At 49.6% G+C, this 69,194-nt stretch overlaps 6 protein-coding genes across 11 annotated transcripts; 3 read left to right on the forward strand and 3 right to left on the reverse strand.

Moving 5' to 3' along the window:
- Positions 1 to 1,608: 1,608 nt before the first annotated feature.
- Positions 1,609 to 6,816, forward strand: LOC122368956 (protein Skeletor, isoforms B/C-like). The gene is made up of 6 exons (XM_043343294.1): positions 1,609 to 1,764; positions 3,132 to 3,321; positions 3,486 to 3,586; positions 4,208 to 4,354; positions 5,183 to 5,290; positions 5,670 to 6,816. Exons 3-6 carry the CDS (start codon positions 3,562 to 3,564, stop codon positions 5,981 to 5,983), a joined length of 594 nt encoding a protein of 197 aa, XP_043199229.1. The 5' UTR covers positions 1,609 to 1,764; positions 3,132 to 3,321; positions 3,486 to 3,561; the 3' UTR covers positions 5,984 to 6,816.
- A 2-nt stretch (positions 6,817 to 6,818) lies between these two features.
- On the reverse strand, positions 6,819 to 17,947 carry LOC122368954 (protein fem-1 homolog A-like). Of its 3 annotated transcripts, none has more exons than XM_043343291.1 (9): positions 17,800 to 17,947; positions 13,493 to 14,230; positions 12,601 to 12,673; positions 12,096 to 12,266; positions 11,705 to 11,827; positions 11,215 to 11,361; positions 10,341 to 10,721; positions 9,904 to 10,065; positions 6,819 to 8,752 (listed from the first exon to the last, which is right to left on the reverse strand). In XM_043343291.1, exons 2-9 carry the CDS (start codon positions 14,203 to 14,205, stop codon positions 8,537 to 8,539), a joined length of 1,986 nt encoding a protein of 661 aa, XP_043199226.1. In that variant the 5' UTR covers positions 14,206 to 14,230; positions 17,800 to 17,947; the 3' UTR covers positions 6,819 to 8,536. The 3 variants fall into 3 exon arrangements, with proteins under 3 accessions (XP_043199226.1, XP_043199227.1, XP_043199228.1); XM_043343292.1 differs by having other exon boundaries at positions 17,776 to 17,837; XM_043343293.1 differs by lacking the exon at positions 17,800 to 17,947 and adding an exon at positions 17,046 to 17,230.
- A 332-nt stretch (positions 17,948 to 18,279) lies between these two features.
- LOC122368953 lies at positions 18,280 to 29,927 on the forward strand. Of its 4 annotated transcripts, none has more exons than XM_043343287.1 (12): positions 18,280 to 18,449; positions 19,853 to 19,982; positions 20,910 to 21,040; positions 21,345 to 21,459; positions 21,861 to 21,980; positions 23,173 to 23,356; positions 23,650 to 23,887; positions 24,161 to 24,291; positions 24,649 to 24,811; positions 25,274 to 25,493; positions 26,300 to 26,489; positions 26,836 to 29,927. In XM_043343287.1, exons 2-12 carry the CDS (start codon positions 19,887 to 19,889, stop codon positions 27,066 to 27,068), a joined length of 1,821 nt encoding a protein of 606 aa, XP_043199222.1. In that variant the 5' UTR covers positions 18,280 to 18,449; positions 19,853 to 19,886; the 3' UTR covers positions 27,069 to 29,927. The 4 variants fall into 4 exon arrangements, with proteins under 4 accessions (XP_043199222.1, XP_043199223.1, XP_043199224.1 ...); XM_043343288.1 differs by having other exon boundaries at positions 18,280 to 18,444; XM_043343289.1 differs by having other exon boundaries at positions 18,280 to 18,440.
- A 360-nt stretch (positions 29,928 to 30,287) lies between these two features.
- Positions 30,288 to 40,668, reverse strand: LOC122368952. Its single transcript, XM_043343286.1, has 3 exons — positions 40,469 to 40,668; positions 34,192 to 34,303; positions 30,288 to 33,911 (listed from the first exon to the last, which is right to left on the reverse strand). The coding sequence occupies exons 1-3, from the start codon at positions 40,472 to 40,474 to the stop codon at positions 30,508 to 30,510; spliced, it is 3,522 nt and encodes a 1,173-aa protein (XP_043199221.1). The 5' UTR covers positions 40,475 to 40,668; the 3' UTR covers positions 30,288 to 30,507.
- A 1,497-nt stretch (positions 40,669 to 42,165) lies between these two features.
- Positions 42,166 to 44,241, reverse strand: LOC122368960 (macrophage mannose receptor 1-like). The gene is made up of 3 exons (XM_043343299.1): positions 44,170 to 44,241; positions 42,850 to 43,281; positions 42,166 to 42,722 (listed from the first exon to the last, which is right to left on the reverse strand). Exons 1-3 carry the CDS (start codon positions 44,224 to 44,226, stop codon positions 42,273 to 42,275), a joined length of 939 nt encoding a protein of 312 aa, XP_043199234.1. The 5' UTR covers positions 44,227 to 44,241; the 3' UTR covers positions 42,166 to 42,272.
- A 5,761-nt stretch (positions 44,242 to 50,002) lies between these two features.
- Positions 50,003 to 51,637, forward strand: LOC122368948 (cuticle protein 7-like). Its single transcript, XM_043343281.1, has 2 exons — positions 50,003 to 50,438; positions 50,615 to 51,637. Exons 1-2 carry the CDS (start codon positions 50,427 to 50,429, stop codon positions 51,107 to 51,109), a joined length of 507 nt encoding a protein of 168 aa, XP_043199216.1. The 5' UTR covers positions 50,003 to 50,426; the 3' UTR covers positions 51,110 to 51,637.
- Positions 51,638 to 69,194: the final 17,557 nt, after the last annotated feature.

Here is a 69,194-nt window from a genome sequence, read left to right on the forward strand (position 1 = left end):
AGAGAGAGAGAGAAGGAGATAGAGAGGAGAGAGAGGAGAGCGAGGAGAGAGAAGGAGGAGAGAGAGAGAGGAGGAGAAGGAGAGAGAGAGAGAGGAGAGAAGAGGGAGGAAAGGACTACCTAATTTTAACGAGGACTACGCTCTGACGGCACACTGCCGTACGTGAGGAAGGGGAGGAAAGAGAGGATGAGGGAAGGGCAGAGGAGGGAGAGTGAGGAGTGGCGTGACTCAGCTCTGGTGGTGATCGTTCAGGAATCTGCCATATGTCGTGCATGCGGTCACATATACATACCGTATGAGTGAGTCACTATGTCATGTTGACGCCTTCTCCGGGACGCAGCGGATGACACTGGAGCCGGGCATACCGCTCGATCTTGACCGGTGACAGTGTCCCGAGAATCACCAGTGGTATCCCGCATGATGTTACGCTTAACCATATCCTGGCGGGCTCCGCCGGACACAAAAAACTGGCGGGGGGGGGGGGGCCGATCGGCCCCCCCTGAGATCTCGAGAACGAAGCAAGATAGCGACAAGCGGTAAACGGCATCGGATACGCACGGCCAAAATCTACAATTTTTACTAAGGTCATTTTCAGGTCAGGTCAAAGATGACGTCACAGGGGTCGAAAAAGTCAAAATGGCGGCACTAGATATGGAGAGAGTTTTTCTCGAATAACTTTCGAATTGGTCAAGATAGGAACAAACTAAGGGCATCATCGTGATCCTCTCGTCAATCCGCATCGAATGATATATATGTTGACCTCGAAAGGTCAAGGTCAAAGGTTGACCTCAGGTCACGTGACCTCGAGGTCATCATGTATATCATTCGATGCGTCTTGACGAGCTGAACACAATGAGACCATCCACGCGTCTGTATCTTGTTCCTGTACGGAGTTATTGGCCAAAAACCTTTGGTGACCTTTGATGACGTCACATGACCTCACAGCTGCCCAACAGCAAAACAGACCTCAAGGTAGTGAAGGTTGATCGTATATGAAGTCATGTATGGTATATGGGGCCATTCCGACCCGTTTTAGTGGTAAAAACAGGGAGTTGATTTTTCCCCCATTGACTTATAATGGGGAGGTCGCGAAATTGACCTGACCTTAGGTCACCGATATCAAAATTCCGAGATATACAAATTGCACATACTGGTACCCTAACTAAACGCTGAAGAGAAGAAATTGATCGGTCAAAAACTCTAGCTCTGGCGTGATTGCAAACTTTTCTGAGGTAGCGTCACCAAACCGCCTCTGGTGACCTGACCTGAGGTCAGATCAACTCAAAATTTTCAGACATGTTGCGTAGAAGCCTTTTAGGAAAAGTCAGAAAATTTGAGCTTCCTAGCTCAACGCGTTTGGGAGATATAACCAAAAAACCTCAGGGGGGGGGGGGGGCTCCTGAGGCCCCCCCCCCCCGCCAGGAATAGGGTTAAAGTGCCCGATAAACCTCACAGGCCACGTTATTTAGCGATAAAAGTAGAGACCGCTTATACATTATATGTCATCATAGTGCTGGGCACTATGATATATGTCATCATCCTTGTGTCATTGATAACGATTCGGCACATTGTCAGGACTCGCCCTGAGAACCTGTGCTATTCATTGACGACCACCCTCGCCATTACAGTGCCTCAAGGTGTTGGACGTCTTCAAGGGCGTATGTCCAGACGAGAAGGTGGGCGGTCTCAGCAACTTCCAGTTCACATCGCGCTCGAGAGAGGACGGCATCACTTCCTTCCAATTCCGCAGGGACTTCGATACGAGTGAGTGTCGCGCATTTTAGAAGCCTTCTTTCACGATGCTATGTGTACTCCGTAGGTATAAGCATCAAACAGCATCGATGATGTGCAGTGTTCTGTCGTTGTTCGGTTAGTTCACTTCCAATGCTATTACTGCTTCGATACCCGTTTAACCCGCGCGGGGCTGGGGTCTCCAGCCGAACGCGCGGGGCTGGGGGGGGGGGTAAATTTTACCCCCCCTGTTATCTCCCGAACTAATGGTCCGATTTGGACAATTCAAACGCCAATCGAAAGCTCTCATCACGAACTACTAAAAACATGTACTTAATTTAAAGTTTGAGGTCAAGGTCAAGGTCAGGTCAAGGGTACAAATTGCAAGTTTCTACAGTATCGGCCTTGCACCGTAGTTGCCGAAGAATGGAGTCATGGACTGAGACTGATCGCCCAAAACGTGTTCTTAGGCTACCAAGACAATACTCGTTGCATACAATATCATTCAGAGGTCAAGGTCAAGGTCAGGTCAGGTCAGGTCAGGTCACCAAAAAACAAAATATAGAAAAGGGCATGTGCGACACATGTTTTATGGGTCATTTTACTCATAGAATTCAATAGGCACACTCAATAAGTGATATGGACCACCTCTGGATGAATTTCAGGTCGAGGTCAGGTCAAGGTCAGGTCAAGTGAGGTCAAATTTTGAAGTTGGTTGTTAAGGCCTAAAAAGGTGTCTATCTGATGCAGTTTTTCACGGCAAATCGAGTGGTGCTATTTTTGTTTCCGTACGAGGTCTAGAACTTCCAAAAAAGTCATTTTTCAAAAAATTTGTGTGTCGTGACGTCATAAAATTTTGAATAACTCCCACATTTTTGAACCGATTCTTCTAAAATTTGGTATGTAGGTGCACATAGACCACTTCTCTGACATATATTCCGGTTTTTTCGATAGACTCAAAATTTTGGATTTTATAATGATTTTCCCAAAAAAGTCAGTTTTTTGAAAAAATTTAGGCCAAAATCCAAAATTTAAAAAAAAACCGAGATAGCCATTTGATAGACAAAGTAAAATTACGTATAACCTTTTTTGTTACGTCTTGATTCCTTTAAAAATGAAGATGTTAGCGGCGTTTGAACTTTTGCCGTTTTTGAGGCGAAAATGGCGAACATGACGTCACTAAAACGTCAATTTCTCAAAAATTTTCCGACGGATTTCGCTCAAATTTTCAGGGAACGTGTCAAATTGATGTAAGAAAAGGTACTGAAAGTTTGGCGGCGCTGCGCGCCGCCGTTTTTGAGATATCGCAAAAATTCGCGAGGGGGGTAAAATTTACCCCCCCCCCAGCCCCGCGCGGGTTAATTAAACCCATTTATTGACGCTGCATCCAACGTTCTCAGGGGATGAGGGAGATATTCTCGTCAGCGACACGGAGGGCGCCTACATCATCTGGGCCATCGGTAAGCTGGACAAGGACCTGAAGCCCACCTTCCACCGGCTCTACCCCAAACACAACATCAAGATCAACTTCAACCGCAAGCCGGAGGAGCTCAACTGCCAGGCCTTCACATCTGTACAGCACCCCAAACGGTACGGTACGACTGATGGTCACCGTCGGCCGGTGGAGTCATTGTGGACGATTTGAGGTGACTTGTAGGCTGTATTTGTGCAATGTGTGTACAGTCTTTGTCTAATATTACGTATTACCTATCTCGTGACCCTTATTTTTACGTTTTTCGATATGTGCGTTACAGGAAGCCGTGGGGGCCGTTCCACTTTTCGGACATCAACATCCAGAAGATCACGGCCCGGCTGGGACCCTCGGGCGGCATGAGGGGATTCACGGGAACGACAGGTCAGTAACGAAGGGGATTCACGGGAACGACAGGTCAGTAACGAAGGGGATTCACGGGAACGACAGGTCAGTAACGAAGGGGATTCACGGGAACGACAGGTCAGTAACGAAGGGGATTCACGGGAACGACAGGTCAGTTACGAAGGGGATTCACGGGAACGACAGGACAGTAACGAAGGGGATTCACGGGAACGACAGGTCAGTAACGAAGGGGATTCACGGGAACGACAGGTCAGTTACAAAAAGGCTCGGCGCTCTCTGGGAGTGTTCTTCGAGATGAACCGTGCCTCACGAACAGTAATGAATTGGTGAAACCCTTATTCGATGGCTATGTGATTATATGCAGTTAACAATGCCGAGTAACATGTGCCGATTAAATTAGGCGCACCTTGTCACGGACAACCAGAAATTTATATTTATATCATGCTCATATGCAACAAGTTATCAGAAGTGTACACGGACTACAAAAATGCGTGAATGGAGTCCACTGTCTACCTAAATAGTCTAAGTCGACGGTGGTGCAAAAAGTGTTGTATCCCACAAGCCCCATGTTTCGTTACATGTGACCTGCCATCACCACCCGCGCCGCCGCGACTGACCTGATGCCGCTGTGCCTTACAGGTCAGCTGTCAAGTAGCCTGGCCTGGTATCTACACGGGTATCTGGTGCCCGAGATCTACCTGAAGCGGGGCCAGACCTACAAGTTTCTGGTGGAAGGAGGAAAGAACCCGGCAGATCCCGAGTTCTACCATCCGTTCATTATCACAGGTAGGACACGGGGTGCGGGAGGAGGCAGGTGTGGTGAGTTGAAGTGTTAGAATTACAAGGGCTCCTTGTAGCCGGGAGAAGTGTGATTCTGGGCAGCGACAGCCCCGAGCAGGCGAGACGGTGTCTGTTTTGACATTAGAGCATTCGACAGGTCAGGACTCAGGTGAACTACAAGTTTGTGTGACCTGACGACCTGTCATCTCGTGACGCTGACTGGCGGTCACCAACTGTCACTAGTCCATGTCACCGGGCCACCCTTGACTGTCTCCCAACGCTCACCAGAATCAGATGACTCCAGTCCTTGTCGACGGACCATTCCTGTCTGGGTCACCGGACGACCCATCACTGTCGCCAACTGCCGCCGGACCCTCCCTGACTCTCTCCAACTGCCACCAGACCCTCCCTGACTCTCTCCAACTGCCACCGGACCCTCTCTGACTCTCCAACTGCCGCCGGACCCTCCCTGACTCTCTCCAACTGCCACCAGATGACCTTCTGACTCTCCCAACTGCCGCCGGACCCCTTCTGACTCTCTCCAACTGCCGCCGGACCCTCCCTGACTCTCTCCAACTGCCACCAGATGACCTTCTGACTCTCCCAACTGCCGCCGGACCCATTCTGACTCTCTCCAACTGCCGCCGGACCCTTTCTGACTCTCTCCAACTGCCGCCGGACCCCTCCTGACTGTCTTCAACTGCCACCAGATGACCTTCTGACTCTCCCAACTGCCGCCGGACCCCTTCTGACTCTCTCCAACTGCCGCCGGACCCTTTCTGACTCTCTCCAACTGCCGCCGGACCCCTCCTGACTGTCTTCAACTGCCACCAGATGACCCGGTGGGCGGCTACGGCCAGCTGGACGAGGAGGCGCGCCGGGAGATCCGCGTGCTCGCCGGCGTGGAGTTCACCAGACGGGGGAAACCCCAGCCCACTGCAGGTGAGGGATATAGATGAGATGGGGAAACCCCCAGCCCACTGCAGGTGAGGAGTTGTTTCGGAGAAGAGAAACCCCAGCCAGGAGCGGATGAATGGCCATAACTAGAGGGCAGATTAAACCCTAATTGGCATAAATGCTATTTTTAAGAATTCTGCAGACAAAAGCCTTAGGTACACGCTTTCATGTCGTCTTAGGTATATGTCATCAAAATGTGCCGTTTACTACGATCAAACTTGGTTTAGCAACGCGCATTTTTTTTTTGAAATTGCCCAGGGCCCCAGTAGCAGGGATGCCCCATGGAACAGCTCAACTCCTAGCGAAGGCTGCAGAAGTGCGGACACACTGTGCCTCGTTGTGACCGTTACCTCTGTCACCGCAGCGGGTCGGCTCTGCGTGTGGAAACACCAGGACACGGGCGACCGGCGGCTGGACGACGACTTCAGCGACTTCAAGCGGTTCCGCAACTCTCTGCGGCTGCACTGCGAGGGCGGCGAGGCGGCCGTACTCGAGGTGACGCCCAACAACACGTGGCCGGCCACCGTCTACTACCACAGCTACAGCCGACCGCACATGGGCTGGCAGCTGCACATCGTCGACGAGCTGCCCGTGCTGGTGGGGGCGGCGGCGCCGGGAGCGGCGGCAGCCGCCGCGCTCACCCTGGCCGCCCTCCTGGCTCTTGCCATTGGAGCGTAGGAAGCGGAGGGGTAGACATGTAGATGGCTGTTGATTTGGGAGGGAGGTAGAGACAAAAAGACGAAGGAGACATGACGCAGGCGCTAAATTAGTGCCTTTTGTAAATACCACTCTGCGTTTCAAAGAATGTTGATTTGTTTTACGCTGGTGGCTTTCCTGGGATGAATCATTAGGGAGTGTAATGGATCGCGAAAACCCGATAATGTGTTTTGATAAATTTATGGTTTACAACGTCTTTTTAAGATTCGCAATCGCAAGGTAGTCGTTCGATATCAGACTTTGTGTCGAACTTCCGCTGTCTTTTTGTTTCTGACGGCCCGTGAGGACTGATACACAAACACTGTTCCGATCCTGTCTGGGAGGCGCAGACACCGTTCCGGTCCTGTCTGGGAGGCACAGACACCGTCCTGACGGCTGTCTGGGAACCAGGTCGAGCCCACGTTTCGATTCGGTGCTGCGGTTGTGCGTTCCGGCCGATCGCCAGGGACTCTTCTCGTTTGTGCGCGCTGATCCGACGCGCCGACGCCGGTCTTCTGTGATTGTTGAGTGCGCTGAACTCGTGGTCTTTGCGCTCAGCCTGTTTGGGGCGCAGCGGTGCGGCGCAGTGCGACACAGGGAGGTAACGCGACGGTGCGGCAGCTGGGTAAACGAGGCCGTTGCTAACCGTCACTTTTATGGTTGTGTTAGATGCTGAGCCACGAGATTTTATGGTTCGAATGGGGCGCGGTCGTCTATTTTATTAGCTTTGAGTCGTAGGCATGTAAGTCGTGATTAAATTTAAGAAGGCTCTTGACGGTTTGTCAACGAATAGATATACATTTTACAACAAAATACGTATTTTCGGCGTGAGTCCTTTATTTGTGAGTTTCGGGAACACATCACGGGGAATATATATGATATACATTGACTCCGTAAGACTCATTCATAAGCCTCTCCTTCACCAGCGGTGCACCGCAGATGGTGCCCGCGCGAACGAACGGCGAGCCACACTTTCAAAATAGAGCACGATATGAACGGTTCAGAGAACATCGAAAACACCCAGCCCAGCCCGGTCCAGGGAAGCACCTATCCCTGTGTCCCACTGCAAATAGCACACGGAAACACGTTCACGTTCGAGGCAAGACACCCTACGCTTCAACCAGAGACAAAACAGAAAAACTGCGGGCCGCGACAGCGAATGACGTCCGTCTCTCGGTAGGATACCACGTCACAGGTCACGACGGCTTCAAAACAGAACCAAAGCCTTCCACAGTTCGCCGCGAAAGTTACAGCTGAACACACAGGAGTAAGAGAACCCGAGCCTCTAGCGACGCACAAGCTCTATCAGGGAACGACCCAGTAGCGTCGATGGCCGCGGGTGGTCGACACAAGCGCTGAGCCTGGCCACACTAAGTAGTAGCACTGGGAGCGCCCACTCAGACTGGAGCAATACGCTGATAATGCACATACAAACGCATTCATCAACGGAAGAAAGGGACAGCGGGATAGGAAGAGGATTTTACTGTTACGTCGCTTTCTAGTGCATCAGCCGTAACCAGGTTTTATATTGACTTCGCGCCCCGCTGACCTTTAACATGACGCCCGATCGACTTTGACCTGACTGTGACCTGGCGCTCTATATTGACCCAACAAGCGCCCCGAAGTCGTCTGGCGACCCGAACGGCCTTCCTAGTACTAAATTACTTAACTAAGATGAGCACCAAGGAAGGGCCCGCTTTACAAAGTACATTACACTCTCCAAATCGTCGAAGCGTGCTTCACTGTACAACGATGAGTAGCATAGATTTATGGAAGGCGCGGAAATGTTGCAGGGATAGACCATTCCTCCCTAGTGTGGCCACATGAAACAAGTCCAAAGTAATGCTCTCTAACGGACCGGCCAATCAACACATCAAGGGGTCACGGTGTGACTCACACATCAGTGAGCGCTACGATTGCGCCACCAACATTCATCTGACTTATTGAAAGCGGCACGGACCCAGGTTCGCCCAATCACTCCCAACCGCACTGCCTTTATTTCCTGATCGACAGATCTCCGTGCTCAAGATCCTGCATATAATCACTTCACTCAGCTTCGGGGAGGGGCTGTCGGCCCAATCTTATAAAATGCCGTTCTTTTTCATACACGACATTTGATAACATGTGTAATAATATCCGTGTTTGCAAATACGTATCCGAGTAAACAGCGATTCCTGGGAACGATTATATACTATAGCCTGAAATGTGCAGAAAACGATTTGATTTTACCAGCCGTTTTTTACCACCTTAACTTCAGCTAGTGTTGCCAAATCCTTCTAACGGCATTTTTGAAAGATTGTGTCCCGGTGATCGCCCAATCGCAGCTCCCACCCGTATTGCCTTGATTCGCCTTGAACTTCCTGCCGTGCCTTCGAACGTTTTCGAAGCCAGCATCAAAGATTTCTCAGTCCGCAAACTCGTCTCCGCCATAAAGGAGACCGACCCCGCCACACGCCGAGCGCTCTCTTCCTCTTTCCGACCTCACCCCGTCCTCTGACCTCCCCACTTACCCACCTCCCCTCTCCAGCCCGCCGCTCAGTGCTGGTTGACCCAGGGCCGCAGTTGAGACGGCACGGCCGACGGCGGCACGCACCTGCTAACCACGCGCGCCGCCAGACAGCGCAGAGGCGCGTGCTGCACGCGGCAGTAGCGGTGGCGAGCCAGATCGAGCAGCTGGTGCGCCGCGTCCCGTTTACGCGGGCCCACGCGACGGTCCACGTGCGCTCCGGCCTCCAGAAGAACGTTAACCACCTGCGGGAGGGGAGAGCGTCAGAGGGGTAGAGTGAAGACAGAGGTAAACAATGAGGCAGAGGGATGGCGAGGGGAGGGGATGATGAGAAAAGGCGATGATTAGAAAAGTCATGACTAATTAAGGCGGCCGCACACTGGGCCATTCGGCGGGCAGATTCCGCAAAAGCGGAATGTCGCCGGCGACATTCCTACAGCGGCTTTCCGCTTGTTTTCAGCATTTTACGGGACCATTCGGCGGTGCGATTTTCTACTTAGTATTTTCAGGAACTTTATGTGAAATATTTTATGATAAATATAAACGAATGCAAACTAAATACATTTAAGCAAATACAATATGCTATATTATGTTATATTTCTGTAAAATAAAGTTTTGAATATCTATTAATTTGACATAATTTCTGGAGGAAGTTGCAAAAAAAAATAAAGCTCTTGATTAATGTTAACAGCCGTGTTTGTCGACAAATGCAAGAAACCTAAAGACAATTGTGGAGAGGCACATAGCAACCTGCTATAAGAATAACCAATGAAGTGTATAAAACAATCTAATATGGGAAAAGAAGTGCCGTCACTGCCGCTACGATACTTTATCAAGTAAGTCTATTTCTCGGCTGCTCCATCAACAGTTGGTGAGTTTCAATTTCCACAATTTCGGGTGTCCGCGGCGTCGCCGCGGAAAAAGCTGAACCGGTCCAGCTTTTTCCGCAACTCCGCGGCTGTCCGCGCGCATGCGCACTCTACCCGCGGACAGCTGGCTGGCACCGGTCGGCTGGTAATTTTGTCGTTTCAGCAGCTGATTCGGCGTCCACGAAAGCGTAATGTCGCTACGGAATTACGTTTTTGTGGAATGTCGCCCGCCGAATGGCCTAGTGTGCGGCCGCCTTAAGTGATGGGAGGGGCGTGACGAAAACAATTAACTACATAGATAGGTATTATCAGAAATTGATCAATAATTTCGATAGCAGAAGTACTCAGTAAGGCGCAATTATCAAAACGAAAGATGCTTCTAATGGGAGCTAGGCCAATCTGTTTTACATCTGGATATTCGAAGAGGCACTTTCTCTAGGCGATAAGTCCCCACTCCCCAGCAGGTGACCTGGGAGGACGGGAGTGTATATTCGTCCCGTCCCCAGTTCCCGGCCCATGGCCCTTACCGCCGCCGTAGAGGTGTTGAGTGGAGCGTGCACGCTGTTCCCGTAGATAGGTCCGCGAGCCGCCAGCAGCAGCGGCGTCACGCCAGCGTTGTTGGTGGCGTCCACATCGGCCCCACACTCGAGAAGAACCGCAGCCACCTCGGCGCTCGGAAAGATGTCCGGCTGGTAGCGGCACACAAAGAGGCGCGTCAGGAGCAGCCGAACGACGGGGGGGGGGGGGGCGTGATGAAACATGAGACTTGAACCGCGTGTCAAAAATGTGCTGCGAACAGTGGAGGGGTAAGAATGGAATGAACCCTAGATGAGCGACACCACTGAGATTTAAGCAATAGCCGCCCAGCAATGTCAGAAACAATAAAATCACTCTCTTCAAAACACCAAACTAATCGACCCCGCTCTCATAATCAGCCTCCAGGCCACTCTGCCTTTCCACCCACCAGGGCGTCGTCGAACTGCGACTTGGGCTGAACGCTGGCCGACACGGCCAGGTGAAGGAGCGTGTTGCCCTCTGCGCAGGTGCGCGGTCGGAGCTTCAGCAGCCGGTACAGCTGGCGCTTCCAGTGCAGGGCGCGCTGCTGGTCGGAGCAGCGCACGTGCAGCAGCAGGTACACCAGCCGGGTGAGCGTCACCAGCAGCACGTCAAAGTCCTTCTGCTGGCGCTGGTAGACGGGCCGCAGCTGCACCAGTCGGATGGCCTCCTCCATCTGGGAGCTGATCACCGACAGAGTGTCGGAGACGTCACAGAACTGCAGCACGTCAGGAGAGACGCTGGCGCCGTGACGCTCCTCCTGAACGTCCAGCAGCAAACGTACCAGGGCCTGCCGGAGACGGGGGGGAGTGTTAGCGGAGTACCAGGGCCTGGCGGAGCCGGGGGAGTGTTAGTGGAGTACCAGGGCCTGGCGGAGACAGGGGGCGTGTTTATGGAGTACCAGGGCCTGGCGGAGACGGGGGGGGGGAGTGTTAGTGGAGTACCAGGGCCTGGCGGATACAGGGGAGTGTAAGTGGTGCACGTACCCGGGCCTGACGGGAGTTAGTTATACAGACACAAGTACTGGGGAGGGTGTGGGGATGCGGGATGATCAGTGGGAGCACACTATAGTCTTGTAGGGTCATCGGAAGTAAAGGAAATTCCTATCTTCAACATCGAACTAAGCAGTGACTTTACTCTTCAGGATGTGAATTTGCACACTACACAGCTTAAATTTCCGAGCGTTGACTACATGCTATCTGCCCTACCCAGCTTCCTCTCTAAACTGACAGCCATCTACAGCGGAAACACCCCCAACAAATATCGACCATCCCGGGACGCACCTGAGCCGTGAAGCAGGACTCGTGGAACAGCACGCGGTCCCTGCGGACACGCAGTTTGAGCGCGTACAGCCACAGGTCGATACAGCGCTGGAAGAGAAGCGAGTCGGCGTAGGCGGCACCCCGGTACATGAGTCGGAACGTCATGTCCTGAAAGGTAGACAAGGGGACAGGCAGGTCAGGACACCGGGGTGAGACTGAACATTGATCCACACTACAATGATTCATCAAGTTGGCGTGTGCAGGTGTACGGCCAGCGCTTGCCTTTTGGTTATTGCCGAACACTAACTGCACCGTTAAAGTTTCGCTCACTAAAACAGCACCGCGCAAAACCTAATATGAGAAGACGGAAAGTGAGAATGTCTGAGCGTTTAACTGGTGACGGATCACTGACTGAGGCGGGAGGCCTCACACGTAAGACTGTATAACAAGGTACTGAACCGACAACGCCCTCCACATCGTCTGTTTTAAAACTGCAGAGTCCTGAGCCCACCTTGTGTGTGACACCCAAGACTCGTTCGGTGACGATGAGGCTCTGTATTTTGACGGCGTCCCAGTCCAGACGGAGGTCGTCCAGCTCCTCAAACGTCGAGAACTCCAGCTGATTCAGGTACACCTGCATCGACCGGTGAGAGACACACTGCATCAGAAGCGGCGTGACGGAACGGCGTGACTTCACAAATCAAAAAATATAAAGCGACGAAACGGATGATGTCTTTATTAGATCATAAAAACGGACCAGGAATACTAAACCATCATCAAAGTAAGGCTACTAGATCCTGTGAATGAAACTACTCTCCTCTCCATATATTTTTCTTCTTCATAAACTGCTTGCACCACCGACCACGCCAATATCTTATCCAGACAGGCTATCGCCTTCTCACCTTATTGGGTTCAGCTAATCTCTTGACGATGGGGTTCTCGGGGTCCCTGTAGCGGATCAGTAGCGCCTGTCGCCAGTAGCTCAGTGCCGTCTTGATGTCGCGGTTCTCGTCGACAAACGTGGCGCCGATCAGCTCGTAGGCGTCGGCCAGACGCTCCTGGCTGTACTGCACCTGTGACGTCATCGGAGGCGGGTTACGACGCATACCAACAAATAGGGCGTCGATTGAAGTGCAAACAAGAAACATCCGTCGATGCTTGATTTATGCTACCCATAACACGTTTGAGAGAAAACGATGAAAAACATAACACAAAGAGCTGCATATCAATGATTCACAATCAATTGGCACAGCCATCACAGTTATGATACCTAGCCTAGATAGGTGATCCGGTATTCGCTTCCGCGCGAAGCTTTTTAACAACAATAATGCTCCACAATACAAAACAAAAACTTCAAGTTGAGCATTTATTCAATAGAGGAATACTTAAATAGGTGATAGCATTTACCTTAGATTTAAGAAGTGCGAATATTGTGGCATCTCCCTTGAGGCAGGCAGTCTGAAGAGCATCATCTCCAGCCCTGCAACATGTTTATTGTGAGACGGTGTGCGATTATACGATGAAAAGCGGCACAAGTCGCGGTCCAGGCGTTTATTTCCACACGCCTGGTGAAAGGCCTATCCAGGTGAAACGCATATTTTTATCAATTTAGTTTTGTGTTTAAAACCAGTGAGCGTTATCAGATCAAAAACCAGCAGCGTAAAGCTTAACGGGCAGGTTCTAAAGTTAGCCACCCGAACGCGAAATTTCGGGATGACGGGATAATTAAGAGCCCCTGTCAAGTCAAACGTGTCATATAACCAGACATGGTCTTGTCTACCAACACGTTACTACCTTCCCTGCGGCGTGGCCACGGCCTCTACTCCTGAAATAATGTCTGCGGTCAAACAACAGCGCCGGAGCGACTCGGATCCGCCACTCATTACCGGGCTCAAATAATATCATGTGTAAGTACTTTTAGCCGGGACAGAAATAAAATGCTTGAGCGAAAGTAAAGCAAACCAAGTAAAACAGGCGAGAAACTTTACGGGCGCGAGGACTAAGAGGTCACATGCAAACTCTGATGTCCTATGAAGAGAAAACAGAGATTGGTTAAGGTAATACCTATTTCACAGATAATTACCTTCGTCTGACTATGATAAAATCAGAGGCATTTGCAAAGAAATTGAATGATATGAAACGGCAAAGCATTCATCACTGATGCCAAAGCATATGGCATCAATCATGAATGTTTGAAATGATGGCATGCTTCACAACGGACCCCAAACGGGCCACAACGGACCCTAAACGGGCATGAATAGTGAATGCCGCGGCCCGGTGGGCGGCGGCCGGCACTCACTTGCTGAGTACGAACGGGTCGGCGCCGTGTCGCAGCAGCAGCCGGGTGGTCTCCTCGCGGTGCTCCTGGATGGCGTAGTGCAGCGCCGACTTGTGCTGGATGTCCACAGCGTTCACCTGCGCGCCGTGCTGGATCAGAAAGTCGCACAGCGGCTCGCTCTGCACCGAGTTGATGAGGCACGTGCCGCCGCTGTGGTTGGGCCGCAGGATGTCGGCGCCGGCCTCCGTCACCAGGTACACCACTATGTCCAGGTGGGTCATGAAGCAGGCGGAGCGGACCGGCGTCGAGCCCGAGTCCGACTGGCAGTTCACGTCGGCGCCGTGGCGGCACAGGCAGCGCACCACCGGCAGCCGGCCGGCCACGGCGGCGCACCACAGCGGCGTCACACGGTGGCGCGTCCGGTCGTTGGCCACCTCGTACTCGCCGCGCTGCTCGATGTCGGCGTCACAGACGTCCAGCAGGTACTCGACCAGCGCCAGCTGGCCCTCCTTGGCGGCCAGGAACAGCGGCGAGCACCCGTCCTCGGCGCCCACCTGGGAGACCAGCGCGCGCCGCTCCGGCCGCGACAGCCGCTCCAGGCGGGCGGCCAGCGGCCCGCGCATTGTGGCGCTCGGCGGCGCCTTGCTGACGAACCAGTGCAGCTCGCGAAACAGGGTCTGATCGGGAGACTTGGACCAGTCGCTGGCCGCCCGGCCAGACAGGATCGACTTCATTGTACCGGAGGAAGTGTCACTCAGCCTGTGGACACGAGGAAAATATGGTAAGATGATACAAACGAGAATGCAGAGGTGGGAATACCTTCAGTAAAACTGGTAAAGCTAAATGCAAGTCTGCTCATGTTTAGTTCCATTCTCTCGATATTAACCCCCATCGAAGATGGTTCAGGTTTTAATGACCTGTAATACTACTTTTAGGCGACAAGCAAGCGAGTGCGAGAGTGAGCTCTGTACGAGCGGAAGTGTCAAGCAAGATTTTAAAAAAAAAAAAATCATGTAACCGTCGACATGTCCGCCGTCCGGCGTTATGGACGGATTGCGCTGAAATTTAGGCTCAAAGTTCGGCATAACCCCGAGCACCGAAATTTTTACGCATGGGCGAAGGAAGGAATTTCCGAGCAAGTAGACTATTTCATCAATTTCTGCAGAAGATGACGAGACTTTACAAAAGCTAACATCACTCGCTAAGTCTCTTCACTCTACCTTCGAATCGAAAACCCACTTAGCGAAAACACGGAAATCAGACCCGTAATACCCGAGTGTGGCGAATGGCAATGTGAGGTGTGAACAGCGTACCCTTTTGGTGGCCGGGCTTCGCAGGGCTCAAGAAGACTGATCGGTTAGGCCTGAGAGACATGCCTAAGGCCCGAGCACTGCTATTAACCCGCGCCATGCTGGGAGTCTGAGTTTTCCGTCTCGTGCTGGGGGGGGGGGGTAAACGCCCCCCATTTAACTTGGCTCCTAGGCCACGTAGCAACACGCGGTAAGTGGCATTCGCAAGAACGTCAAAAGTTATGACGGAGATACTTCAGTCATTTTTTTTTAGATCAGGTCAAAGGTCAGATCACCAGATGTCACCAAAGGTCACATTTTGTCTATTTCAACAATTTTTCGAAACACCCAACGCATAACTCGGGAACCAATAGAGCCACAGCGCCGCATAAAAGCGCATTGGGTAGCTCTTTCACATGCCTTTCTGAATATTGCTCTCAGATTTGATCTCAGATCTACGGTTTACCCTCCTGAGGGCAAAAACTAAAAATAGCTGTTTTTAAGAAAAAAAGTTGTTCTGTTGACTCAAGAAAGCAACAACATTATTTTTGCCAGCATCGTGTTCCTCTCGTGGAGACGCGTTGAATCTATTAAGGTGACGTTTAAAGGTCATTTTGAAAATTTTATAGCCATCAGGTCAAGGTCATGACTTGACCGGAAATGGTCAAGCTGCATATTAGTCGATCCGTATCGTCGAGCTGAACACATCTGACTTGTTTTCAACGCTCTAGCACGTCTCTATAAAAAGTTATAGCAAAAAAAAAAAACTGCTGGTGACCTTCATGACCTGCAGAGTCGATGAATTTTAGGGTGGCTCCGACTCCGACTCCGGCTTCAAAAATCGACTCCGACTCCGACTCCGACTCCGATACCAACTCAGACTCCAACTCCGGACAGTTCTATTAAAATCCATATCCTGATATTAAAGTTCATAATGGAGATGTTCTTATCTTGCCTGCAACGATCTCTTGTGCGTTCTAAGGCTTGACGTTGCAAATATGCATTAGAAAAAGCAGGTTGTGGGGAATTCACAGTCTTCTGCTTTTTTTCGCTGAAAACGTTCATCCAAAACAGCAAAATGATCTTTTTTCGACAAAATCTAATTTCGAGCGCAATATCGTCAATCAAGCAGGTGCAGTGCATGACGTTGAGCCGGAGATGGAGTCGGTAAGATTTTGGCTACTCCGACTCTGACCCCGGACAGAACTGTCAATTCCGACCGACTGCAACTCTGACTCTGACTCCAACTCCACAGCCCTGGGTCACAGATATCAAAATTCTGAGATATACACTTTATGTATACTGTTACTCTTATCAATTGCTGAATGGTTCAAATCAAAGTGATCATCAAGTCCGTGTAGCTACAGTACCAGACTGGAAAGCATCCATACACTACACTACGCCGGACGCCCGTGAGACCCTCTTGTGCCGAAATTCGGCGCAAGCTATTTTGCGCTGAAATTCCTGCATGATTTGCGTCAAAATTGGAGCCTATTTGTGCCAAAATCAAGCCACTGACTTTTATATAAAGCACATGTGCACATCTACCGATCAAGGCTATATCAACTAGCCAGAGTTATACGGCCTTGGCCAGAGTGTTCCTGGGCCTTGGACGCTCTCTCATGTTTGAGCATCCGAAAGTTTTTTTATTATTTCCATGGAAATCCAATACCTCAATACGCTTAGTACACTGAAGCGTCGTGCCGTGAAACAAGGCTGGAACCGGAAGTTCCGGAGCCACAAAAATCGGCGGAGCGGTGTGTTTGAGGCTGGCGGGAGCCGGGAGTCAGCGAGGGCCGAACAGCGGAGCAGCACGTGCTACGGCACATCAGCCTCTTCTCGGCACACGCCGCAGAGCGCCGCGTGGCACCGCTTGTCTGGGCACTGCTGGCACGCCGCGGACTGCGCGGACTGGAGACAGCCGATTCGGTGCACGTTGGGTGCACGTACTGGAGCGAGCGGCCCTAGTGGCCCGCCCTCATCTGGTGCACCGAAACGGCGTCCTCTCTGTCCTCTCCGGGGATAGGGAGCGGCGGCGTGCTCCCGAGGAGTGGCTTGAATAGTGACTCGGACCAGTTGTCGCGCCATTGATGCGAGACCGCACAATGAACCGCCCTAGTTAGCAAGCGGGCATTTGAGGGCAGGGCGGCCGCTTGTTTCGCCAGGTCTTCCGTGCTCTCATTCCCTCGATACCTCAGTGGGCAGGAACCCACTGCAGTATTGGCTATGGCTATGCTCAACAAGGTCTTCCATACCTTACTCCACGCCGAGGGTTGAGGCCTCACCTGGACGGCCGCTCCTCCGCAGAGTAGACTCAAGCGGCTCGCCAGTTCGAGAACGCGATGACCGGGGAGTGGACGTCTCATCCCGAAACCTCTCCAGAGCAGTGCGAATCTGCTGATTGATTGACCAGCGCGCCGACTACATTTGGTGACCGCCTTTCGGAAAAAATCATGTGGCTACCCTGCACTGAAAATTCAGCCGCTGTCATGTGTCATGCACTAAATTCGGCCCAAACGAAGTTACGCTGGACGTGCTAAAATTTTCAGCGCAATCCCACTACTATGCCGGACATATTCGGCATAACGTGCATTTTTTTCCAGTCCGGCTACAGTACAGCAGGCATTTGAAGTTTTCTGCAGTAATGTCACTTGACATGCCCTGACCTTGAATGACCAGGGTCTGAAAATTGTACATGTGCGGAAAAGATGTATGAACAGCAGCGCTGTGCGGCGCGTTTTTGGCGGCAGCAGGGCACAAAAACGCCCCCAGCCCAGCAGGGTGCACACTGAGGCCAAAAGGCAAGGGGGACAACTGGACAAGCAACTCTTGTCTCTTAGGTCCTTGCTGATGGCTGATGGCCACGAGTAAAAGCAATGGATTGCATTCGCTTAACGCCTTTTATCTTTTAGTGTTTTGTTTATTTATATTGATATGCACTGCGGTTTTAACATCTACAGTGAAGCATGAATTACACCAAGAATCTGAATATGAACGGGCCGTTGAGGGGCTTACCGGTTTATATAGCCTTGGGCTTACCTTAACAAATCCCAATGTTTTTGTCGTCTTAACCTTGAACACAAAGCAATATCCACTTTCCAGTTTCCACTACGCCATTAGCTTTTTTATTTTTGTGAAGTAATTTGAAACTGTTGCGCAAGAAATGAGACAAACAAGCAAATTATACCAAATCTGATGCTACCATGTAGAAGCCAAACAGCAACAAAACTAAACTTTTCGGTATGGAAATTGACAAACTTGAAATCGCTTTGAAAATATTTTTTCGTTTGGGATGAATAAGATAAGCCTTTTTATTACGGAGTTGTGTTTTTTTGACAATTCTTCAGTACGTAATAAAATGTCTTGAAAAAGAATAAAATAAATCTTAAATGTTCCTCAGTATTAGTCTGCTAGCCTGAAAGTTGTTTTTTCCGGTTCACCAGAGGCTGCGTTCGTCCTATTTGGATTCGTACCTGTTGCATTTTTAGAAGTGTGGTATTGGCAAAATATGTAGTTTGATTACAATTAATTCATAAAAAGATCATATTTTATTTATCTTCCTTCTATTTTCGTATTCTTAAAAAGTCTTTGAATGACAAAATAATCAAAATTATTTCTCTTACCTGTTACGAACGCACCATGGGTCGACAAAGTTCGCCGTGGTTGTGTGGTGTGGTCGTGTGGGTGAGGTATTGTTTATGTGATTGATGGACATTGATGTAAGGTTTTCTCACATGGATATTGAATTATATACTTTTTAACGATAGTTACACATATGACGGCTGCTACAGACCTATGGTGCTGATTGTGCAGCATGGGAGCTCGCCGGGCTTACCGGTGCCGCGCAGCTTTTGTCTAGGAACATGACTGACCCATGCTTGTCTTTCGCTTTCTTCTTGAAATCTGCTTATTTGCAGCTGTGCTACTCTTTTTAATCCTGTTATATTCAAGCCCTCTGCTTGATATCCAAGATCAGAAGTATTAGGGACTGTGCGTGTGCACTATAGGACCAAAAAGTGATTTACTACCTGTGCTTTACCTCAGTTGGTGACTTAGGTACCAGGGAAATAAGCTAAAATTGGAGTGCTCTATTTAATGGTCCTGTGACAACACTGCCTCTCAAAGTCATAGGGCCCTGTATGAAGGATCTGAAAATGACACTGCTTTTGGTACCTACCTAGTACCTTTCTGACGAAAACCACTTGGACTGCCTGAACTAATTGTTCCACTCTGAAAATATCATGATCAATCAAAATATGATCAAGGAAAAGATTGGTTCTGAAATAATGCTTAGCACCCTCTAAAGCATACTGAAATATGACTAAGTTATTACAATTAGGATATGTAAATCAACAATGCATTGCCTAGTCTGCAGTCTGCAATGCATTATTAATTTTTTCTCAAAGTTTTGACAAATGACACATCAGGCTCAACCAATCAGAACCTGAGGACAGTACTGTTGTGCAAAGGCAAAAACTACTATGTGAAGTCAGACTCTGACCTCACATAGTAGTTTTTGCCTTTGCACAGCAGCGTAGCTGATTTGCTAGAAGATGCTAATGAGCGGCACACTGTTGAAATGGTGGGCGCAAAATGACCACCACTGTCGACGCGCCAGTAAACCCTAATGAACTACTAAGAACTAATTGTTGAAATGGGGCTTGGAAATAACTGCTTGCTGTTTATGGCTGCATATATTGTTCTGAATGTTTTCAAGTCTAGGACCTAACTCCCTGGTCTTTTAGGCTCCCTATTTCCTGTGCTGTTGCTCCATTTCTCAAAATAATTCACATACTTTGGGAAAGGACTGCTTGATTTAAGTTTGTGCCAGCAATGCATGGTTTGGATTTTGGAAACTTGCATATGAGAACACTGAACAGACTAGCTGAGGTGACTGTTATGCCTGTGTACTGTTAAGTGGCAGATAGGTTTCACACTTTTTACTCGATCCTATTGTGAAGTGAGACTGAACCACACCTACTATTTTCTTCCATATCATGTAAATAACATCAATCAAGTGTTATAGAGGTGGTATTGCTGCTATTTATTGTGGTACTTGCAACTGATGCACAACCTGGCCTTCCTATTTCAGGGATTAAGAGGGACTCCAACATAATGACCAAGACATGCTGACTGAAAAGGAAACTGTCTCCCTTTTCTCACCTTGGTCAGCCTGCTCTGGCCTCAAACAGAGCAACAATGACTTCCTCGGAGTATGTCAGGTATGTCCATCTAAGGTTGCATCTTACTTCATGCTGACTGTACACTTTGCAGTGCACAGTGTTTATACTTTATTTTTTAACTTAACTTCTATCAAGTTTCAGATTTTTAGAAAAAATATAATTCAATATTTACTTTGTCTGGGTTGAAGTATTATGTCATGAATGCCATGGCATTGGTGCTATGAATGCCAATGTCCTATACAATGATGGTACCCTTCAAATCAGAATATGGTCACCTGCTTCAGTATTCAGCATGTTCTGCTAGTAAAATTGTCTGTTCATTTGACATACATTTTAAATGCCATAAAATAAATCAATATCTCTAAATTAACCACACTCAATGCATATTTATTTTACAGGTGCTTTGTATTGATAGAGAGGCAATGGATAGAGAGGCAATGCTAGAACTCACACTAGCCATAGCTTGTGTTAGCATTACCCATGACATATGCTGGCTGATTCATAAAATACTGATAACTAATGTACCTAGGTACCTTTTGAGGTCAAAATTGATCATGATCATGTGGACTAACGCACTTATTACTCATGGGCTTACAGTGGCTCTGGCTGCTTCCATCAGTTGAAAGTCACCCCCACCAGGAGCTTCATGTATGCAGAGCCAGAGCAACCCAAGCCCAGGGCATGGATGAAGTATTCCTAATCCTAATCCATGCCCAGGACTTCTCTCAATGGTTGTCCAGTTCATTGCTCTGCCAACCATGGGTGACATGATTTTTCATGTCTGTTTCATAAGTACTTGCTTGCCCAGTAGTTAGCATCATTGGATAGCATCTGAGGAGTTGTGCTTTTCTTTATAGGTATTTACCATTGATAAACATTCATATTATCAAAGTCAGATAGTGGTTGTGCATTTCTGTAAGCTAGCTTCCAACCTGTGACACCGCCGGTTTGTCGCTGCTACCGCAGCCAAATGGACGTCTGGAGGACGCCCTGAGCAGCCTGAACGTGCCGTCGGGCAGCGGCAATGACCTGCGGCTGTGGAACCTGGCCGAGGACAATCAGCAGTTCAACGACCGGCTCTCCCAGGATGAGGGCAGGTCAGTGTTGAGTCAAACCCAGTTTTTTATATACAGCTGTGTGATTCGCACTCTAGTAGGTATATTGACTTGTTGCATGTGATGGCAGTGATGTGGACCTATGCAGCTGTCTGTCAGTTTAAAGCTTTTTTATTTTGCAAGTTCTTATTCAGTCGACCATTTGCTCCATGAGGAGGTGAATTAGCCAAGTTTATCTGTCTTTTATTGTTACGAATTTCAGTGCAATTCCCACCATTCTTTGGTCGCATTTTTCTAACATCAGTCACACCAAGCTGTTCAATACGTGACCGTTGTGCCCACACAGGTCGTGGAGCTGCGGCTGGGAGCAACTCAGCTCGGGCTCCTCGTCCGGTGGCGCGCACTCGATCGACGCCGACTTCCTCTCCACCATCAGTACAAATGGCGACGAGCTATCAGAGGTGAGAGACCACCGTCACTGGCGCGCAACTCTGCCGTGCTAAGGCAAGACTGATTACGTTCGGGTGACCTCTGCCCTGAGGTTATGACCTCTGACACGACACAATCGGTTTCGCCATTACACGGCAGAACTTTAGGATACACGGCGTACAGCTGCTGAGGTTAGCAGCACCAGCGTGATACCAGCAAGAGACTTCAATTGACTTGCTCGAGTATGAAAAAAGGTGTCACAGTGTGGCTGGGTGGTCATGGAGACCTTCAGCAGACCTTCACGTGGTCTGCTGAGTTCTCCATTTGAGTAGGTTGAGTCAAACTGCCTGCTCTGAGGCAGTTTGGCTCAACCTACCACGGGTAAATTATTTTGACCGTCCACCCACTGACCCCGCCGGCCGCGCCCCCGCAGCTGGGCCTGGAGAGTCTGAACCAGCAGCTGACCAGGGCGGATCTGGGTGGCGCCGGCGATGTCGGGTCGTTCGACTCGGACCCGCTCGGGCTGCTCAACAACGTCAAGACGTTCAACCAGGTCAGTCCCGCGGTGGAAAATATTGCTAGTCAGATGCTACAGAAGAACGGTAGTCCATTGCTGAAAGGACTGCGAGCGGGTGCTAAATTATTATCGTCATCCAAGTTTTCCGGCAGAATGTTTTGAATCTTACGTTATTGGAAACGCCAGGGAACTTTCACAGATCAACAACGACAACAACACTTCCGTGGTGTTTTTTTTTTTCAAAAAGGCTCATAAGTTTTGTCAAACGTATTTTGTTTGTCGTTTCAAACGTTTTTTTTGGCTCCGTTCTCACTCATTCAGTGGCATTTGTACGGTCCCGTGCGCTGTTAGTTCATGATTGACAGACATTTCTGGTGGTAGGGGACTAAAAATGAAAACGTTCAATATCTCCGAAAACGCAGAGTAAAACGATGATTAATTTCCAGATATTTGCCAACAGACTGGTCCTCGCTGAGACGATTGGCTGTCACTTTCGCTTTTTGCAAAGTATCTGTCAGCATGCCAGTCGAGACGAGTCATTTGTATTGGGTCCGTCGATGTCTTTGTGTCATCGTGTGGCTTTGTCCCCCAGTCTTCGCCTGCGTTTTGCGAAATGATGCGTCATTTGTCTCTAGGAAGGGCTACTCCATCCCCTTGTCTAGTCTGTTGTGGTCCATATGAGCAAACGGCTCGGTGTGGTTTGAGCCCGCCCTAAAGCCCCTAAGTCCCAATGAGAAGCACGCAGAGGCTTGATCCCGTCGTTACTCTGATGGCCCATTATCTGCTGGATTTCGAGTACGGTTTCATAAGTAAAGTAGCGATAACGGTACTGTCCTACGTCTTCCTGCTTCCTATGGCAAGCCGAGCTTAGAATGGTCATTTCATTCGTCGCTGCCTATCGACTGCCGACAGCCAGGGAGTGGAGGTTATCAAATTGTCCGGTGCCTAGTGTGGTTAATAATGTAAACCAATGCGATGCGCTCTGATGGGTCTATGATTATTCATGGCGTAAGCGCGTTTTTGGGTTCGCGCCTGTTGGCTTTTCCACCAATCACCGCAATGTAAATTGATGTCGTAGAACCAATATCGGTTAGCTGCAAGTACCAATCCTGTGTGGTTATTTTGTCGGGGCATAACTGCAGTGTGAACTCCGTAGTTATTGTGTCTAATAAGCGAGCTTTCCAAATATGTTAACAATGTGTTGACCGTCGCTTCTCTCCGCCATCAGTCGGGAATGGAGACCCGCTCGGGCGTGTTCCCGTTCCCGGCGTCCTCCCGGCGCGGGGGTGAGCAGCCGGCCGGCGGCCTGTCGACGCTGGCCGCCCCCAAAGACGCGGTGGCCGCCACCGGCTACGGCACCGGCGTCAGCTCCTCCTTCGGCCTGATGGACAACTTCCGACGCGAGCCGACAGGTGGGTTGTCTACCGGGCTGGGCTTACGGTTCTGCACGGCGTGGCCGAGTAGACTTGACACTAGGGCGGGCCTCCAGCCCTACACGGGTTTGCCGGTGGTGGAACAGCGGACTAATAACACTAGAGCTGCCGGCACTGGCTGCGGAAATATTATTGCATTGTTATGATATGTTCATGATTCTTTATCATAACTGGGTGGTTATTCCCAGGCCCGCCAATATATCATGCTTTGACGCGACGCAAACATGCCCACTCAGTGTGTGTACTGTGTAACTGTCTGTGCGTTTTCGCAGTGTCGACGGCCTACATCCCGACGTGCTCTGGCACGAGCAGCACGCTGCTGCCGGGTGTCACTGACAATGAACTGCAGTTGGCCGCCCTGCTGGAGGCCTGCAACGCCGACCAGCTCAACCACAACACCGCGCCGCCGCAGAGCTTCTTCGGTCTGGGCGGACTGGACGAGCGCGCCGCGCCGCCGCCCGGCCCGGGACCGCCGCCGCCGCCGCCGGCCGGCACCGGCCCCGCACAGAGGTGAGGGAGCGGTCAGCGGAACGGGTGGACAGGCGGGTGAACGGGAGGGAGGGAAGGGTGTTACGTAATGCGATCCGTGTAATTCCGAGATGCGGTAGGTGACGGTAGAACACTACGTGGCCCTGCGCTGCCATGCCCCGGTATCATAACTATCCATGTTTTTTTTTAATCGTACAAAAGGGCTGTTTGATTTGCAGGCTCCGTCGTTTTTAACTTTCGCGCATTCCCACCCCACATGACAGCGGCTTACCCTCCGTCTGTCTCCGTTCGCAGCGGCAAGTTCCTGTCGGACGCGCTGTCTTCACGGCGCTGCTCGGCTGTGGAGCTGGACCTGCGCCGTCCCGGCTCACGCGCCGGGCCCGGGCCCTTCCCCGGGGCGCGGCCGCCGGCGCCGCCACACGACGGTACGTGTACTGTCGGAGACGACGCCCCGTATCGACCTGTGACCCGTCAGAGGGGACGGCGAGTCCGACAGTTTATTGGCTGCAGCTGGATGCGGCTGTTGGAATTATGAGTTTCAGTGCAGGGTAGTCCTGACATGGCTATGTTCATTTTCAAAATTTTATTTCACATTACCACAGGGTACATTTTCAAAATGATTCCTGCATCTCTTTTTACCCTAACATTTTTTTATTGATAAGGATGTATTCAGTACCTACAAAAATATTATAATCACTTGTCTGTTGAAATATATCTTAAACAACCGTCTTCTCACCTAAATAAGCGAAGCTCGTCTGACCATTTCTCGGCTCGTATTGCAGATCTGTTCGGGCCTCCGATGTGCGGCCAGCCGGGGATGCCGCCGCCGCCGCCCCCTCCGCCGCCGCCGTTCGGGCCCGACATGCCGCCGCTGCACGAGCTTCCGCCTCACGCCGGCTTCTTCCCCGGAGTGCCGCATCCGTTCTTCGGGTTCCGGCCGATCCGGTGAGTTTTCGGGATTGACCGGACCAGGGAGGGCTTGGGAGCCTGGGTAGGGGTGAATGGGAGTCTGCTTGTAGTAGGGTGTATAATGTATAGTTTGGTTTGGGTGTATTATTTTACCGAGTGTAGGCAGTCGACTTTTGTATGTCATGGGCTGTGTTTAGTGCTATGGTGTGTGATTGAGTGCTTAATGTGAATTTCGTTGTGTGAGGCGGGTGGACGCCGGTGGTGCTCTTATCTTGCAGCAGCGAGCTGCGGTGTCACGGTGTTTTTACTGAGCATGATTGTTGTGTGCAGAGCGCCCGGTATTATTTCGCTGAAGTAATTATCGCGGTCATGACGGCGCCACAGTGCTGTTGGTTTGCAGAGTGAACGCTTTGCGGGTCAGAGGGTGAACGGTGTCCGTCCGTCAATACGCTGTGAGCCGGTATGGGCGGCGACCTGACCCGACCGTCCGGCCCGCAGCCGCAGTGGCCCCTCGAACGAGCTGCATATCCGCCTGGAGGAGTGCTACGACCAGTTCAAACAGCTGGAGAAGGAGCGCAAGAAGATGGAGGCCGAGCTGGCGCGCCAGTTCCCCGGGAAGAAGGTGTCGTCGGCCAACAACATCCCCATCCCGCGCCTGCCCACCAACCCGTCGCGCGTGGACCGGCTCATCGTGGACCACCGCCGCGAACACGCCAGGGTGAGTGAACGGGCGGGGAGGGACGGGACGCGCCTCCATCTTACCCCGGTCAGCGGCGCCCGTGCCCTGACCGGCATACACGGAGGGAGAGAGAGACTGGCGGCGGCCCCAGTTCGCGCCGGCGACCTCTGGTGGCCGCGCGGACCTGATGCTGCTCGGCACACGTGTGATCTGTGGATCGTGGATGTTGTACAGTTGATTACAGAATGATGTTGCCCTCCTCAGAATCTATCAGTTGACTGAAACGTAAGTTGTGCATTTTATCACGCCATAAAGCGTGTCTATGGCGAGCGTTGGGTGACAGCACTGTGTCAATCAGTCCGCATGATGCGGCACAACCTACCGCGCTAGGCGACTGATTGCCTGTGAAAAGTGGAAAATTATTCTGTAGTCAACTGTGCGCCAGAAAATATGGGATCAGTGGGAAACTGCTTTTTTACGGTACTAGATTTTCGAGTCCTTGGTTTGTTTCTGTACATTTCACTGAATGATCTTTTGGCCGGCTGTTCGAATGCGCTAAGAACCCTTGAACAGTAACAACACCCGCAGAGCCGGTAGAGCAGTTTTGTTCGTCCGTCCGGTAGGGGGAGTTCGCTGATCCAACTAACTGCCCCTTCTTCGTTGACCGCTCTGACGACTGACATCGTGTTGAATAAGTACGCAGTTCATTCTTACCGTCTGAAAAATATCGCATTTGTTTTCGTGCCGAAATACGAGTTGGGGAGCTAATTTGCTTTGTCACTCATTTCTCAGCTAGACTCACCATCGCTCGCTGATCTACCCCGCTCTGCGCCCTGCCCCCACAGGTGATCACTCTTGTGGCCAAGACTGAGCGGCTGCGCAACAAGCGCATGCACCGCAGCATCCACAGCACGCTGGAGCAGATGCTGGAGGTCATCAAACGCGTCCAGGCCTGCCGCGGAGAGGAGATCGTCAACGCGCAGAACCGCGCGCGCGCCGGCAACCCGGCCAACACGCGCATCCAGGAGGACAAGGGTGAGTGGCTGGAGTGTGAGGGAGACACCGACCGGGCCTCCATCTTACCCCGGTCAGCGGCGTCCGTGTCCTGACCGGCATACACGGAGGGAGAGAGAGACTGGCGGCGGCCCCAGTTCGCGCCGGCGACCTCTGGTGGCCGCGCGGACCTGATGCTGCTCGGCACACGTGTGATCTATGTGACTCAAGTTCATTATGTTACAAAGTAACTGACGGACATATTCAATCTACTTGAGGCTGATGTGTAACTGGAATTGCTTAGCTAGAGGATCAGTTCAACGCTCTGTGAATTGCAAGTGCTTTCGGACACCCTCGTGCCTGACCGGTCCCCTGTGTTTGCTGGCAGACATTCTGAAGCTGGCGGCGGCGATCCAGGAGCTGACGCGCTGCTCACGCCGCACGCGCACGGCCATCTGGTGCGCGCTGGTGCTGACCACGCACTTCTCGCTGAACCCGGAGCTGGCCGGCGCCGAGGACGTGTCGGCCGAGACGCTGCTGCTGCCGCTGGTGGCTGCCGGCACCGGCGGGGAGCCCGGAGACGAGCCAGCCGCCGCCGCCGCTGCCGCTGCCTCCAACTGAGAGTCGGTATCGTTTAACCTCAGCCTATCTCATCATCGGACCAACGTAATTAGCCCTTGCGCCGCGCGGTGGCGCTGCCGCTCTTCGTCGTGATCGATGGCTGTTGGCCGTCGGCTGGGCGGCCGCGCCGGCGCCTCGAGGTGGGTCGCGCGCGCCTCCGCTTCCTCTCAATCTATGCACCTCAGGTTCAGCGTCGGTCCAAGTCCAGTGTTCGCTCTCTGGTGTGTAGCTAGCGATCCAGTGATCTGCGCAGAGGTATTAATGTTTGATACACTACGGAGCTTAGACTTGTACTTACGCCTTTCATGATAGCTCATGCCAATTCGCCGTAAACCGCTGGGTAGCTGGTAGGTTTGGCTTTCGCGTCGCTCGCCCGTGGCCTCGGGCCAGCGTTATAGCATTTGATTAGTGGCAAGCGCCTCTCCAGCGTTCAGTCCAAGGTATGTAGTCGACGTTTCGCTGCCAAAGTTTGTGCAATTAGTGATGTACCACCGGCTTTGGGCCTGTTACGACGGGGTTCTCCCGCTCTCATCCTATTCGTGTGATATAGATTGACCATAAGGAGGCGCGACGGTCTCACGGACGCCACGCAGATAGCCGAGATATTAAACCGTGGGTAGCTACAGTCAAATGTTCTAATACTTGCCTTTCTGTAGGATGTGCAATTGAATCTCTAGTGCCACCACCTCAGCGCGCCTTGAGCCCACCCTGCCGTGTAGACTTCCGTGAGGTGTTGGGATGGGACCGCTGGATGTTTCGGGCGTGCCGGCGGCCGGCGGATCACTGCGCCCGGCCGCCGGCCGCCCTCTGTCAAAGACTGGCACTCAGGTTTTGTACGGTCCGGTGCTGGGCGGCTGGCCCGCAGTGCCAGTTCTCCCCCGCCTGTTTTGTACACAGTGTGCGTGTGTATGTGTGTTGGGTGTGTGGGTACACGGTAGGCCTCCGGTCGGCGCGCGGGCGGGGACGGCGGACCGGCCGAGTGTGCGCTGCCGCCGCCCCCGGCCGCGCCACTCTCGTAGCTTCGTAGCTAGGGTTCTCAGCGGTGTTTCTCACTTGAGCTTAGTCAAAAGAGTCGGTCCGAAGAGGCGTGCTGCGCTCAGCGTGCCCTGTCGCTGGCAGTGGCGCGGCCCTGACAGAGCTCTGGATGTTCCTGGGTGCGAGAGCGTGCGGTGTGACTGTCCCTGCCTTCTCCCGGCTGTGCGGCGCGCGGGCCCGGCGACTCGCGGCCGGCGCCGCCCCCGGCTGCTTGTGCTCAGACGGAGACGCTGTAGGCGCGGTGCGTGAAACATTTCCAGGGATTCGGGCGACCCGGTCCGGCTACTCACAGCAGCAGGCAGGCGCGCGGCGAAATTCGCCGTGCATCACCGGTGTTGGCGGCCGCGCGGCCCACTAGTTAGCTATGCGCGGGATACGTGTGCTGTTTTCGGGCTTGGTTTGCCGTGGTATGTGTAGCTAGCACAAACAGGGTAGGGTCGGTAGTGCGCGACGATAGATAAGACAGAGGCAGCCCCGACCGGCGTGCGCGGTTATATTGTCCTTGAAGCCGTCCTCGGGATCTTCAATCAGCTCAAATTTCACGATGTGACTGCGGTTTTAGCGGGCGGGCGCTGGCAGTTTGGCGGCCCGCCCAGTCGTAATGTGTACATAGGTGTGTGGATTGCCGCCGAGAGCACCTTTCCTCTTTTCTACCAGTCAGCTTTAACGGTGCATGGCTCTCCGTCTGGTGACCGTCGTCGCGGTCGGGCCGGCCGTTCCGCGCGGCCGCTGCCGGGGGCGCGCTCGGTCTCTGTGTGTGTGCTGGTTTGTGATAAATTTCGGCGGCGGCGGCGGCCGGCCACCGTCAGGTGCCCGCGCCGCCGTCCGGCCTCAGTCTGCTAGACGCGCAATAAGGAGCATTATTAGCGTCCGCCGCCACCGGCCCGGCCGCGCGGTGTAGAGTACTCGGGTAGTCGTGTTCGCCGCTCTCATATCATTTGCCTTTCCACTGGATGGAGCTGTGACGTAGTCGTTGTGTATACCCTTTAGAGCGCGGCGGGCGCGGCCGCTGGTTGTGAGCAAACGTAATCTCTGTGCGCTGTGAGCCCGGGGGTCGCCGGCGGCGCGCGACGGTCACATGCACACACACACACACACACATGCACGCCGGCAGACGGAGGACGGCGCTGGCTCGTGCGCGCGCGGACACGCCACTCCAGGAGAGCTGTCAATAATGGAGAGTGACGCCGGCGCTGGCGTGTGATGTCTAATCGAGAGGCTTGCCTGGCTGCCGAGGGCGCGGGCGCAATGGTCAGTGTACGGGCCCGGCACCAGTGCCACTTTTAACACAACGTTTACCATAATGTTGAAATCGGCGCATAACGAGGTAATAATAACCGATGCGTATATGAAGACACGCGGCACTTGCCAATTGATTTCAAGGTGCGATCTTGAATCAACTCTTACAAAGTGTAGAATTATAGTTTCGTTAAGGAAGCTCTGCCTGACTGAGTCCGAAATTATGGTATTTGTTGGCGGTTTGTTTGGTTTCCGCGCTCCAATGAGTTGGCGCCCGGTTGGTGTTGTTAATTTTCGGATGGCTTTAGACGGCTGGCCGGCGGACGGGCGGCGGGCGCCGCCGCTGCTGCCTCTGCGGGGCGCGGCGCCCGGCCGCCCGTGCCCGGTCGGGCCCGTTGTGTTCCTCAGCGAGTGCTGTGTTGGGTGTTCCTCTGTCCCCGCCTGTGTCTGTCGTTCGGTCGGGGCCAGCGCTCCCGCTAGAGTCGCGTTTTAGCCATTTTGTATGTATTGGCAGTTAGCAGGACCACTAATTGCGCAATGTTAAAGTTTTCTTTAAATGTAATAAACGATATATTCGTCAGAAAATGTTTGTTGTGTGACTGCGACTGTTGAACCTGTTGGAGGATTTTCAACCTGAACATTACTGGCCGTGGGTTGCCATAATTTGAACTTTATTGACAAGACTCGCCTCGCACACTTGCGCACACATTCAAATGGGAATAACGGTACCCTGTCATAAAAATACTGTTAACTAGCAACTACATAACAAGAAGCAACAACTACATAACAAGACGTGCGTGCAACCCTTCACACTTCTCACCGGCAACAACGAAGTCGTAGGCAATGTTCATGTAACACGGAAACACCGCGTTAACTTTGAATGACTGCGTGATAGAAGCAACCCCACTGCTACTCTGGCATTGACGAAACTCGCCCACTGACCGCATTCACTCGATATAAATACTCGGGTTGTGTCTACCTCCATGATTATGACCCTTTCCATGCACTTGACGACCAACGAACATAACAACGGATTACCAGTCGCCCAACCTGGTAACTATGTGCTTTGACGATTAGCTGAACACACCAGCAGTCAGCACTGATTACCAGTCGTTGAGTTCAGGTAGATCTAACTGTTCCAGACACTGATTCACTGAAGACCAGGTCACGTCTCGCGGAAGAGCACCCTGCCGGTCACGTCTGCTGTGCGCGTGGTGCGGGGCCACACCCACCTATCCTCATCCTCTACCTGCTCGTCCAGCCGCCGTCCAGACATCTGTCCCCCATCCTTACCCAGCTCTCCGAACGGCGACAGACTGGGCCGCCACCCAGCGTCTGCGTACAGCGGGCTGTCGAGGGAGGGTTCGCTGCCGGGCCGCTGCCCGACGGCAGATCCGTCCGGCAGGCCGCGGGGCTCTGGGAAGGCCAGCACGTCGTAAATAGATGTGGGCGTGAAACGGTGTGCGGTCGGCGAGGGGTGCCCGGGCTTCGGAGGCGACTGAGCTGTGCTGGGAATGTAGTAGACAGAGTTCTCTCGTGTGTCCGGTCCCGAATCGGAAGCGCCTTGTTCTTTGTTCGTATTCCACTTTGTTTTCCTTCTTGTCGCTAAGAGCGCACTGAACAGTGGGTTCTTGTCATTTGGTGAATCAGATGCTTGGTTATTGTCTGCTGAAGACTGCCGGAAGTCAGGAACACCAACGAAGTCGCCGCTGGCTAGGATGACATCCTCGGGTTTCAGCCTTGCAACCCCTTGCACATTTTCCGTGCTGTGTGCGCCGCCCCCTTGTTGCGCCTCTTTTTGTATGCTGTCTCCAGCTCGTGAATCCAGCCTATCCAGCACACCTACCGCAGACAGCTGGAAGTCATCTAGGTTGATTATATGACTTGGTTTCGGTGTTCCGTACCCGTCCTTTCCTTTGTCCGTGCGACTCCTCGTCCCTTCTGCGTGCGGCCGTAGCAGATCGACCAGCTTTGGTCCGCGAAGACCGCCCTGCTGACCGAGCTCCGGCGGGGCCACCTCCTTCATTGCCAGGTCAGCTATCACGTCCTGCGTCGGGTTTCGTCCAGGGGTAACCGACTTCACCTGTACTCGCGTGGACCCGACAATTGAGGACAGCTTCGGAGCGCCGTATTCGTCTTGCTGTTCCTCGGGAACACCCGCGGCTGTGGCACGAGCGGCGTCATACATGAAGGACTCGGACAGCGGGATCACGTCGTCTGGTTTCGGCGGAGAAAAGTTAATGTTTTGGACGAGCTGACCCCCGGATGAAGCGTCTCCGGGTGAACTGAACGGGGAATGAGCGAGCGGCACGAGGCGGCCGGACTGTGAGATGGTAACGACGTCCCGCAGTTTGGGTGAGGAGTAGCCTGATGGGGTGGACAAAGGAAGAGTTGAAGTGCCAACGTCTGGCAAAGAAGGTTCGGCATTGGCTGGAATTGGAGGAGGAAGCACAAGGACGTTCGGTTTGTCTGGACGGATACCTTTGGCTGAGGTATCACCTGTGAATCCTTGTGCAGCGTCTTTCTTATCCAAACCGGAAGCATCAGATATTGGCGGGGCATATGCAGGAAGCCTGTGGTCTAGCTCACCGTGCTCTGCAGTAGACAAGATGTCCTCTGGTTTTGGCTTCATGTAGCCGTTGCCTGGCGCCACACCGGCAGGCAGAGGTCTGTGGTTGACCTCTTCACCTGGCTGATTTGGAAGTATATCTTCCAATTTGGGCTGTGAGAAACCGCCGTGGCCCGAACCGGCATCACTTCCTGGCCGGGGACCTATGCCGCTCACTGGTGGATGCAACAGAAGAGTGTCTCCATTCTCATCCGGTTGTTCTGCGTCATTTAACGGTATCCATTCCAAAGGTTCATTGTGAATTACCCCGGAGTGTGGCGGCTTCTCATGCAGTTCAGATTGAGCTTTTCCATTATGTCTTGCGTCATTCGCACTGCCTATGTTTTGTACTTTCTCCTGGCTCACATATTCCGCTCCTCTCGCCAGTTCCTCTATGGTGGGCTTTCGTCCGCCGTCATTCTGGCCCAGATTGATATGAACGTCCTCCTGAGGCTTCGGCAGGGCTCGCAGTTTGGCGTCATGGACGGTTCGCAGTACCTCATCTGGGTAGCTGGAGGGCGGCACCAGGACCAGGTGCTCGATCCTCAGTCGCCGCAGCTCGGGCGCCGGCTCCTGGCGCCGCTCCAGCTCGTCGATCGTCTCCGGCTCCGGGTTCTCCGGATAGAAGAAGGGCGCGTACCGCTGCAGCCACGGGTTCTGCTTGCGGTGGAACGTGGTGGCCACGAAGGTGCCGTTGCTGAAGTCGGGCGACGTGAGGGAGATGGTGGTGGAACGGGACGCGTCCTGCAGGAGGCGCCGCAGCTCGTCGCCGGTATCGTCCAGACGGCGGTCGGAGATGGTCACTGCGGTGGTGGTGCCGCCCATAGAGAGCAGAGAGGTAGCCTCGGTCGGCGACAGCAGCAAGCTGGTCTCCCGGTCGTCCTTAGGCGAGGGATGGCGCCGGGTAACAGGGTCCAGTTGGCCCGTTTGTCGTGTTTCTCCCGCCACCAAGTCTTCTTTGGCCTCCGGAGACAAGGTGTTGGCTAGCTGGTGTGGGCTTTGTACTGTCAAGTTATTTGATGTGGTTGGTGGGACGTCGTCAGCTGCTGCTTCATCTTCAACAGACTTTTCTTGCAAAATTGGAGTTAAAGTGCTCGCCTCAGCATCGAGAACAATGTCTTTTTTAGTCTCAGCGACCACGGTGTCGTTCGCCTTTTCAGAGCTTTGATCTTCTCTCGATACTAATTTGCTGCGTTTTTCTTCATCAAAGGCTTCTTTTTCATCTATCTCGTTTTCTCCATAGTCATTTATCTCGTCAGGAAAGATCACCAAAACGTCATCTATACCAACATCACCTCCACCACGATCACCACTATTGACTTGCCCAGAAACACTAGGTGACTTTTCATCTTCCGCAGCTTCTTCATCAGGTGCTTCAGTGAGGGTCAGGTTTTTGATTGCGACCTCGGCGCCCTCGTCGCTCGTCTGGTCATCCGAGTCGTTCTTGTGCTCACCTGAGTCATTGTTATCCTCGCTGGTATCGCTCACTGAAGGCGATTCTGTCACCAAGTCAGGCTGTTCGTCTCCCTGGTAATCATGCGTTTGGTTTACCTTCTTTATCAATGTATATCCAGGACTGATGCTTTCCGTACTTGATAGGCCGGTATCAGTCTGTCCCGCAGGCGTAAAACTCGCCGGCTCTTGTGACTCGGTGATCTGAACTGTTGAGTTATCACTACGTTCTGACGCTGTTGTATTCTGTTTCGAGACCACTGCGTTTTTCAGTGCCTCCCAATGATCTTTGAGACCCTCCGTTTCTAGGGGAGCAGTATCACTCCTCTCTATAGGCGCTGTTTGGGTTGGTTTCGGTGGAGGCGTCTCCTCGGCTGTCTGCGCTGCGTCGTCGTTACTCTCATCCTCTGCAGAGACGCTCTGATTTACGCCAGCTGAGTTTTTCAGCGACTCCCAGGGATTCTGGTCGGGGGCCATCGGAGGCGTGTGGCGAAACCAGCCTGGCCGCTCTGGAACAAGGCGGACCAAAATCAACACATTTGATATACCTACAAAATCCTCAATTTTGGGGTTTATCAGGCTGCTTTGGTTCCATAATGCGTAAAATCAAAATTAGAAATACTAAAAGAGCATATGCCTAGTTGTAAACAAAGGTAGTTTTTGTACTCCTTGAGGTCTGATAAACATACGTTATCGTTAATATTAAATAATGACAGTTACTGGTTGGTGTATTCGTGAATTTGATAGCGTAAGTGTGAGAAACATTCTCGCATCCATGCGCCTCCATACCGGCATTCGTGTGCGGCTTCAGAAAGTCGTCATCCCATCCCCAGTCCGGCGCCCTCATCGCGCCAACGCTGACTGCTGTGAGCAGCAGCAGCGCCGCCGTCATCCTCCGAACCTGCGAACGAACAGTGACGTCAGAGACGCAACAGTGACGTCACGTGGGAGCATTCCCACTCAGTTTCCCGGATTGCAGCTCGACGGCATCAGATGCATGGCGCTGGACTGAGTCGGCGCCTGTGATTGCTGCCGTGACGAACACTTGCACAAAATGCTCGTGTGGATGTGCATCGGAGCGTGTTTGCGTTACTCAATGCCACCAACTATAGGAGCTCTGTATGGTCGGTCGGTGTTTCATATACAGTTAAAACAGAAGCGGGGTTTTGCTGAATTCCAGGGCGGAGGTCACAACGAGTAACCAAAGTGCTCACTCGAAAAAGGCAAAGAAATCATCCGTAAGTTTTCGGCCGAAAGCGACGTTGACTTCGCCACTTGTGCCATTGGTGCCCAGACCGACACAACGGGTCAATTGGGCAGATGTCCCCGTTTCTGTTTCGCTTGGCGGAAATAAGTACCTACGCTGCAATCCGCAGCGTTTATTGACGGAACTGAACGACTGAAAGCCAGAAAAACGGTCGCCAGGCCAGATGTCGGTCGCGTCATGCTTACGCGGGACGCATAACGTTTAACTTTTCAATTCCGTCCACTCGCTGCAGTAACATGCCAATGTAAAATTGGTATGGATATAACTCTCAGCATATAAGATCCACCGGGCCACCACTGTAACTGGGCATCGTTTGTTTGCTACATAGAGGCGTGGGCGGCTTTTTATGGAACCATTGAGGGAATTTATGAAAATCGAATAAAAGTTTTCCCATACCTACATAATATTCAATGTAGGGTTTATCATTAATACACGCTGCAGTCCTACAGTGCAGTTGCGAATTGACAAGCACTTTGTGGATGAATATCGAAGAATAAATTACAAACGGGTAACCGGGTGGAAAATATCCGACAACAAGTGCACTGTGGGCATTGAATGCAGTTTCGGGCAAAACGGCCAAGGTGAAGAGTGAAGACCTCCGAAGCTGTAACACTCCATCTCCACGACGAGCCCCGATACTTTGTCACGGCACGTCTGTCTCCCGACGATCGCTGCCTGGTCAGTCACTGCTCCTAAACCATCCAATGTCCATCCGTCTGCAGCCAGCCATCCTTGTCGGCTCTCGTCCAACCCACCGCAGGGCGTTCCCGAGCACATAATCGCCCACTGGGCGCCTCCCGTACCATCGCTCAGGCTCGCGCGCGGCCGTGACGGTACACGGTATCATTTGGGACGCGCCGCGACACGCGCCGCAGTCGGCCGCGCTGGTGGTCGCCCGTTTCCAGGTTTGAGTAATTGTCGTGATGTCGTGTGACAACGAGACAGTGAGTGATAGCTGTGAGGGCACGAACGGGCCGCCACCGATCGGCACCGATGGGAACCGGAGCGCCCGGAAACGTACATACGTGAACGCACGCATACTTTTCTAGATTATTTCGAGGAAAATCAAGTGAAGCTGACGAATGGAAAACAAAATTGTAGCCTCTAGTATGCCAGAGCCCAGAGACATTTACCGTAAACGTAAAACCATTGCTTATGACCGGTGTGAATGCTGCGGTTTGTGTTGTAAACTGTGTACGACTCCCATGGGAGACGTTTACTGTTTATAACAGGGATTGCTGCAGCACTCTCTTGCCTGGTCGGTCAATAGCCTGAAATCGTCGGTGTATGAAGGCTGGGTAAAATTGAAATGCCTCAAACGTCACCGTTCCACACTTCTGGTTGACTGATGATTTTCGGTCCAGTTGGGTGCTCGCGTTCCACCGCCATCGACATTGTTGGTGTCAGTATTGCGCCTTCCTGAGAACCTGTTATAAAACCCAGTAGCGATATGAAAGGGTTAACGAAACTCCGATCTTTGTCTAATTGATGGACTCAGATGCAACTAAATATGATTCACCAGGAGAGATCCCTCAAAGTAAATACAACGTGGTGTTAGGGCCAGGGGGGATTATAATAACCTCAATGGGATGAAATCCATTTTTGCCCCGAATACCGAACTCCGAGAATGTTATTGTTTTTATGACATCAACATAGCATCACCTAAACTTGTTTTATTGTTTTCCGTTGACTATTTTGTTGTCTGTTTTGTTTTTTGTCTGTGCTGCACTGCTGGGTTGGGTCGCTTCGGTATATCTAAACTACTCCATGGCAATGTGATGAGACAAGAGATATCTGGCTGGCTCGACCATCACTGGCTGGCGCGGCGCGACTGACCCTATCCTGTTGGACAGTCGTTATCTGAATAGTTGATATCTGTCTCGGTAGTGACATCCTCTGAATGTCCTGCTGTTTACCCAGCGCTGTCGGAATAAAGCGTTGGAAACGGTTGAAGGGGTTCAGATAGTTTATCAGAGAAGTGAGAGTTGACATTTGCCTCTTTATTGTTCCTATTTACATGTTTGATGTCTCCCTAAGAATCTGGGTCCCGCCCACTTTTTATCAGTTTTCTCGCCTGTCGCATCTGTTGCGCTAAACACATGAGGGGACAGGGTAAGAGATAAAATCAGTAAACCCCATTATGGTACGGAGTTTACCGATTTGGACGGTTGGGCGACCGGCCCTAACACCGCCTCGTCGGTTGTCCAGTGTCCAGTGGCAGTGACGTCCAGAGGTGTCCAGTGTGGACATTGCCACGCAGACGGCACCTGGCCTGCGTGGTGCCATCTGCGTGGCGCTGGGCGACCATCAGGTTTAAACTTCGATAGTGAATACCGCCATAAAAATAACCCGTCACCCGTTACTACCCGTTACCCCTACCCTTAACCCGTGATTGTGAATACGGCCACTGCAGCCCAACGGAATGCCAACTAATAACGAATCATTAGTTCAAATTTTTGCATTGGATTGGTTGGGATGAATTAATTGAAATCCTACACATGAGATACGCTTATATCCTACCTTATGTACCTATAAATACAATCTTCATCTCGCATGCTTTGCAAGGGTTCTGCTTCTGGAGATGTTCGACAAATCCTCTGGAGAGGAGGGAAGCATCAATCTTCCCTATGAGTACGCACGGCTGTGGTTATAGTTGTGGGAGAGTACATAGTTGATAGCGGTCTTCTGAATGGGCCGCCTGATCATCTGTATACGGCAAGGACTGGTATGGAGATAGGTGAAAATGGCGTGAAGGCGACTCCCAGCTAATAGACTGGGCAGTGGCGGCGGAAGGTTGTCCTGACGCGTCCATGTTTACCTTAACCAACCGAAACCGGCAGTGAAAGTCGTTTGTCTGCCCCTACTGAATTAAAAAGTCGTTAGGCCACTGGACAAGTGTGAACGCTGAACGCTATAATACACCTTTCGAAATGCATCGTGTTCACTTCATTTAATGGATGCCACCCGATTTATTAATTAACTTCTTGTTTTACATGGAAATGATGGACAAATAGACCTAATGTGTGTAATACGATTTCAGTTCGCAATGTGCATGTAGTAGAACAAACCAAAAATACAAAAGCGCATAGACAGCCACTCGTCGGTTTTGTGTGAGTTTGCTCCAATCAGACATAGTGAATGGCGGTTTGTCCCCACGGATCGTGCGGGAATTCATGCCCAAGCTCTATTCGAAATCTTCAAATGCAATGCAAACAAGGGATAAGTGGCAAAACATGGGGCGCGGTTCGCGGATCCAAGGTGCTTTGTAGTTTTCACTTTTCACAACAGTTATTCGCCCTGAAATAGGCGCCTTTTCGCAGCCAGAAATATGCCCATTGAAGCAAAACAGCTCGTGTTGCCAAAAAGGAGAAAGTCTTGGCAAGGCTTTGTTGGGTACGTCATGAAGTTCATGACCGTCGGTTTCTACCCAGAGTACCTATAGCCATTAGGCGGAACTGCACGAACATACACCTCATGCCAATGTAGAGGTCACGCGGCTTGTGCCAGGGTTGTGTGAATTGAAGTTACAGCGTGGCGTAGGTGATGGCATGCCATGGAAACATAGTTACAGATGCGTTGACGTTTACACTGTTTTGGTGGTTGGTTAAAGAGAATAAAACATATATTTGTCATCCATCATCTAAAACATCTGTACCCCTGTTGTTCCATTCAATGACGCGTGAGATGGATGGGGATTATATGACCGTCTTCAGTACTATCTTCACAACTGCAAAAATAACGCATCTATCGTATCTTGAACTCACTCGTTCCCAATAATTTCCAGTCTACCTGTGACACGGAAGCCGCGCAGAGTAGACCGGAAAATGTGCGAAGTGCAGACCATCTGTCGACGAGTCACAACAGGAGCGAACAGATCGGTCCGAAATAACAGCCAGCTGGACCGTTAAACAACAGCGAAAGTGCTTTGGTCCGGCCGGTGACTGGTGGTCTGTTGTGGTCAGTTTGAATCGCCGCACTATCTGCATGGATGCCGATTAAACACAGCTGAGAAACAACTTTATCTATGCATGTAACTTTGTAAGCAATGTCTTATCACCGTGTGTTTTTACACTGGCAGTAGGGATGGTGAAATGTAGGATAAGAGTCGTTATACCTCCTCTTCGTGGAAGGCTGTGGCGCAGGGACGCGCCTTTGGTGCGGAGGCTGGGAGGCGCCCCCGCGGGTATCCGTTCCGCCCCAGCGGTCAGCGGCGGCAGCGCGGCGGGCGGCTCGTGCAGCACGTGCCACGTCTGACATGATGGTGCAGTTCCGTCCGTGGAGAGCTGGGACAGGCCAATTTGGACCGTCTCGCTGGACCGCCAGCTTTCGGCAGGCTACGGAAAGCTGCCGAGTGCCGATCTAGTGAACACATCCACGTAGTGTAGCACAGGACATGTAGGAACGCATATCAATGCAATCGTCGGTCATCAGCAAGCAATAATCAGATGTTAGATAAGCACATTTTTGTGAGGAATGCATTATGTGTTTTTTTTTCTCATAAAACATGCCTTTATCTTCCTCGGCCCAGCTGCAGTAAATAAAATGATCATGGTGCCGCCACGTACTAGAAATGAACATGTGACTGCGCCGAGCTTTAACGGTCGCATTTTCACCCGGACCATTATCTCCTGTTTGCGGATGATAGAGCGAGAGACGTATGCATTTATATTGTGCTCGCTTTATATGCACATTCATCTTGTGATCTACTGACCCCGACCCGTTTTGTGACTTGCCGTTCGAAAGAATAAAAAACCGAAAGGTTTTCCCAGGAGCTGTTTGTGGAAATCCTTTGCCGTCCAAGTGTCCATGGATGAGCTATTTTTGCAGTCAGCTTATCCGGCCGTCATGAAGGGAGAGCGAGATGCGGCACACGAAAGTGCCAAGAGTCATGGGTCTCTGTCATTGTTTGTCCTATAGGTACCGTTTGTCTTAAATATTTGTACTCCTAAAAACAGCGCTGATAATAACTGACTATGAAAGGTCAACTAATAGTCATGCTTTGATAAGTCCGATAGTCAGTATACCTCGTTCTACATACGCATATGCGTAAGTCATCTAATCAATATCTAACAAGTTGTTTGTAAACCTTTTAATTTTTGAAACTTTTCATAGATTTGTGTCAAGAGGGCACGAGACATCAAATAATTGCGGTTGCAAAAACATGTTTTACTACAAAGGCGTCTGATGGAATGCTTGTATAGTCATTTGGACTTCGTATACGATCACCAATCACCATATTTTCCCATCAAGACCAATAAATTAGCAAGCAGGTTGGCTGAAATAGATTAAAAAGGCACATGTCACGGTCAAAAACTGACCAAGGGTGTTACATATCATTTGATCTGCCTTAGATACCATGAATCACGTTATCAATGGATATTACATCATTCGTGGCATCTATGGATCTGCATTTTGGAAGACAGATATGCAGAACAATATCATTTCTACCCATGCCTGAAGCTACCGTGTAAATATCATTGACCTGTCAATACTCCACACGACATACAATAAGGCAAAAGGTGACGCCGTCGGTATGGGTTCTGTTTCTCATTTAGATAAATAAATACCGTAGGCATATACTATTCTATAGAGTTATTATACAATAGTTCTAGTTACCTGAAATAAATACCCATTCAATATACAACCGTTATGGCATATTCGTGAGTGTTTAGAATGATCGGTCCAATAAAGGCACTTTTTAAACTGTTAAGAGTTAACACTACAAAGACAAAATGGGCGTAAACTTTACTTCTCGAGGGACAGACCACAATTCTAAACGCGACACGACTCTTTCCTTACCTCCATGCGGAATGTGACACTCCACAGTGAGTCCTTCCAGCGGTCCTCTCCAAAGGTCCTTCCAGCCGTTCACCGGTCCTTCACCAGTCCTACCACTATGCCAGTGCCACCCACCGGTCTGTGTCCCCGACCAGTGTCACCCACCGGTGCCGCCCACAGGAGCGCGCGCGGCCGCCACCAGCCGGCCAGAGAAACTGAGCGACCACCGCAGCCTGGCGCCGCTCTTACCGACCGGGCCGAGCAAGAGTCACGAGCCGGGCTGGAGACGCTCCGTGAAAGTGGCCGCAGATCGCGCTTTGACAACGCCCAGAGGGCAAATACACACACCCGACTGGGAGGCGGATTATTAGCGAGGCTATTTAGCGAGGCTGCTTGGTATGATTGATGCGGTGAGCATGCATTATTAGCCCTAACGGAGAAAAGAAAGAGAATTGGCACTGGTTTGTTGCTGCAAGGAGAACTACTATGGACGTCAAACCCCTTGAGACCCCACTTTTTTGCGATAATTTTTAAATGCGTCAACTCTCGTTGACAATATTCTGGCAATGTGTGTTTCAGAACCTGCCGAAACTTTTATTACTTAGGTATTTTGACGCCAAACGATTATTAAAGGTACTTCTCATTCACTCGTAATGTTAAATTTCACGGAACGAATCTGCTGTTTGGGTAGAGGCTACGCGCTCATGGGGCGGAGCCACGTAATGACGTCAGCGCTAAGCTCCGCCCTACCCCTCCGGCGCTCCTTGCCCGGCGACCGGTCACTCGCGTCTCTCGCTCCATTCAGGCTTGATGGTGGGCGGTAGCTGGTAGCGGTAGCAGGCGCTGGTAGATGGCATTTAGAGCAGATGGCGCTGGTGGCGGGGCTCGAGTGTGGCCGAGCGCAAGCCTCTGCCCGGGCCAGATTGACCTTAACATTACGAGTGAATGAGAAGTACCTTCCATAATCGTTTGGCGTCAAAATACCTTAGTAATAAAAGTTTCGGCAGGTTCTGAAACATACATTGCCAGAATATTGTCAACGAAAGTTGACGCATTTAAAAATTATCGCAAAAAAGTGGGGTCTCAAGGGGTTTGACGTTCATAGTAGTCCTAAAAAGACATTGACAGTTGCCCTATTATGGGTTCACTGGCGCTGTTGTTCCTTTTGCAGGAACAAGCATCGATTTTTTTTTTTGCTTTGCATTGTTTACGGGTTTAACTAGCCTAGAACATGTGCAGAAAAGATGTATGATAAGGTGTGCCGAAAACGTTGACGCTGCGCGCCGCCGTTTTTTAGACAAATTCGCGAAAAACCTGAAGAGAATCTAAAAATCCCCCCCCCCCAGGTCACGGTGCGGGTTAAATGATAATCTAATGGTGAAACAGAAATGTCAGGTGTAATTTACAAGCAATCTTAATATAATGTCGCAATTTTCGTTTCAATACCGTTAGTGTCATGCGGGGCAGCTGATGTAGATAGCGCAGGTGTAGTTACCTACCACCTACCTTGGTTGTTTTCTCTTTTGGCGGAAACACGGTCTCGACTTCCCCTCCTCGCTCACCCAGGTGTCTGTGTCTGCCGATTCCTTCTTGCGTAGCTGAAAGACGCCAAAGGACCGCCAATACGGTCCCATTATCGGTACCTTTCCAATGCTCTTTTTTCATTGACAATGCATCGTTGCCGTAAGCGGCCGGTTCTTTTAATTGATTGACCAATGCAGGCATTAGGACGTTTATTCCAGCACAAATGTAGTATATTCCCCACAGAACGCAGCCTTCCGCTCTGTCTCCGACGCAGGACAGCCGGCTGGGCGGACACGCCGGCTCAGACGCGCAGTGCGCAGAGGAAGCGGGACCGGTGGCCGCAGTGCTGGTCCTCCCACTCTCCGGTCGTGTACAGCTCCGCCGAGCGGCGACCGCTCACCCTCACACAGTCGTGGTCGGGCCCCATGCGCGCGCCGTTCGGCTCGTCGTACTCGGCGTACCACCAGTGGGTGGAGAGGACCTCGGCGGCGTCGGCGGTGCGCCAGCGCAGGCGGCCGTCGGGAGCGGGAGTGGACCGGAGACCGATCCAGTAGTAGGCGGCGGTGTCCATGCCAGGCACGATCCTCACCAGGGCGTCGTAGTCGGCCACAGAGCCCAGCGTGGCCCCCGGCTGGAGCTGGTCGCACCGCTCCTCTGCCTCGGCGAACGTCTTGTTCTGAATGTCGTGCAGCATATAACAGGCGTCGTTATGTCTTATCCAGTTTTTGTTGGGGCAGGCGACACCAGGATCCTGCGTGAGAAACAATTAAGCAGTGTTAGAATCTCACTTACATGCACTTATCATGCGACAGCACACGCATTTACAGAAAGCTTCTGATAACTGACGACGTAAGATGGTAAGCAACTGGTTCTCCAACCTTTTTCAGTTCGCAGAGGAAGAAGGCCTCCAGGCCGCAGTCCCAGTCCATCCAGGTACCGCTGGCGCCGTACTCCTCGTCATTAGGCACCTCGCCGATGAGGAGCACGCAGTCGTCGTTGGTGACGCTGGAGCCACTGGGCTCCTGGTGACGCACCACCCCCCAGTTGGTGAAGTCCACCGGCTCGGCGGCCGCCGTGCCGCTGTTCCACTCGGCGTCCCCGGAGCGCAGACCCACCCAGTAGTAGTCCGAGTCAGTGATGGACTCCTGCTTCGACAGGAAGGCCTTGTTGGCGTACGTCACCGAGGCCAGGTAGGCGCCCTCCTGGAGCTCCTGACAGCCGCTGGCGTTGGCTTCATTCCAGTCCAGATACTCGTCACTCAGCCGGTAGCAGACACTTCGGTGGGGTCCCACCCAGCCGTCCGGACAGGCCTGAAATGTGGATACGTGCATCAAGAACGGTTTACGTAGCCAGCGATTATCATATCAGTCACGTTCCGCTACTTACGAGGAGTGACAAAAAAATCCGGGAATGCGCTTGTAACGGCTAACGCTGATGATTATATGAACCCAGTGAAAAATCATGAATACCAATATATTGCAAAACATTTCCCCGATACTGCAGCACCTACCACACATGTGTGGTAATATCGTTCACCAGCTCATCACCTGTGTCCATCGGTCTTAATCTTATGGGCTTTTTCGGTATACCCATATTTTTACCTTGTCGCAAAACTGGTGTGGATCAGAACATGGAGCATGAGGTTAACCCGCGCCCTGATGGGGGGGGGGGCATTTTGCCCCCCCCCCCTGTGGTTTTTCTTAAATAGCGAGAGCCAAATTTTGGGTACCTTACCGGGCATCAATTTGACACCTTCACACAAAATTTCAAGTCACAGGTCACCTGGGGTCAGGAGTTATTGAGGTCAAACTGAGGTCATGTTCGAGTAAAAATGAGCAAAAAAACATGACATATTGAAACGCTCACCAATTCTACAGTTTACAAGCAATTTTAAAAGTTCTTTATGTGGTTGTGCAGAGAAAAGACGGCGCTACAAAACTGTTATCTCGGATTTTAGGAAACATCCTCGATGTCAAGCTTATAAGAGCTTTAAAAGCGTTAGGAAATGCTATAATTTAACTTCACAAGCGCGTCAGCGACCACCAGCATCCTCACTTGCGAGCGAAGGCACCAGACGTACCGCGTAAGTGTTACCTTACACGCCATACTATAGAATCTTAGAACAACGGACATTTCATGTCATATTTCTTATATATAATTCCTGAACAGTGAACAAGACACCTGTATCTGTATCTTACGGAGTCGCTGAGAAGGCTGGCGCTGGACGGAATGGCCAGCTGCACGCAGACGAGCATGACGGTCGTCAGACTCAGGAGCCAGTCGTTGAAGATGGCCATGGTGACGACGACGGACGACGAACGACGGACGACGGACGACGGACGACGGACGACGGGCGACGGACGACGGAAGGCGGGCGGCGAATGACGGGCGACGAATGACGAGTGACGGACGGTGGAAGGCGGACGGTGGGTGGCGAGCGGCTCGGGCTGCCTTTACTGGGCCATGGACTTTGGACAGGTGCGCGCTGGGTGTGATGTGATGATATCAGCCAGACAAATGCACGTGTCTAAACGTGACGCCTACTGGCTGGGGGTGATATATGATTTTTCTCTCTTTTCATGGTGAGTCAGTACAGCTGAACCGCTTTTCGCAGGTTGGTAGAGACGTTTAAAACTCATGTGGGTGAATTCCCCTACCGATTATTTTTTCAGTATATATGTATCTATCGGTTTCGTCTAGCTGTGTTCATTCTCATCCCTCTGGCTTCAAGCTTCCGTTGTGGTCAAAAGAAATCGCACATTGTTGCAGGATGCCACTTTACTGCACCTCATTACGCCAATGTCACGCCGTTGCGTCGTTTTTACGTTGCAGGTACGAATTGCTACATTAACTCATTAGCCACCATATCCATCTTGCTATTTGTCAGGATGTTGCCCTGCTGTATAGTCACGTCTAATGTAGGTGCGATGTCTGTTCAATATCCTGACGTATGGACTAGTGAGTGAATCTTTCAGCTGTGTCCTGTGGTAATGTTCCAAAGCGATCTCCTGTTCATATAACGACAAAGTTATGTCATGATGTATAGGTATATCTGCCCGTTTTCACACGCTGCCTGTGATATATCTATCGTTATTACGGTAAGGCTGGTTTGAGTTTCTAATGAAATGTATGCGATGAGCTTGAAAAATGTTCCGGTGCATCGCGACGAATAGGTAGACTGCCACCTTTTTTCCACAAAACGGTTTTCACTAGAGCTGAGCCACCTATGTCCCAGACTGAAGTCGGTTTTCCGAAATTCGAACCCGTTTGCGAGAAATCGGAGACCAAAGTTCAGTTTGATGCCATTTTTTTAGTCCAAGAAAACCGACATCTCTACTGTTTATCGATAACTTTGAAACATGAATTTTCTTATCTTTTGGTAAATATATGCCAAAACTTTGATTGTTTCGAGATCAGAGAAGAATATTGGAGTGTCAAAATAAAAGTTAAACTTATATATTCAGTAGTTCATTTTTTCCAAAAAAGTGTGGGAAATGGGGTTTAACATGGGCCAGACCCATTCCAAATGAGCCATGATTTTTTTTAATGTTTTACGAACTTAAATGCAAAATAAATTAAACATGGCCAATTTCTCATGAAATCATATATTAGTAAATTATAAAATACCTTACTTTTTCAAATAAAATGTAATAATCTTATGACCTTGAAGTCTAGTGATGTGTAAACATTGTCGCTAGACATTAACCGATTGATAATTGTATGAAAATCGACAATTTTTTTCGCGATTCACGTGATGATACTTTGCCAGGTGAATTCTAAAATTTTGTTTTGTCCAGGGAATAAATCATAGGCCGATCTGAGAAAACTTTTTGAAGGTGGCAGTCTTCCTTTAAGGCCGTGTATTAACCCTCGCCCGCACATGCCATTTTCCCATCCTAGAACGCACATGGGGGGGGGGGGGGTGGTTGCCATCCCCCCGCGCCATTTCGTTCCTGTTGGAGATAGAGCTTAGCAGTAAAGACCAAAAAGATTCTTTGGGGAGAGACGAATCCAATGATACCCAGTTTTATCTTCTCAGGTCAGTCATTGACCTTCCAGGTCAGGTCAAACTAAAAAATGTTGCTGTTTTGGGTCACCGTTGGATATCAAGTGCGCTGCTTATCAAATACCGATGACGATGCTGTTTTCTGGTGCCAAGCCAGCTAGAACCTCTTTGTCACACTATCCGACCAAAATTTTGCTGCTGAGGTCATTTCAGGTCAAGTTAGGTCAAGGTCAATTATATGTGTTTGTATGTCTGTGTGTGTCTGTGTGTATACTGATGTGTGCACCGATTGTTTTTGGGTCCATATCACATGAAATCATGATCTGAGAAGCTTTTACCAAAAATGCAGTCAAAAAACTTCACAAAAAGTAAATTCCGCTTGCCTAAAACGCAATTATCTTAGATGACCTAGGTTGACCTTGACCCTGACCTTGACCCCTGTACATCGTCGAACAACATGTTCCATGATACGTGGGAGGTAAGACTGGCAAAAAAGGCCGAAATCAAAGTGTCAAAAGCTCACAAGGCCCATGGCAAACGCAAGATGTTGAGAATTGGCCATTTGGGTCATGACATGACCTGAAAAACAAGGTCATATCTCCGAAACCAAAAATCACAGAAACTTGAAATTTTCAGTGGACATCAAGAAAGGATAGAGGAGCAGCTATACGAAAAATCAGCCTTCTAGCTTTAAAAATGTTGAGTGCAGAGCAGAAAGACTGCCTGGGGGGGGGGTGGCAACCACCCCCCCCCCATGTGCGGGCGAGGGTTAAAGGGACTATCCCACCTTTAACATGGGGTTTGAGTTGAGATAGCCAAGTTTGCGGCGAGGTTCAGAAACCACCATCTATCTAGGTTGCAAACCCCGCGGCCTCTTGGTGTTGAAGAAATTCGTTCCCTTCATTTGAAAATGGGCCTTGTACAAGGCCCTATGTTCAACATGGAGCGACCGTTAGTGTGACGTCACCTCGTTTAGTCATTCTGATTTAAATGGGTTTGTTCGTTGAAAAATCGCTTAAAACTTGGTCTGAACTTTGTTGTGGTGCCTACAGAGTAAAAAGAATCAGCTTTATGACAGTAATGTGGCCTGGGGAAGGAGGTAATTTTGGGCTGTGACGTCACATATTTGAAAGTTTGTGTTTGGAATATGGGAAGCCTAAGATGTTTAATGAAAAATAAATGCCAGAACCGTGTTCCTGGTCATCCAATCTATAAAGTCGGGCACAATTTAACTGGTTTTAACAACATTTTAGAAGGTGCATGGGATAGTCCCTTTAATCCAGTGGTCGGCAGGTCCTCCGGGGTCGTGCCCCCTTTTTTGGCGCCAGGCAGGGCCATTACCCCCACCTACCAGCCCCCATTGCTGATACAACCACGGTTACTGAAATTCCATACTTTTACGTGACTCTTTGGGCACCATATCTGCGAGAAACCGCAGGCCCCCTCCCCTGCGATTTCTCGCAAATATCTCAAAAACGTTGGCACGGAGCGCCACCCATTTTGGAACAATTGATCATACATCGTTTCTGCAGATGTTGTGAATATTTCAGACCAGAGTCACTCAAGGTCAGGTCACCAGATCACGTCAAGTGACCTCACCTCAGTAAAGACTGTAACGCCTGCTTTAGCTGCATTGAGTGACAGGTCTCTTTCAAACTTTCAGGAATTGATAAAGGCGACAGCATGTACAAAATTTGTATCTCGGAGATTTGATGTCGGTGACCAAAGTTAAGGTCAATTTCACGCCCTCTCCCATTATCAATGGGAGAGGGCGCAAAGTAAATGGTAGAAAATTGAAAGGCGCCTCTTTTGGACCAGTGTCATTCCTAACACTGTGACACTCTTATTTACAAGTAAACATGACCGCTGAACCGGAAAATTGCACCCGTAACCCCACTGTATGTCCCTGAGGTCATTTCAGATCATGAATGGTATCTAACAGCTTTTAGCTAATAACTTTTGATAAAGGCATGCCAGAGCGATGAAAATGCCTTAGATGTGTTCAGCTCGACGATACGGATCGACTGATGTGCAACAAAACAAAACCTTCGATGTTTCTCGACGGGAGGATCACGATGCTGATAAAAGTGAGCTCTTGCAAGTTTTGAGTGACAAGTTATTTAAGAAAAACTATCAGCAAGCAACGTACATTTTGGCAATTTTTGTCTCCTGCAGGCTAAACCGTTAATCTTCGGTTGAATCTAGGGGCAGGCATCAGAAAAAAACGTTAAAGAGAGCTATCGAATGCGTTTTTCCGCAGCGCTGTAGCTCTATCCTTTCCTGAGCTATAGGCCAGTTTGTCGAAAACTGTCAAAGGTTGACCTGGAAATTGGCGAAATTTTACCTTAGATGACCTCTGGTGACCTGACCTTTGATTTGACCTAAAAAGTGACCATATTTTTTTCTTCATCATTTCTTACGCTCTTTCGATCGCCGACTACGGCGTTTCGCTAGTGACCCAGTAGCCAAGTTAGTAGGGGGTGTTCAACCTCCACCTCCAGCAGGGCGTGGAAATCCAGGAGCCCCAGCGGGGCGCGGGTTAACCCCCATACGTATAGGGGTAGCGGGTATTTTTCGGGAATAGATCACGTTAAAAGGGTCGGATTACAAAAAAAAACTGTACCATCGAGCCGATCATTTTTATCTCTCCTGAAAATGGCATGACCTTAACCCGAATAACCGTTGACTTGTGGGATCTTTCTTGAGATCATGGCAGGCCACAAAATCTCACTTCAAAAAGTTACAGCAGGACCCGATTTACTCGGCAGTTTCACCCAATGACCAACGACCTTTAAATTGGGTAGCAGCGGCTGCTTATCTTCACGGGCAACAAGCTCAATTTTTCTGCAAAGCTCCAGCTCAGAGACCGAGGTGCCCAGGTCAGGGTGCCATGGACGACTCCTCTGCCTTGCGTTAGTGACTGTGAAAACGCCAATAGACGAGCGCCGGTTGGTACATGACAGTTACTTTCAACGACTGTACGGAATGGTGAGCAGCTACATGAAAATTGACATGCGCCAGCTCATCAGTTCATGCTTTGTGCGTTTGACCTCGACTAATCTTTGAATCCTGGGGCACAACAGTTGCGATGTTTGTCCCATCAAGGGAGCCATTAAATCTAAAAAAGATGAGGCTTTCTCAGAGGCCCTCATTACCCCCCGCCGAAGGGCGCCATTACCCCCAAAGGGGGCATGCCCCACCATTTGCCGACCCCTGCTTTAATCAAAGCGTCATCCACTTATTACGGAGCGAGCGAAGCGAGCGGAGTCTTAAGCTTTTGCCAAATTGTCAGGGAACTCAGATTTGTTTGTCAATAGAAAAACACAATGCTAAAGATTAAAGAATAGTGTTTTAACTATTGACAACAAACCTTCGGTTACGTAGAATAACGGAAATTTCTGAGTATGAGCGGCCGGCCGGCCGGCCGTGGTCACGATTCTGCGACGCTTATATCTCAGCAACCACTTGACCGATTTACATGCGGTAATTTTTGTAGGGTAGCTTCATTCCTTCTACCAAGTATTGGACTATTCCCGATGCATGTGGGTGACCCCTTATGCACGTGCCACGTGCAAAACGAAGAGGTGTCACTTTTGTAATTGTTGAAATATCTCGGTAACTACTTGGCCGATTGCGCTGAAAGTTGGCATGCAGGTAGGCACCCACTAGGCAATGCGTATCCATGTGCCGGAGTTGGGGTGCTGCTGCACGTGCGCACGTGCAGGGGTCGATTCCAGATCTCGAGAACGGCTGGACCGATGGCGCTCAAATTTGGTACATGGCTAGGGACCGGTTAGTAGGGTGTCGTGCAAAAGTCAGTTGGGACCCATTTTGCACGTGCGCACGTGCAGGGTGCCGCTTCCAGATCTCGAGAACGGCTGGGCCGGTTGTGCTCAAATTTGGCACATCGCTAGAGACCGGTTAGTAGGGTGCCGTGCACAAGTCAGCTGGAGGTACCCCCTCGAAATTTCGCACGTGCAAGGCTCACCCTCTCGCTCGCTCCGTTAGTCGCCCCAAAAGGCGTTATAGGTACTGGTATGTATAAATAGAATACAACTTTGAACTTTCTCTTGAATGACAGCAATGTAAGCGATCGGAATCAATTATTTTGAAAAAGTTCGGCGCCGCGTATATACACAGTTGTGCTGTCGCTAGGAAGAAAAAGCTGCTGGGCACTCAAACATCGCCCCCAATTATTATGCAGTTGGCCAGCGCTAACAAGGCAAAAACATCGGTCAGGTAGTGCTCGCATAGCGCGTGCCGCGATCAACAAGGTTATTAGTATCGACCGACTACAATGGAGTGAGGCGCGTGGGAGGGGGGGGGGGGGGGGGGTCGGCCCCGCCCGGTTCCCGTAAGCGGAAGCCGGGCGGGGGTCACCCCAGACTGGTATAAGAGGCAGCGCCCGCCCTCAGTTGGCACTCCTCAAGTCGAACAACCAGCTTCAACATGCAGTCTCTGGTAAGTTAAACCTCCATGGAATGCGATAAATGTAAAGACATGCACTTAGCTTTGCTGAGTAGGAATAGCAGATGTCAAATACTTCCCAAAAGTGCTTACGGCGCCATTCAAGCACTAGTTCTCGAATGGTCTCCAGTCCACATCACTGACCTGTGTCCGTTTTATCTGCCCCACAGATGGTGTGCGCTGTGCTGGCCGCCGCGGCTGTGCTCGGCTCTGGATCGCTGCTGTACAGCCGGCCGCTGGGCTACTCCGGGCTGCTGGCCGCCCGGCCGCTGGGTTACTCTACACTGGTAGCCAGCCGGCCGCTGGGCTACTCTGCTCTGGTAGCCAGCCGGCCGCTAGGCTACTCTTCTCTGGTAGCCAGCCGGCCGCTGGGATACTCTGTAGCCAGCCGGCCGCTGGGCTACTCGGTGGCTGCGGCCGTGACGCCGGTGGCCGTCGGCACCGCCACTGTTTCGCAGTCCCACCAGCAGGACGAGCTCGGCCAGTACGCCTACGGCTACAACACCGGCAGCTCGGCCAAGAACGAGGTGAAGACTGCCGACGGCGTGGTGCGCGGCTCCTACAGCTACGTCGACTCGTACGGCATCCCGCAGAAGGTCAGCTACGTGGCCGACGCGCTGGGCTTCCGCACGGTGGCGACCAACCTGCCGGTGGCCGCCCACTAGAGCCGGCGCTCCGTGCGCCTGCAGGGGGCAGTCTGACGGCTGTGAAGGGCACTCCTTGCTCTCTGAGATGGATGTCTGAAGCTCAGAAGAAGTGACGACATCGGTCGGGTTTCGTCGGTGCTGATGACGATCTGCGCTGATTCCATGTTGCATGCTGGTTCCTTGAGGAGTATTAGCCATGCTGATGACATTAGGACCGTACGCGGTCAGTTTTGTCTTCGTTCAGTCACACTGTACCAGGTGTCCATGGTCTAAGCGCATACCAAGACAGGGCTGTGTTTGTGCGCAATGTTTTCTTGTGTGATGATTATGCTCTGATAAGGCTTAGTTCCTTTCTTTTCCAAGAGACTCCAGTCTATAATTCGTTCAGTCTCTGTGTCAAAATAGCATTTTTTATCACAAGATCTTTCACAAATCTTCACATTTGTCCCGAATAGATTGCTGTAATGTATATAAATATGACAGGACCCGCGGATGCAAAGCTGCTTGAATAAAAATCAAATGTAGGAATATACAAATTACCTGATATTTGCACCTATTTGACATTGACATGACTCATATAGCATGACCGATTTAATTGTAAAATGGTTAAATGAGAAGGCGAGGAGGTGAGCCATCAGCCAGCTCTTCCTGAGTGGGAGTTATTTAGATTTTCATATGTTTATAGATAGGTAAGCTGTGAGTAATCAAACATTAACAATTTCATCGAAACAGCTCTATTTCTTACTTTAGTTGCACAGCGACGTGACTTTAGAGACGATGTGAGATTTGAACAGCCCACATCACCTTTAACAGAAGCGTGACTCGTGAGCCGTGACGAAATGTTACCAAGCGGCCTGAGCGCAGTACATTGTGGATAAAGGGCCGGCTAGCGGTCCCGCAAGTGGCTGAGAAATAGTAATAGTTAATCCATTGAGGCATGAACAGTTCTGTTGATCGACACTGCTTAGCAACTGACTGACAGCTTCTGGCGTGCCAGACTGTCGTCGAGTCAATGTCAGCGTAAAAAGTGGACAATTGGATCTACACTTATGATCTAGGTGTTGAGTCAACAAGTTTTTTTTTTATAAGAATCTCAGCCGGCCTTGACCCAAAGCCTTGACCATTCTGTTGGCCTCGGCCCTTCATCACCCCGGTGACACTTTTCTTCCTTTGCTCGCTCATGCCTTGACGTGGTGATAGTAGTGTGGTACACCATGATTTTTTTTTTTATCGCGTTACGTTCGGTGACAATCAACAGTCAACACACCACAGCAAATATAATCAGTAATGAAGGACGCCTTTTTGGGTTACAGGAAAGTGAACGTAAGAGTGAGCCTTAACCCTCGCCGGCACAGGCCATTTTGAGTCCTTCGACGGCACAAGGGGGGGGGGGGGTTGGTACGACCCCCCCTCGCGTTTGGCCCCTGATCGAGCTAAAGCTTCGCGGAAAAAACGAGCGTGTTGCCCGTCACGAGACGAAGCCGAAGATACCCAATTTTAAGGTCCTAGGTCATCGGGTGACCTTCCAGGTCAGGTCAATGACCCGAAAACCGGGAAAATCGGGACCTGTTAGAAAGTCGTAAAGTGTGGCTGCTGTGTGGTTTTTCGGGGTGCTGATCACGAATATCGTGTAAGTTTTGATCAGAGATGATGTCTTTAAGCATTTAGACCAGGTCGGGTCAGGTCAGGTCAGGTCAACCGGTAGGGGTTGTGACGGGTATTCGTAATACGTGTCAACCGCCTCTGACAGCTTCGTAACATGTTACGAAGGCACCAAAACTACTTCGTAAATGTTCAAATGGTTACTAAATTCGAATTCAGCTCCAAAAACTAGCCTAGAAACATGTAAAACTCGAAAAAGTGAACCGAGGTCACCCAAGGTCACCAAAGGTCAATGACCTGACCTGACCCTCAGGTGACCTTGACACCCACCCTAATGCATGGGAGCAACATCAAATCGCATGTTTGAACGTTTGAAACCACGAAAAGCTTGCAAACGCGCGGCTAATGCGAGCCGACATGCGCCGAACCGCGATTTCGGCCAAACATGGTCACAGAAAAGAGGTCACAGGTCAAAGGTCATTGGGGTCAGGGTCATGAAATTTTCAGGGTAGGTGTAAAATTGATCAATGCGAGTGTAATGAAAGTTTCGTCGCAATCGGCCGCTTTTTACGCGAGTTATTCGCGAAAAACCTTAGGGGGGGTTGCACCAGCCCCCCCCCCCCTGTGCCGGCGAGGGTTAAACCCGCAGCCCTGCAAAGTGAGACACCCAACTGAAATGCGAGTATCACCAATCTACCCGGTTCCTATCAGCCCAACGATTCTGAGCGCGATCGGTCCAATCGTTCTTGAGATGTAGAAATTCAAACCGCCACTGCAAGTGCACATGTGCCGAGTGAGACCCCAACTGACCTGTGTGGATCACCCCTCTGTTTCATAACAGTACATCAGCATTGAGTTCAATCGGCCCGGCCATTCTTAAAATGTTAGTTAGGAGCGGTTCCTACTTGTGCGCGCGCGCCAAGTGAGGCCTCAACTGACTCGTGCACTGTGCAGATCTCTTACCAATTGATCCTGACAGGAAAGCCAACCAATTTGGGACGCGATCTGCCTACCCGTTGTCGATCGATATGCCAGAAGCGGCGCGAGCAATATGCGATTTGAGAGCGCAATCATTGCGGAGTTTTAGTAAGCGGAATAATTTCGAAGTCCCTGATTTAACATGGACACGCGCTGTGACAATACCAGATGCATCAATAGGAGTCAATTTTGGGGCAGTAGCCAGTAGGAATGGGGCTATACCCATTATCTAAGAAAAGAGACGATTTGTAAGTTGTCAAATAAACAGGCGTAGCGGCTGCAAAAAAAAACTTGAAATCTCTCAAGGACCGTGAAATCGATGACATGTGTGAGAGCACTCGAACCAAAAGGCAACTATCTACGCCAGGCCAAAAATAATAATAAACGATAAAACACAGAAATCTACCCGTGCCCGTGCAGCCTGAGCTTCATTCCTAAAGGGAAGTTGTATATCTTGGCAGCCATCTATGCGTTTGACAAGCCATTCTGTATGTTGCAGCGCCCTATCCGCTCTACCTTGCCATTTGTGTATTGTTACTGTAAGTTAGAAAACATGACTAATTATTCAGGGCAAACGGACAATAGAATAATGCAACCGGAGACCTGAACCCACAAATTATTATGGCTAAGCAAATGCCGGCGGCGGGGCGCTGTCTGATGGCGCTGGCGGTGGTGCGGTCCGGCCCGGCGGACGGCGGAGATCGGCGCGGTACGGCTGTCTACTCTTCTCGGTGTGCTGGCGGCGGCGTTATGATTGGCTTTTGCCGAGACATTTCCTTCCTCTTGTATCTTCTCCCACCCCCAAACCCTCAACAGTTTATGATAGCAATGTCAAGTCATTTATCAGCACCGTACCATTTGCAAATTGTCAACAATGGGTGAACTAAAGTGTTTGACTTTCAACTGCCGAGGATTGGGCAGTTCAGAGAAAAGGCGAGATGTTCTTGATTACTTGAACAACCTTCAATATGACGTGTACTTTTTACAAGACACACACTTAACAAAGCGAAAAGCTCCGTTTTTCAATACGCTATGGCCCGGCCGATGTTATCATTCGTTTGGAACGTTCAACAGTAGAGGCACATCAATTCTCTTTAATTTACGAACCCAACACAAAATTATTTATGAAGAGCACTGCCCGACAGGAAATTACAACATTATTGTCTTCGAAATGTTTATGAATACATACACGCTAATTAACGTCTACGGACCAAACGACGACTGGCCTTTATTCTTTTACAATATTTGTGATAAACTTGATAGAATCTCGATAGAAAACGTAATAATTGCTGGAGATTTTAATTTCGTTGTCGACTTTAAAAATGATTCAAACTACTTACAGCAAAATAACCCAAAAGCGAGAGATGCGTTTATTCAGGTAACTGAAGAACAGGGTCTGGTAGACGCATGGGCCCAGATAAATCCAGGCAAAAAATCATACACCTGGTCCAAGGTCAATCCATACAAATTTGGACGACTGGATATGTTTTTTATCAGCGAACATATGACTGCACAGCTCATTGCCAGTACCATCCAGGCAGGCTATCGATCAGATCATAGTATAGTCACAATGCAGATAAATATCACCGAAAAGAAAAAAGGACCTGGATTATGGATGTTTAACGAATCGTTGTTGGAAGATAAAAATTACCTAAGCCTTATCGAAAATGTGGTTGTTGACGCCGTTAAACAATATGCTGTTCCAATATACTCTGTGGAGTTCGTCGAAAATCACAAAAACTTCGATTCAATAGAACTTACAATTGACTGTAGCTTATTTTACGAAACATTGTTAATGCTTATCAGGGGTGAAACAGTAAAATTTTCAAAACGAAGAGCAAGAAACTTCAGAGAACAAGAAACTAAAATTACGAACAAAATAAGCGAATTGAAAACAGCGTTAGACGCCCAACCAAATCTCTGCGGTTTTAAACACTTGGAGGAATTACAGAAGTCTCTAGAGGATATACGTAGACCGCGCATAGAAGGCTCGATAAGAAGGTCGAAAGTAAACTGGTACGAAGACGGCGAAAAATGTACAAAATATTTTCTGTCACTTGAAAAACGGAATGCAATTAAAAATTCAGTTCAGGTCATAGAACTTGAGGAAAAAATAATAACACACACAGAAGAAATACTTCAACACTTCTCGGATAATCTTCAAAATAAATACAAAAAGAAGCACATGAGTGCAGACCCTAATACGTACCTCGACAAAAACATTAAACGTAAAATGCTTGAAAATGAAAAGAGTAACTTAGATAGACCTATATCAAAAGAAGAATTGTACATAGCCCTGATGAGTATGAAGAAAGGGAGGTCTCCCGGGGCTAATGGGTTTACAGCTGATTTCTTCAAACAATTTTGGGTTTATTTGGGTGGTTTTCTCTACCGTGCTTGGATTGAGAGATTTGAAAAAGGGCAAAATATTAACTCGCATAACATGGGCATTGTCAAACTTATTCCAAAGCCAGGATCCCAGCAGAAATCGACAAAAGGATGGAGACCGATTACACTCCTTAATGTCGATTTTAAAATAATATCTGCAGCCATCTCCAATAGAATAAAAAGTGTCATACAGAAACTTATTTCACCATCCCAAACCGCATACATCAAAGGCCGCTTCATTGGAGAAAATACCCGAGTAATGTACGATGTCATTGAACATCTAAATAATTCTTCAACATCTGGTATAGTGATGGCGATAGATTTCGAGGCTGCCTTCGACACAATTTCATGGGAATTTGTATCGTCAGCGCTAGATAAGTACAACTTCGGGATATATTTCAGAAAACTCATTAAAACTCTTTACCTCAATCCAGCATTACACTCTCGCATTCTCCTCGATGGTTTTCTTGGCCCAAAAATCACAATGGAAAGAGGCATCAGACAAGGGGATCCTATGTCAGGCTATTTATTTAATTTAATAGTAGAACCTCTCGCGAACCAGTTAAACGATTCGAAACTCATAAAAGGCATACAAATTTCTGGACAAACAGAGGTGCGAGTGTCGCAATATGCCGATGACCTAGTTCTCTTTTCAAGCCCGGAAACAAGCTCAATAAGTGGCGTCATACAAGAGCTAACCAGTTTTACTGATGTCAGCGGGCTTAAACTGAACCTAGAAAAAACAAAATGTCTCCCAATTGGTAGAAATATCCAGGAAACCGCTCTCACGGAGTTGGGGGTGACTGTCGTAAATCAGCTTAAAGTTCTAGGAATATTATTCAATAAATCAAACGAGAACATAACAGCCAATAACTTGGACAGTATTTTACCAAATATTGTCAGAGAAATAGCACAATGGCGGAGAAGACATTTAACTCTAATAGGGAAAATAACAGTAACAAAAGCATTACTTATTTCCAAAATGGTACACGTACTTACTTCGCTCCCAGATCCAAGTGAACAGTATATTAAACAAATAAACAGACTTATATTCGGTTTTATTTGGAATAATGGACCTGATAAAGTTAAAAGATCAGCGTTTGTACAAAACTATCTTAAAGGTGGCCTAAGAATGGTAGAAATTTCGTCATTTGTGTCGAGTTTAAAAACGTCCTGGCTGAAAAGATTATATTGGGCGGACCAGAAGACATCGTGGGCTATGGTCGCAAGAGAAATGCTTCCACCTATAGAAAAGGTGGCTTGTTTCGGGACTTTGAAATTGTTGGACGTAGCTAAAAAACTTCGAAACAATTTTTGGAAGGATGTCCTCAATGCATGGGCAACATTTTGTAAAACCTATATTACTGATAAGAATGACATTTTGTCCGCTAAACTATGGTTTTCAGAATATACAAGATTTCAAAAGACCATTGTTAAGGAATGGGACAATAAAGGATTACGGTTTATCGCCGATTTATTTTGCAACGAAACAGGCTCGTTATTGAACAAAGAACAGATCAGACAAGCATACAACATTAAAATGACGTTCTTATGCTATACCTCTTTGACAAAGAATATATCAGCTCACATCACAAACATCAACTGTAAAATGAAAAATAAAATATGCCCAATACTTCCATTTCAAATCGCTTTGCTTTCCCAAAGAAGTAAAACATCACGAATAGTATATGAGAGTCTTGTCAACGCCTTGCGCAAAAAGAAGAGCGGCGAAAACAGTAAACTTGAACAGAAATGGACAAGGGACGTAGGCATGATAAATCATGCGACTATGCATGACGTGCTAGCTTCAACAAAGAATACGTATCTACAAAGTTTACACTACCGCATAACAAACCGTATAATAGCTACAAATACATTCTTACAACGAATCGGGATAGCAGATGACGCGCGATGCACTTTCTGCATGAATAATGAAGAAACTCTCAAACACATGCTGTGGGATTGTGCTATTGTTCAAAATTTCATATCAGAGACAAAAACTTACTTAACCCGCGCCCCGTTGGGCTCTGCCGAGCAACGCGCCCGGTTGGGGGGGGGCCATTTTGGCCCCCCCCTAAGATCTCGAGAACCACGCAACATAGCGACAAGCGGTAAACGGCGTTGGATAGCCCCAACGGGGAACTACCTTGTGACCCAATTTTATTGACCTAGGTCAAACCGATGACGTCACAGGTCAGGTCAAAGGTCCAATTTTCACCGTTTACAGGCACTTCAAGAAATGCGTTGTAAAATCGAGTAAAATGCATTTCATTGAAAATCATCGATGGGGAAATGTTCTTCAAACACATATTTTGCTATTTGAGGTCACTGATACCAGGTCAGGTCACAGAGGTCAGGTCACGGGGGGGGGGGGTCACAATATGAAAGTGTCGTGTGATACATGTTTTATGGTCCATTTTACATGACAAATGTGATTATATGGGTCAGGCAGCCTTTGGGGCCAGCTTAGATCACGTTTTGGTCAAGGTCAGGTCAAGGTCAGGTCAAGGTCAGGTCAAATTAGGTCAAATTTCAAAGTTAATATTTTTGCATAAAATGGGTATCGAATCGATGCAGCTCGTCACGGGGAGTTCAATGGTGGTCTTTGTTTTGCCGTACGAGGTCTAGAATTGCTAAAAATTGAGTTCAAAAATTTGACGTCATCATTTTTGAACAGTTTTTTCGCTATAACTTGGCCAAAAAACGAGATATCGATCTGAAATTTGGTATGTATATAGAAGAGCGCTGGGACTATCACATATATTCCGTTTTTTTTTTCGAAATTCGGAAATTTTTTGGATGTTTTCAAAGTTTTTCTAAAAAAAATCAATTTTTTAATTTTTTTTGGGTCAAAAACCAAAAATTTTGAAAATCCGAGATAGCAGTTTTGTAGCGCCGCCTTTTGTCTACTAGACCATATAAAGAACTTTGAAATTGCTTGATAACTGTAGATTTGGTGAGCGTTTCAAGATTGCATGTTTTTTGCTCATTTTTGCTCGAACATGACCTCAGTTTGACCTCAATAACTCCTGACCTAAGGTGACCTAAGACTTGAAATTTGGTGTGAAGGTGTCAAATTGATGCCCGGGAAGGTACTGAAAATTTGGCGGCGCTGCGCGCCGCCGTTTTCTTGCTATTCAGGAAAAACCACAGGGGGGCCAAAATGGCCCCCCCCCAACGGGGCGAGGGTTAAGGGAAGAATTTCGCGTGGAAATTTGCATTGACTCTGCGAACTTCTTCTTCCCTACAATAGAGAAGCTAAGTAAAATACAAATATTAATAATAACTTTGTTTAAAAAATACAAACAACAGCAAAATACAAATCTCAAGCGCCTAGTAAACAATTATTCATTTCTCTACTAAAATCTGAAGCGATGAAAGAAAAGGGCGCCGCTCTCAAGCGACAGGCGATGGGAGAGGTAATAGAGAAGTGGGGTACGCTTTTAAATATATTAGGATAACTACCGCTAGATCCTCTACTTTCCAACATCCATCCATACTTATCCGCCGTGCACATCCGCCGCCGCCGCACCAGAGACTTTTGACGCCGCCCGCTGCTGATCCGCCGACCGCCGGTCGGCTGCTGCTGCCGCCCCCATTGAGGCATTGCTACCGTCGTCGATGCAGTCGTGTGAGGTGCACTCGTCGCTGGCTGCGGGCAAGCGCCTGCTGCCCCCGCTGGGGCCTTGCCTCCCCGCTGCCCGCCGCCCCCTCCCAGCCACTAGACCCTTTTGATGTGTGTTTGCCCCCCCCCCCCCCAGCGTGTGTTCGAGTCATGCTACGATCGGTTAGGGAGCCAGCGGTTCGCGCGCTAGAAAGCAGGCCAGCGATACGTTTACGTTACTGCTTGTATTTGTTGTATTTGTGTAATACATGGGGAAAAAAAAGCAAGCAATATTTTGCCTGACCGAAACAAAACCTAGACATTGAAACACAACACATTGAAAACTCTCATAGCAGCAATCCAGTGCTTGCGGTAGTCGGTAAGAATGCTTAACGATCTTACTGAGACCCGCAGCGCTGGCTGCAATGGCGTAATTTCCCCGCCCCGCCCCGGCCGGTCAGCGTCCGGTCACACGGTACTAAGTGAGGCCGTGGAGGAGGGGGGGAGGGGGAGGCGGAGAGAGCCGGCGCGGCGGAGGGATGGACGGAGGGAGGTAAGGAGGAGGGGTCACCTCTGGTTAGCGCGCACACCCACGGTGCTTATCTTATCTCTAATCAGACGTACGTACGGCCGGACCCCCCGGACTGCGCCGGCGGACGGCGGTCCCTTTGATCCTGCCGGGGTCCCGCCGCTCCTGGGGAGAGTGGTGACGCTAATTATGTCACTAGGAATAAAGCGGAAGGCAGCGGCGCCTTACTGACATGTGGTAGACACTTTGACGAGCCACCTCTGTCAAATGTCAAGGGATCGGGTGCGCAGGTAGGGGATTAGGTGGCCGCACTGTGTCTTATCTCACTTATTCACCGGGAGGTGGTGGACCAACATACCTGCTAATGAGCAGATTATGAAGATAAATCGGGCGATCAGCTAATTGAGTTAAATGAAAGGTGACTTAAAGGGCATGTGTTGCTAATTGAAAATTAATTGAGAAATCTTTTCACTTCATGACGCTAAAAAAGTGCCTTGTTAGTATCAAAACCGAAGTTTGTAGAAATGTAATACGATGAAATACGTTGGAAACGGCCGTGTTTGGCACACATATGAACAATTCTTAGTTTTCTCAGCGCCAGTAGCGAAGTCACGAGAGTAAATACTGCAAACGTGCCAGGGGCTGGCCAAAATTTCTTAGGCCAACGTTCTTTCATAACTACATATTCGATGGAACAACGCGCTGCTGCCTCGACTTTTTGACGACAAATAAGTCAGTTCAGTCAATATCTATTCGTACTATGTAGAATGAGGCTAGTTACTCAATTGCATTAGAACTAATGATTCCAATTGATGACAATTTTGACGCCGTTCATTTCAGCAGAACCTTCAGCACGACAACGCACGACAGACTGTCATTTGACACACGTGAGGAAGCCAGAGGGATGGGGAAAGGTCAATCGTAATCGCACAGTCTCGAACTGGGCCCAGCGACTTCTATCTGCTCCTGAAATTTTAAGATCGTCTGCGGGGGCATCATAATTTCTTGCACGGAGGACGGAAAAGATGTGTGCGGCACTGGACTCAGACGCTGAAAACGCATCCATTTTGGTTACTCGCCGCCTGACTGTGCCCGGCGCAGGACGGTTCTGTTTTTGCATTGCGCTGCTTACCGCTAATAACGATCGATTCGCGTCAAATCTTGTGCGAAGACTTAGAAATGTACAGGTAAACTTATGGTCAAAGAAATATGAAAATCGGTGGGTAACAATTTGGGTTATGAGAGTGTAAACATAAATTTGTGACTGCAAAATGTTTCCCGCGTCGGCCGATCTCCGCCTCAGCCCGGGCGCTTACTCTTAGCAGACCTCGGCTCCAGCTGCCACATTTATGTTTGGGTTAACTTGAGATTCTCAATATATACTCGAAAATGTTTTTTTTCTGTCGTATAATGAAATAAACAAGAACTCGGCCGGGAACTTTTGATTTATGGACGCATAAACAAAAAATCGTCCCTCATGTGACCAATATGACCACGTTTGAACTCATTTGACCTTGAAGACATTGAAGACATGTCATGAAATTAACACACAACAGAGTTCTCTACACCCACCCTCCAACTTTCGTTTTTATTACTTCTATAGGAGCTGAGATCTCAGGAGGGGTGGGGGAGCTACATTCGCTCCCTTCCACTGCGAGTAAGTATATTGGAACCCTTGCACTGCGTGTCTTAATACCAGCAGCCTTTCCACTGCATATGCAGCTGGTAAAAAAGGTACTATTTTTCATAGATCACATTTGCTAAATACCAAAGAAAGTCATTTATTAACCCGCGCACCGACGGGGGTCTGCGCCAACTTCGCACCGACGGGGGGGGGGGGGCGGATGACCGCCCCCCCCTAAGATCTCGAGAACGAAGCAAGATAGCGACAAGCGGTAAACGGCTTCGGATACGCACGGCCAAGATCTACAATTTTTACAAAGGTCATTTTCAGGTCAGGTCAAAGATGACGTCACAGGGGTCGAAAAAGTCAAAATGGCGGCGCTAGATATGGAGAGAGTTTTTCCCGAATAACTTTCGAATTAGTCAAGATAGAAACAAACTAAGGGTATCATCGTGATCCTCTCGTCAATCCGCATCGAATGATATATATGTTGACCTCGAAAGGTCAAGGTCAAAGGTTGACCTCAGGTCACGTGACCTCGAGGTCATCATGTATATCATTCGATGCGTCTTGACGAGCTGAACACAATGAGACCATCCACGCGTCTGTATCTTGTTCCTGTACGGAGTTATTGGCCAAAAACCTTTGGTGACCTTTGATGACGTCACTTGACCTCACAGCTGCCCAACAGCAAAACAGACCTCAAGGTAGTGAAGGTCGATCGTATATGAAGTCATGTAAAGTATATGGGGCCATTCCGACCCGTTTTAGTGATAAAAACAGGGAGTTGATTTTTCCCCCATTGACTTATAATGGGGAGGTCGCGAAATTGACCTGACCTTAGGTCACCAATATCAAAATTCTGAGATATACAAATTGTAGCTACTAATGACCTAATAATATCCTGCGACTTTCAAAGGCCTCCGACATCTACTGTAGCTGTGGCACGGTGACAAAGTTGCAAAAAAGTGACTTGAGGTTGGGCCATTCAAAGTGACCTGGTGACCTGACCTTAAAAGGTAGGAAGTTCAAACTTGCACACCATGTGTAAAATTGATGAGGTTATAGTCATACCAAATTTCGCGGCGCTACGCGCCGCGGTTTTCCCGCTATTCGCGAAAAATCTCAGGGGGGGGGGGCGGATATCCGACCCCCCGTCGGTGCGCGGGTTAAATTGCAAAGGACTGCAAACCACAAAAATGTTAGAACTTGTTTAACCCGCGCCCTGCTGGGGGTCCTGGATTTCCACGCCCTGCTGGGGGGGGGGGTGTTTGAACACCCCCCCCTTGTAACTCGGCTCCTGGGCCACGTAGCGATACGTGGAAGGCGGCGTTCGAAAGAGCGTAAAAAATAATGACGAAATCATTTCGGTCAATTTTTTGGTCAGGTCAAAGGTCAGGTCACCAGAGGTCATTGAAGGCAAAATTTCGCCGATTTCCAGGTCGAATGTCGAAAATTTCCAAGAAGCCAACGCATAACTCGGGAACCAATAGAGCTACAGCGCCGCGGAAAAGCGCATTCGATAGCCCTATTAACGCCCTTTCTGAGTAATTCTCTCAGATTTGACCTAACGTCAACGGTTTTGCCTGCAGGGGGCAAAAACTGCAAAAATAGCCGATTTTTTCGAAAACAGTTTTTCTGCAATAACTTTTGACCCAAGTCTTGTACGAGCTTACTTTTACCGGCATCGTGTTCCTCTCGTCAAGACCCATCGAATGAACTATGACTTGACCTTGAACGGTCAACTTGAAAATTTGACCTCAGGTCAAGGTCATGACCTGACCGGAAAGGGTCATGTTGCATATCAGTCGATCCGTATCGTCGAGCTGAACACATCTAAGGCGTTTTCATCGCTCTAGCATGCCTCTATCAAAAGTTATTTGCGAAAAACTGTTAGATACCATTCGTGACCTAAGATGACCTCAGGGCATAAACAAGGGTCACGGACACCATTTTCAAGCTCAGTGTGTCTAAACCACTTGTAATTCGGTGTTTGGGAGTGTTTATAATGTCTTTCACCCAAAAGAGGCGCATTTCAATTTTCTCCCATTGACTTATAATGGGGAGGTCGCAAAATTGACCTGACCTTAGGTCATCGATATCAAAATTCTGAGATATACATTTTGTACATTCTATTGCTCTTAGCAATCGCTGAAAGTTTCAAAGCGATCGGTCACTCGGTGTAGCTATGACAGACATTGAAAGTTTTTATGAGGTGAGGTCACTTCAAGTGACCTGGTGACCTGACCTTGAATGACCTTGGTCTGAAATTTTCACAACATGTGTAGAATTGATGTATGATAAGGTGTACCAAAAACGGCGGCGCTCCGCGCCGCCGTTTTTGAGATATTCGCGAAAAACCACAAGGGGGGGTGTTCAAACACCCCCCCCCCCAGCAGGGCGCGGGTTAAAGTGTCTTTCCCATTCCCCATAGGTAGCCTTCGATCCTTGCAATTTGCGCCCTCTCACTATGCCCTATTTCTCTCCTCGCTCTCTCTCCCTCTCTCTCTCTCTCTCTTTCTCCTTCCGTTCTCTCTCTCTCTCTCTCTCTCTCTCTCTCTCTCTCTCTCTCTCTCTCTCTCTCTCTCTCTCTCACTCTCTCTCTTTCTCCTTCCGTTCTCTCTCTCTCTCTCTCTCTCTCTCTCTCTCTCTCTCTCTCTCTCTCTCTCTCTCTCTCTCTCTCTCACACACACTCACTCACTAGTCACTCTCGCTCGCTCTCTTGCTCTCTTTCCGCTCAGAGCGTATAGGTAGGCAGCCCGCAAAGCATCCGTGCCCAGCGGGCCAGCCTATCAGGACCAGTCGGCGGGACTGAGAAATGCGATACCCAGTATCGACATTGCGCGAGAGAACTTCCGAGGGTTAGTAACGCTCGGAAGAGCGAGAAGGAAACTGGATAACTTCCTGGCCATTACTGAATGCACAACATATGTCTGATCACAATAAATTTAATTGAACTAGGTATCAAGTGTGGCTCACCTTACCAGTTATCCTACGCATTATGAAACAGGGACATATTTTAATATATGTATATCAATGCCTGGTTTTATGTAAGACACCAGTGTTTGGCTGTATCTTATCGTTTTCCAGTTATCAGGTTACAGGGTTGAGAGCGCTACCCACCCAAGCCGCTGCCCTTTGCTCCTGCCCTCCCCCGGCAGCTGTCCCTGCCCCCTGCGGCGCCCTTATCAGCGCCGGCGCCGCGCGGCGGCCAACCCGGCGTCCCTACGCCTCCCTACCCCTCCCCTGTCGTTAGGCCGTCACCCCTAGCACGTGGAGCCGGCTGAAAGGACCACTGATGGCGGTGGTCCCTCCAAGAAGTCGCGACGGTGTGAGGGAGACACCACGCCTTGTTCACGTGCAGGGTTTTCCCGAGGTTTGTTTCCCACGAAAAAGACAGAACCCGCTGCCCTAACTACCGTTCCTTCTAGCCTCCTGCGGTGCTGTCGACCGGCCGAGTCGGAGGGGACATTAGCGGGCAGATAACACATGTAATTATAGGATTATCCATTTGTCGCCGGACAGTTTGAGCCGTTTCAACTTTCAAGGGTGTCAGGCTTCTGTCAAGCGTAAAGCGCTGACGAGCAATGTCACCATCCGATAAACCTGGCTTCTCAACAGCTCCTTTCCGCTAATATCTGGCAATATTGCTCTTGATTGCAATGTACAGTACACGCACTCAACATGGTATTGGACTGATTGGAACGGCTTCGAAGCATCACCTGAAAATGTCAATCGATGGAGACAATTAATTTTTCGGAAGATTTTCTTTTTGGTAAAACGGTAAAAGGCATGCACACTGCATCTGTCATCTTTTACGTACCTTTTGCTATCCGATAGATGTTAATATTGTTGCCCCCAGACTGGCCAATGATTCCCCCGCGATTGCTGAGAACAAGTCCTAAAACTACGCTCGGAACAGGTAAGAGATAGAGAATTCAAAGTATGCATAACTGACCTTAGAATTAGACGTTCACCATGGAGAACTTCACACAGCTTGCATTAAGGTCAGGTCAGGTCACCGACTTTTGACGTCGGAAGTGAGCCTCTGCAAGATCCAAAAATGTCGCGACCTCACAACGCTCTTATTGCCAGAAAATTTTATGCGGGGGATGAAACTTATAGAAGTTTTGACTGCCATTACCATATTGCTCTTACTGCCAGGAAATTTCATACAGGGAGCTGAAACTTACAGAAGTGGTCACTGGTCAAATCCTGAACCTTCATAATTTGTCTATGTGGGATTTTTTTTTTCGGAAATTAAAACCGGGAATGGACTATTTAGGCAGTCAGAAAATCACATGCGAGATCCTATCTAAATATAACTATGAGATGTCGTTCCCTTCAACTGCAAGCACAGTTCAACGTGCGACTGATGCGATACTCGCATAGATAAATGTGCTTGGATGGGCTTTCGTATAGTGGTTGGATGAGCTTTCAAAAGCCCATCCAAGCACATTTATCTATATAATCACATATATGTGGCTTTCCAGCCCTTAAAAAGGAATATGACACGACCTTGAAACTTTCTCAAGCACATGGAAACTTGATGTGATACCCTCATAACTCCTTGCAAGTTCCAATGCTTTGATTTTGCAAGCTGAACCTTGCATGACGTTACATACGGTGTAAAGTTACATGGAACGCTTGAAGCTGCAGTAGTTTATAACATACAGGGTGACCCAGCAAAAGCGGGCCCCGTGCTAACTTTTTGCTAGAGTTCCTATAATAATTGACCAAATGGGTTTATTTTTCAGGACATGGCAGAAGCAACACCTGACAACTCAAAGAAACCTCACTGGAAGCTAGATCACAGAATATACTGTGTAAAACACTACTACAAGACAAGCTCGTTTAAGCAAACTCAGGAGACTTTCTTACATGAGTTTGAATGTCAGAAAGCACCCTCCAAGAGCAGGATCCAGAACTGGGTGGACCACTTTGAGAAGTTTGGAACCGTTGAAAGCCTCAACGCAGCCAGTGAACGTCGTCCAAGCCACTCAGGAGGTACGAACAGGAAGCGCACAGCCGAACTTATCGAGAGTGTGAGAGAGTCAGTTCAGCAGAGTCCGAAACGCTCCTTGCGCAAACGAAGTCAGTCTCTCGGTATTTCCCGTGAAACGTGCAGGAGAGTACTTGTTAACGATATGAAGGCTTATCCATACAGGATACAGACAAAACAGACTCTCACTGTCTCAGACAAAGAGAAGAGAAAGGCTATGGCAGTGAAGATGTTGGAGAAAATGGAGGAAAGCCCAGAATTCCTGAAGTTCATCTGGACCTCCGATGAAGCTCACTTTAACCTTGAAGGAAAGGTGAATTCGAAGACAAATGTCTTTTGGGGGACCTCCAAGCCTCAAGAAGTAGCCACCACGCCTCTGCATTCCCCTAGGTGCACGGTATGGGCTGCAATCTCAGCAAGAGGAATCATCGGGCCAATGTTCTTCGAGGAATCTGGAGCGACAGTGACCGTCACCAAAGAACGGTATGTTGAAGTCCTCGAAGCCTTCAAGAGCGAGCTATATGCGCTCTATCCATCGCTTATGAACAGGTTCTGGTTCCAGCAAGATGGAGCAAGCTGTCACACCTCGAAGATGTCCCGAGATTGGCTGAAAAAGAACTTCGGACGTCGTGTGATCAGCCTGAAGACTGATTTTGAGTGGGCGCCCCATAGCCCAGACCTGAGTCCCCCAGACTTCTTCCTCTGGGGCTATCTCAAGGACCGGGTGTACTCAGAGAAGCCCAGGACCATCACCGACCTCAAGGAAGCCATCAGGGAGGAGATGAGAGCCATTCCTCGGTCTGTGTGCAAGGCCGTCATGGACAACTTCGTGCTGCGCCTCAAGAAATGTAACGAGCTAAATGGAGGACATCTCGAGCACATGCTCTAGATTGAACAAGGAGAGGTCGGTCGCTTTCGTGTTTTGACATGGTACTTAGAACACAATAAACCAGTTGTGTCCGAAGTTTCATTCAATTCAAACGATTACTTCAAAAATGACGCCTATCGGAAGTTGGGGCCTGCTTTTGCTGGGTCACCCTGTATAATTCTACGCCAAATAGGTTGGTGTGTCGGGTCGGGAAAGGCCACCAAGGAAACTACGACTCACCTGCCAAAAAGGATTACATATTTGATAGATACATGACCTCAGCCAACATCCTGACCTGACCGGCTTTCACATGATCTTAGCCTGGTTTCATCACTCAGGCTAGCTTTTTTCGAAAGAAAAAGTATATTGTTTGATGCGGCTGCGCATGGAAAACACTCACATGTCAAATTTCGACTTAGGTGCACAGTAAACTTAATTGGGTTCACATGGACTCGAAAACTCGATATGCTAGACGGATGCTCTAAAGGTGACATACGAGGTCGGAAAGGCACAACAGTGCCAAATTTACAGCTCTGCAGCCATTGCAGCAAAGCATTCGCCAAAAAACGGGACCAGTAAGCTAAGGTTTCTTGAAACAACTTCAAAGGTCACTGTTTGACCTGGGATATCTAAAATGGGTACCAGTCGCTGAGTCTCGTAAAGGCGCATACGATGATACGCTAGTCATTTTCCGTGAAGCTCCAGTTCATATAAGGGATACAATGACAAGGGAGGTAGGTTGCAACATCCCATCCCGCATGTTGGCTGTGGCGTTTGCAGAAAATCGAGAGTCGAGAGGTCTTACGAGTGTCAAATGTCAAACAAGCTAACAGGCCTCTTCAAGTATATAGGTACTCAAATGAGAACTCAACAGTGTTTATTGGTTGTCTTTGCACGGATATAAGGTATAAGCCGATCTGTCTGTGTTTTTTGCTTGCATTGCTGACGCGTTCCCTATATTCTATAAGCTATGTACATCCTACATCCGTAGCATTTTCAATTTTTGCCCAAGTTATGAGCTTGGCTCAAATGTGCACGTCTTTCGAAACTTGGAAAACGGTAGACTTTACGAAACTTCGAAAGAGCCGCCACCGGTTGAAGGTGCCGCCCGAGGCGCTGATATGCCTACGTCACGCAAGGGTAGCCCGCTGATTGGTCGGATGATAGCGCATGCGTGGGGAGTAGGCGGTCACTTCAAAAGGTAGAAAAGGCCCTCTCGGCGACGTGTGAAGCGTAGTGCCGTGCTGAGGACCCTGGTGACGAGGTGCTGTGCGGAGGACACCGAGGACGAGGTCGCCTGCCACTGACGGTGCTGGACTGCCGCTCCTGCTTCAACATCTGCAGTCTCTACCGGAGCAGCAGCCGACTCCGGACGGACTCCGACAGGGATCGTTAGGACGCCAACCAGGTTAGTCCCACCCCAGGTGGGTATCTGTGTATTATGTATGTATTGTGTGCCTATTTCAGAGTAGGGCTACTGATATCGGTGGCAGCGGCCTTTGACTTCA

Source organism: Amphibalanus amphitrite, unplaced genomic scaffold (assembly GCF_019059575.1).
Source record: "Amphibalanus amphitrite isolate SeventyFive unplaced genomic scaffold, NRLGWU_Aamphi_draft 000992F_arrow, whole genome shotgun sequence".
Classification (NCBI taxonomy): Eukaryota; Metazoa; Arthropoda; class Thecostraca; order Balanomorpha; family Balanidae; genus Amphibalanus; species Amphibalanus amphitrite.

What these genes read in the sequence shown, in the direction of transcription:
- LOC122368956 (XM_043343294.1), top strand. Translation starts at nt 3,562, where the DNA reads ATGAGGGGATTCACGGGAACGACAG. An exon ending in CCATCCGTTCATTATCACAG is followed by an intron (nt 4,355 to 5,182) that starts GTAGGACACGGG and finishes AACTGCCACCAG; the next exon opens with ATGACCCGGTGGGCGGCTAC. An exon ending in GAAACCCCAGCCCACTGCAG is followed by an intron (nt 5,291 to 5,669) that starts GTGAGGGATATA and finishes CTGTCACCGCAG; the next exon opens with CGGGTCGGCTCTGCGTGTGG.
- LOC122368954 (XM_043343291.1), bottom strand. Translation starts at nt 14,205, where the DNA reads ATGAAGTCGATCCTGTCTGGCCGGGCGGCCAGCGACTGGTCCAAGTCT. An exon ending in TCTTGGGTGTCACACACAAG is followed by an intron (nt 11,362 to 11,704) that starts GTGGGCTCAGGA and finishes TCTACCTTTCAG; the next exon opens with GACATGACGTTCCGACTCAT. An exon ending in AGTCCTGCTTCACGGCTCAG is followed by an intron (nt 10,722 to 11,214) that starts GTGCGTCCCGGG and finishes CGTCTCCGGCAG; the next exon opens with GCCCTGGTACGTTTGCTGCT.
- LOC122368953 (XM_043343287.1), top strand. Translation starts at nt 19,887, where the DNA reads ATGCTGACTGAAAAGGAAACTGTCTCCCTTTTCTCACCTTGGTCAGCC. An exon ending in CTCTCCCAGGATGAGGGCAG is followed by an intron (nt 21,041 to 21,344) that starts GTCAGTGTTGAG and finishes GTGCCCACACAG; the next exon opens with GTCGTGGAGCTGCGGCTGGG. An exon ending in ACGTCAAGACGTTCAACCAG is followed by an intron (nt 21,981 to 23,172) that starts GTCAGTCCCGCG and finishes CTCCGCCATCAG; the next exon opens with TCGGGAATGGAGACCCGCTC.
- LOC122368952 (XM_043343286.1), bottom strand. An exon ending in GAAGCCGCACACGAATGCCG is followed by an intron (nt 33,912 to 34,191) that starts GTATGGAGGCGC and finishes GCCTTGTTCCAG; the next exon opens with AGCGGCCAGGCTGGTTTCGC.
- LOC122368960 (XM_043343299.1), bottom strand. Translation starts at nt 44,226, where the DNA reads ATGCTCGTCTGCGTGCAGCTGGCCATTCCGTCCAGCGCCAGCCTTCTC. An exon ending in CCAGCCTTCTCAGCGACTCC is followed by an intron (nt 43,282 to 44,169) that starts GTAAGATACAGA and finishes TCCACATTTCAG; the next exon opens with GCCTGTCCGGACGGCTGGGT. An exon ending in TCCTCTGCGAACTGAAAAAG is followed by an intron (nt 42,723 to 42,849) that starts GTTGGAGAACCA and finishes TTTCTCACGCAG; the next exon opens with GATCCTGGTGTCGCCTGCCC.